Source organism: Nicotiana sylvestris, chromosome 12 (assembly GCF_000393655.2).
Source record: "Nicotiana sylvestris chromosome 12, ASM39365v2, whole genome shotgun sequence".
NCBI lineage: Eukaryota > Viridiplantae > Streptophyta > Magnoliopsida > Solanales > Solanaceae > Nicotiana > Nicotiana sylvestris.
Window position 1 is genome coordinate 3,409,571 of NC_091068.1, and position 66,511 is coordinate 3,476,081.

The 66,511-nt window shown below is 37.6% G+C and overlaps 3 protein-coding genes and 1 long non-coding RNA gene across 4 annotated transcripts; 2 read left to right on the forward strand and 2 right to left on the reverse strand.

Moving 5' to 3' along the window:
• Window positions 1-15,537: 15,537 nt before the first annotated feature.
• LOC104215282 (hsp70-Hsp90 organizing protein 3-like) lies at window positions 15,538-19,509 on the reverse strand. The gene is made up of 7 exons (XM_009765044.2): window positions 18,457-19,509; window positions 17,073-17,361; window positions 16,907-16,992; window positions 16,579-16,802; window positions 16,226-16,292; window positions 16,079-16,138; window positions 15,538-15,998 (listed from the first exon to the last, which is right to left on the reverse strand). The coding sequence occupies exons 1-7, from the start codon at window positions 19,372-19,374 to the stop codon at window positions 15,885-15,887; spliced, it is 1,758 nt and encodes a 585-aa protein (XP_009763346.1). The 5' UTR covers window positions 19,375-19,509; the 3' UTR covers window positions 15,538-15,884.
• Window positions 19,510-29,006: 9,497 nt separating this feature from the next.
• LOC138882614 (uncharacterized) lies at window positions 29,007-29,333 on the forward strand. Its single transcript, XM_070163219.1, has one exon. The coding sequence runs from the start codon at window positions 29,007-29,009 to the stop codon at window positions 29,331-29,333; it is 327 nt and encodes a 108-aa protein (XP_070019320.1).
• Window positions 29,334-29,959: 626 nt separating this feature from the next.
• Window positions 29,960-34,516, forward strand: LOC104245964 (uncharacterized). Its single transcript, XM_009801675.2, has 2 exons — window positions 29,960-30,293; window positions 33,172-34,516. Exon 2 carries the CDS (start codon window positions 33,194-33,196, stop codon window positions 34,103-34,105), a length of 912 nt encoding a protein of 303 aa, XP_009799977.1. The 5' UTR covers window positions 29,960-30,293; window positions 33,172-33,193; the 3' UTR covers window positions 34,106-34,516.
• A 3,250-nt stretch (window positions 34,517-37,766) lies between these two features.
• Window positions 37,767-39,321, reverse strand: LOC104245965 (uncharacterized). Its single transcript, XR_011404371.1, has 2 exons — window positions 38,899-39,321; window positions 37,767-38,813 (listed from the first exon to the last, which is right to left on the reverse strand). It is a non-coding gene; the product is annotated as an uncharacterized lncRNA (long non-coding RNA).
• Between the last annotated feature and the right edge of the window lie 27,190 nt (window positions 39,322-66,511).

Genomic DNA, 66,511 nt, shown 5'->3' on the forward strand with positions numbered 1-66,511 from the left:
GAAAGACATCGTTGCGCACGTGGCTCGGTGTTTGAATTGTCTGCAGGTTAAGTATGAGCATCAAAGACCCGGTGGTCTATTTCAGAGGATTGCACTTCCCGAGTGGAAGTGGGAGAGGATTACGATGGATTTCGTTACTGGACTTCCGATGACTCGGAAAAAGTTTGATGCAGTATGGGTCATTGTTGATAGGCTGACCAAGTCAGTGCATTTTGTTCCTGTTGCAGCCACCTATTCGCCCGAAAGGTTAGCCGAGATTTATATCAGGGAGATTGTTCGCCTTCATGGGGTGCCGCTATCTATCATTTCAGATCGGGGTACGCAGTTTACCTCGCATTTCTGGAGAGCGGTTCAGCGAGAGTTGGGCACCCAGGTTGAGTTGAGTACAGCATTTCATCCCCAGACGGATGGTCAGTCCGAGAGGACTATTCAGATTCTTGAGGACATGCTCCGAGCCTGTGTCATTGATTTTGGAGGCTCGTGGGACCAGTTTTTGCCTTTAGCAGAGTTCGCCTACAACAACAGCTACCAGTCCAGCATTCAGATGGCTCCGTATGAGGCGTTGTATGGTAGGCGATGTCGGTCTCCAGTTGGATGGTTTGAGCCGGGAGAGGCTCGATTATTGGGTACGGATCTGGTTCAGGAGGCCTTGGACAAGGTCAGGATTATTCAGGATAGACTTCGTACAGCTCAGTCCAGACAGAAGAGTTATGCAGACCGCAAGGTCAGAGATGTTGCTTTCATGGTCGGTGAGCGGGTATTGCTCCGTGTATCGCCTATGAAGGGCGTGATGAGATTTGGGAAGAAGGGCAAGCTCAGCCCTAGGTTCATCGGTCCATTTGAGATTCTTGATCGTGTGGGAGAGGTGGCTTATAGACTTGCCTTGCCACCTAGCTTGTCAGCTGTGCATCCCGTGTTTCATGTATCTATGCTCCGGAAGTATCGCGGAGATCCATCGCACGTGTTAGATTTCAGCACTGTCCAATTAGACAAGGATCTGTCATATGAGGAGGAGCCGGTGGCTATTCTAGACTGGCAGGTTCGACAGTTGAGGTCGAAGAGTTTTCCTTCGGTGCGTGTTCAGTGGAGAGGTCAGCCTCCTGAGGCATCGACCTGGGAGTCCGAGTCCGATATGCGGAGCCGTTATCCTCATTTATTTCCCGACTCAGGTACTTCTTTCTTTTTTCCGTTCGAGGACGAACGGTTGTTTTAGAGGTGGAGAATGTGACGACACGAAGGGTCATCACCGTAGTTCTTCCTTGTTCCGCGCTTTCGAGGCCTTGAAAACCTCGCTTTTAGTTTCTTCGATTGGCGTGCACAGTTCGGGCGCGTAGCCGTAAAGTTTTTATGTTAGAATATGTGAATTATGTGAATTATGTGAAACATTTGATGAATTTGGTATTAATATGCATAATGTTGACTTCGGTCATCATTTTGGGTAAACGGACCCGGACCTATGATTCGACGGTCCAGGAGGGTCCGTAGGAAAAGATGGGACTTGGGCGTGTGCCCGGAAATAAATTCTGAGGTCCCAAGCCCGAGAAATGAATTTTTGTGTGAAATTGTTTTATGAAATTAATTAAGGAAAATAAAGAAGAAAATTGATCAGAAAATTGTGGTATCGGGCTCGTATTTTGGTTCCGACGCCCGGTACGAGTCTTAAATATGTTTTAAGCACTATCTGTAAAGTTTGGCTAAAAACGGACGTCATATAACGTGTTTCAGACTTAAAATGGGGAAGTTGAGTTTTTGTGAAAGTTGAAAGAAAATCATGTGTTTGAGGCTTGATCCTATGTATATGATGTTATCTTGGCGATTTGATCGCACGAGTGAGTCCGTAAGATGTTTTAAGGTTGTGTGCATGTTTGGTTTGGAGCCCCGAGGGCTCGGGTGAGTTTCGAGTGGGGCCTGGGAGGTCTTAACTTAAAAAAAATGCAGGTTCAGGTGTTGCAGGTCCGACGCGGCCGCGGCCATTTCCGCGCGGTCCGCGCTGGCAGCCACGCGACCGCGACACTTTTCTGTGCGGTCCGCGTGGGGGGTTCAGAGGGTCGACCAGCGCGGACGCGCACCAAATCAGTGCGGTCCGCGCTGGGTAGGTTCAGAGAGAGCCCAGTTCTCCCCTCCCTCGGCGCGGCCGCGGTGCATTTCTGTGCGGTCCGCGCCAGCCCCCAGCATATATATAAATTCGGGATTTTCAGTTATTTTTTCCACTTTTCAAAAACCCAAAACCTAAGAGGCGATTTTCCAAACAACTTTTCTTCTTCAAAACGATTGGTAAGTGATTTCTAACTCATTTTCTTCACTTCTTAACATCTTTTAACATGATTTCAACTTCAAAACAAAGATTTTCATGGGGGAAATTGGGTGTTTTGGGTAGAACCTAGGTTTTCTACAAATTGAGGAGTTGGACCTCAATTTGGGGTCCGATTTCAAAACAAAGCATATACTTGGATTCGTGGGAGAATGGGTAACCGGGTTTTGGTCCGAACCTCGAGTTTCGACCACGTGGGTCCGGGGGTGTTTTTGACCTTTTTGGGAAAAACCTTGTAAAAATATTATTTTCATGCATTGGGATTGATCAATTTAGTAATTATTAATGTGATTGAGTAATTTATGACTAGATTCGAGCGGATTGGTGGTGGAATCAAGAGGAAAAGCTATACTAGAAGCGTGAGTTGAGTTTGGAGCATTCGAGGTAAGTGTTTATTCTAACTTTGGCTTGAGGGAATAGGATTAGGATGATATTTGCTACTTGCTAATGTGGAGTACGGTGTATAGGCATGGTGACGGTTATATATGCACCGGAGTCTAGCATGACCGTGAGTCTTGATTACTTTTAATTGGAATAATGTAACACAAGCTCCTTGTTTATTTGATAAGTTTCATATAATGTGAATGGTTGAGGAAGAATGATATAAAAGGAGAATGTGTTGTGAATACTCCCTTGCCGAGATGTGTAGACTGATATATATATATTCTCCCTTGTCGGGATATTTTGGGTTGTTAGCTGTACCCTTGTCGGGTTAAAGGTATTGAGTTGTTATTCTTCCCTGAAGGGGTCTACTATATGAAGTCATATATTATATATGTTATTATGGGATCGTGTGGCACGCCGTCCACTTGGTTATTGGCCTCTGTTGCCGGTGACATATTGTGCACTGTGATAAAGATGAATTGGGATCGTGTGGCACGCCGTCCACTTATATATATGATATTATGGGATCATGTGGCACGCCGTCCACTTAGTTATTGGCCTCTGTTGCCGGTGACATATTGTGCACTGTGATAAAGATGAATTGGGATCGTGTGGCACGCCGTCCACTTATATATAATATTATGGGATTGTGTGGCACGCCGTCCACTTATATATATGATATTATGGGATCGTGTGGCACGTCGTCCACTTATATATGATATTATGGGATCGTGTGGCACGCCGTCCACTTATATATATGATATTATGGTATCGTGTGGCACGCCGTCCACTTATATATGATATTATGGGATCATGTGGCACGTCGTCCACTTATATATATATATATATACATCATGGGAACCGGAGTCTCTTCTGCTTATTTTCGATATTTCATTTTTATCTATTACTCCTCGATAGCATGTCCCCTCCCAGTTTTACTTTGTATTATCTTGTTATTGTTTTTCTTGCATGCGTTGTATATATATATCTGTACAGGTTAATTGTGGTAGGTACTGTCTAGCCTCGTCACTACTTCGCCGGGGTTAGGCCAGGCACTTACCAGCACATGGGGTCGGTTGTGCTGATGCTACACTCTGTGCATTTTTGGTGCACAGATCAGGGAGCAGCTTACGGACCGCAGCAGTAGGACTTCTGGGAGCTATCTTCAGTCCAGGGACTCTCGAGGTAGCCTAGCTGGCGTTCGCAGGCCGAAGTCCCTTTCCATGTTTTTCTTTGTTTGTTTATCTTGTATCAGACAAACATGATGTATTTTCCCTTCAGACATTGATTGTAGTATTCTGTAGTAGTCCGTGAGCTAGTGACACCAGAGCTTGGGTAGTGATGTGTATTAAACTTCCGCACTTTTGGTTTTCAGTTGCTTTAGATTTAAAGTCTTCCGCTTAGATTTTGTCTCGTTTATTATATTGTTTGAAAGAATGTAGGAAAGGTGTTTTAAATATATGGCTTGCCTAGCTCCGATAGTAGGCGCCATCACGACACCCGATGGTGGGAAATCCGGGTCGTGACAGAAAGTTATTGTTTACACTGACCATGCAGCAATTAGATACCTGATAGAAAAAAAGGAGTCAACGCCACGCTTGATTCATTGGGTTCTTCTGTTATAAGAATTTGATCTGGAAATACGTGACCGGAAAGGGACAGAGAATCAAGTAGCTGACCACCTCTCAAGGTTGGAAGGAGCTGAAAAGAAGGTAGAGGTTGAGGATATAACAGAGACATTCCCGGATGAACAATTACTGGCAATGACAATGGAGGAGGCACCTTGGTATGCTGATATTGCTAATTATTATTTAGCAAGTGGTATTGTACCTTATGAACTCTCCTCAATTCAAAAGAAAAAGTTCTTTCGTGATTGTCGACATTATTATTGGGATGAACCTCTATTATTTAAAATATATGTAGATAACATGATCCGTAGGTGTATCCCTGAGAAAGATCAACATTCTGTTTTGCAGGGTTGCCATGCTTCACCATATGGTGGACACTTTGGAGGGATTCAGATAGTAGCTAAGGTGTTGGAGTCAGGCTTGTACTGGCCTACTCTGTTCAAGGATGCCCATGCTTGGGTTAAAAGCTGCGATGAATGCCAAAGAACTGGCAACATATCTCGTAGACACAAGATGCCAATGACCATAATTCAAGAGGTGGAGATTTTTGACATGTGGGGGATTGACTTCATGGGGCCATTCGTCAGCTCGTATGGTAACAAGTACATATTAGTAGTAGTTGACTATGTCTCCAAGTGGGTCGAAGCAGTGGCTCTTCCGACCAATGATGCTAAGGGAGTACTAGGCTTTCTAAAGAAGAACATTTTCACGCATTTTGGTACCCCAAGAGCTATACTCCGTGATGGCGGAACCCATTTCTGCAATAGAGTATTTGCACGGCTGTTGGAAAAATATGGAGTTCGTCATAAAGTGACCACCCCGTACCACCCACAATCGAGCGGGCAAGTTGAAGTGTCCAATAGGGAGATTAAAAGTGTCCTCACAAAAACAGTGAATGCAACAAGGACTGACTGGGCAAAGAAATTGGATGATGCATTGTGGGCATACCGCACAGCCTTCAAAATCCCAATTGGGATGTCACCGTACAAGTTGGTGTTTGGTAAGGCATGCCACCTCCCAGTTGAGCTAGAGCTTAAAGCACTTTGGGCATTGAGGCAGTTGAACTTAGACATGGAGACAACATGCACTAACAGAGTCACGGGATTATATGAGCTCGAGGAATTCAGGTTCTAGGCCTTTGAGAGTGCTAGATTATACAAAGAAATGATGAAATTAATGCATGATAAGCACATCTTGGATCGAAACTTCAAACCCGGAGATCTAGTGTTGTTATACAACTCGAGATTGAGATTTTTCCCATGTAAGTTAAAGTCCCGATGGTCAGGACCCTTCAGAGTGGTGCAATTGTTCTTGAGTGGAGCTGTAGAGATTGAATCAGAAGACGGGACAAACAAGTTCACAGTAAATGGGCAAAGGTTGAAACATTATCTTGGCATGTCTGATGAAAAAGGGGATAGAGTGGTAATCACTTTGGGAGAGCCCCAGTACGCGGATGAGGAGTGATGATCAAATGTTTGTGTCGTGTCGCGACATTAAATCAGACGCTGCGTGGGAGGCAACCCACGAGTGTGTTGATTAGATGTTCATGTACCTTACAAAAAAAAAACAGTACCGCGACCGCGGTGAACCGCGGCAAACCGCGGTGGAAGGCAAACATTCTGCCTCGAATTTTTTCTTCCCACCGCGACCGCGGTGGACCGCAGTAAACCGCGGTGAGGCGTAAACTTTCTGCCTCAAATTTTAAAACCCACCGCGGCCGCGGTCGACCGCGGTCGGTCCAGGTAATTTTTTATTTTTTATTTTTCCATTTTTCTTCATTCTTTTCTTCCTCTTTTAATTTTACAACCCAAAACTCCCCTCTTAAACCCAAAACACGACACCTCCCTAATATTCCCAATTTTTCTCTCTCTAAACCCTACCCTCCCCAATTCCTCTCTTCTTCTTCTTCTTCTTCTTCTTCTTCTTCTTCTTCTTCTTCTTCTTCTTCTTCTTCTCCTTCATTCACACCACCCTCATCTCCAATTCCTCTCCTCCTTCCCTCTTTAATGTAAGGTCTTAACTCTTCTCTCTCTTTTCTTTGGCATTGTGTTGTATTGTATTGTAATTTTAAGTTGTGTTGAGATGTAATTGTTGGTATACTCCTTTTCTTCTTGTTTTTGCTTTTCTATTTCGTTTTTAAGTTTGCTTGGTGAAGGGGTTGTGAATTGCATGTTTGAACGGTGTTATTGGTGGATGATTGAATGACGTAAGTGTGGGGTGTGTGGTGTGGTAGTATACTTGATTGGGGAAGAATTTGGATGTACCCATGAGGGCTAGATGTGGCTGGGTAGTGCCTTGCTCACAAGGTGTTTGGGAAATTTCCCTAATGGGGATATAAGGAACTATTGTGACATGGGTATGGTGAAGTCTGAGTAACCATCCATAGTCACATATTTTGTGCACTTACTAATAGGCGTTTCGTTATATGACAAGTACAATGAGATCCTCCAGGAAGAGACGAAACACCGGACCCTCCATCAGTGGACCGGGAAGCTCCTCACGATCTAGGAGCCAAGCCAGTGCACCTCAGTTCGATAGCACTCGGTTTGTCTCCAGCGCAGCAGAGAATAGGTACAACCAGAAAGCAGCCAAGAAGCTACAACCAGAGGTATACATTGATCGAATAGCTTTGGAGGTGGAATGCCCCAATATGTTGAATGAGGTACCGGAGGAGGCTAATGTTCAATTAGTAAGGGAGTTCTATGCAAACCTTCCAGAACATGATAATGGGGTTGTGATGGTGCGCAATACCCCGGTAAATGCATCCCTTGACGCCATCCGCAGGGTATACAGGCTGCCTGTGTTTCGGGGTGACTTTGATCCTTATCGTACTTTTAGCGGAACACGAGCCTTGTGGGGCACTCTTCTTGATATTATCTGTGTGCCGGACGGAGAACACCTATGGATAAAGCACAGGATTACTCTCAACTCCCACTGTCTGAATTGGGAGGCCAAGTGTTGGCTCACCATTGTCAACAGTCGATTGTTTCCATCCAGCAAAACAACAGATGTTAATCTACCACGGGCGTCTGCAATCCACTGTTTTATGTCCCATACTGATTTTGATGTGGCCCGGCTCATTCATGACGAGATGTTCATTCGATCACCTTAGCTAACCAAGGGCCACTATTTCCCTTCGATGATCACCCGGCTGTGTCGTATTGCTCGAGTCCCTGAAGACTCTCGGGTTGATGGGAGATTACCACTAAAAGCCCCATTCCGGGCGAGAAAATTGGAATTGGACGAGAGGCGGTGGTGAATGTTGATGAATCTGATGATGATTTGGCTGATGATGATGATGATGATGATGATGCTGAGGTAGCTGAGGTTCCCCCTCCTCCGAGAGTTGATGTGGCAGGCCCATCACAGCCACGCCGGAGCACCCGTATGACAGCTTTGGAATAGGATATGGCTGAGTTGCGTACCTCAGTCACTGATTTGGGTGTCTGTGTTGATGCGGTGGCCGAGAGACAAGTGAAATCAGAGAAGAAATTCTTGGGCTGGTTGAGAGCGCTGGGACGTGCATGCAACGTGAACCCAGACACTGTCTCCGATCAAGAGTGAGCCTTCATGGAAGTTCCTTAACCTCACTGTTCTTTAAATTTTAAGCCATGGGGACATGTCTTCATTTTAAGTGTGGGGTAGGGATACTTCATTGTATGTTTGTAATTGTAATAATTGACTGTTTGATTTTGCTTGTTTTGTCTTGTTTTGATTGTTTTGGTGTAGAGTAATAGTTCATTAGGAAAGCTTAAATAGTAAATGACTTGTCCTGGCGACAGATCTCTTTCGGCGGGGTTCTTGAGGGACTAAGTCGGAAAAAAAAGTGGAATATGGAGACTCTTCCTGATGACGGATCCGTTAGACAATTTTCTTGAGGGAAGTAGTCTAGAGAAAAGACCAAAAAGATTTTTGATTTAGGTAGTGTAGTAACTCCCCCTTGTTTTTCTTTGGGCCACGGTTCTTTTCCAAGGGTTTAACTTGAATCGGGTATAGGTAGTTTTGTTTTTGATCTTCTTAGTTTTAGGTTAGGAGTACCTGAACACGATAGACACTAGAGTCCAACACCTAGCTTCATTGGTTAAATCCTGTTAGAGTGCCTTAAAATTGTACGTTTGCATCTAACTTGAACACTCAAAAGAGAATGTCTTGATAACCCAATCCGGAGTGAGTCATGTGCCATGTGTGTGTGAGTTTTACTGTGTTCCATGTTTCATATTTGATGCTTAGAACTTGCCATGTGTGTGTGCAAAGCGAAATAGTAGGTCTTTCAGTTTTAGAAGTGATATAGGCACTCTTTGTTGAGCTGAATATATAAAGTGACCCACCTGAATGCAAGACATCGTAGTTAACCTCGTTGAGCCTATAAGCCTAATTCTTTGGCAATCACATTGCAAACCTTACCCAATTATCTGTTTGAACCTTTTACCTCCCGATAAGCACTTGAACGGTAATGGAAATATGCAAAAGGAAACGTGTGGGGTGGTGGTTTGGTTTTTGAGTGGAACCATTGAGATAGAGAAAAGAGGTAGAAGTTGAAGCGTAAAAGAAAAAGCACCATGAAAATATATATATATATATATATATATATATATATATATATATATATATATATAATATTCACAATGGTTGAGAAGTGGTGGCTTGAACAAATTGTACCTAACGGAAGGGGATGTTTTAAACAAATGAGGTGGAGTGTTGGTTGGCACAACTATGATCTTTGAGTTAATGTAATTGTATTAAAAAGTGCATAGGGAGGTTAGTCACTATACCTAAATATATCCTACCTGTCCCTTAACCTACATTACAACCAAGTAAAGTCCTATTGATCTTAGACTGAATGAGCTCAATTAGTAAAGTATTACACTACGAACAAGCCTATGGTGCATCTTTGTGGCATGTGAACGTTCTTTCTGAGAGTGAGCGAATTCTGTCTATCTCAGTTCCTACTTGTTTTAATTATAGTTATATGTGGAACTACTCTCTTGTGTGATGTGAGGGCATGTGATTCACAAAGGAAAGGTAAGTCTTGACTCTTGTATAGAGTAGTTTGAGTAAGTGCGGATGTGCATGGTACAAAAGGTTTGACTCTTGGAGTAAAGGTTGTTCACTACTAGGTGCAAATTTTTTGTAAAATGTTCATGGTGTTAGTTTTTAAAGGAGAAGCTTGGGGAAGAAATCTTGATGGAGTGTGGTGGATTGCTCGAGGACTAGCAATGATTTAAGTGTGGGGTGTTGATAGTAGGCTATATAGTTGATATTTACACCTTAATATGACCATACTTTGTTGTTGTTTTATAGATAAATTGCCAACAAAATGCTCTAAATAGTGTTCTTTTGTTTAGCAGGGAATATTATATGAGAGGAAGCAACATGGAGTGTTTTGGAGGTGATAATGTGAAGAAAAACGCCCACTCGAGAAGTACCCGAACACAAAGAAGCATAAATGGTCTAGGCAAGAAGGCCACCGCGACCGCGGTGGCACCGCGGCGAACCGCGACAGATTAATAAAGGGAGACAGAAAGCTCAGCGTTCACCGCGGTCGACCGCGGTGAATTGTTCACTCCGCTGGAAGTTGTGGACCAAAGTGTAATTTCGGGGAAACTTTTGTAAAACCCTTATAAGCTTTAGATACTCGCCCAACTAAGGGGACAAGCTAATTTTTGACTACTTTTGGAGGAAGAACAAGTGTGAGAAGATCAACCAAACATTAGAGTTTTTCTATCTCCTTTTAATTATGCAATTTTATATTATGAATAATTTAGTAGTTCTCTCTTATTTTGTTATGAGTAGCTAAACATTTATCTATGGTTGATGGAACCAATTGTTGGTTGAAGTCTTGACTCAAGTTGTTATAATCGAGCCGGATTTACGATATGATTGTTAAACTATGTTTTGTATGGTGATTAATTAAATGGGCCCTTGATTAATCGTGTCTAATTACCTTATATTGCTTGAGAAAGAATATTAGGTTAGATAGTTGTTGAACAACACCACTTTTGGGTAATTGAAGAGATTCATTACTTGAACTTAAAAGTGGGTTTAAAGATAACAAAACTTTGGTGGGATAATTTAGAGTTGCATAATCATAGTCAGCTAGAGTAGTTCGAGAGAATGCTCAAGTAAATTATTGTAGTTGATCGAGAGATAATTACGATAGCCCATAACTCTTAATCCTCATAGAGTATTACGGCGAGATTATAGCGGAAGAGTCAAGACCTAAACTAGCAATTGGGGAAATCACTGCCCTAGACCTTTTTACCATTGAATTATCTTTGTTTTAGCTTATTGTTATTTTTAATAGTAGTGAAGTAGTTAAACAAAAGAACCCAGTCTTTATTGATCAAAAATCTTGCATCTAGAAATTGATTGAGTTGATAATAACATTGCCGAAAAGTGTAATAGATAAGTTAGTTCCCTGAGGATTCGATTTTGGACTTAAAACCGGATTATATTTGCAGCGACTGCTTTGTCTTTTAAAAGGCATAGTTGGGCGTTATCAGTGGAGAAGGAAGATGGCCGACATGGATAAAGGTCTATGTACTATTAGCACATAGGATCAGTTCAAAGCGGAGTTCAAGCGACAATTTTTTCCAAACAATGTCTTGTACGAGGCAAGGCGCAAACTTAGGGAATTGAAGCAAACAGGAAGGATACGTAACTATGTCAAGGAGTTCACTACCCTTATGCTTCAAATCCCTAACCTGACCAATGATGACTTGTTATTCCACTTCATGGATGGGTTGCAAAATTGGGCTAAGCAGGAGTTGCAACGCCGAGAAGTCACTGATATAGACCAAGCCATATTGGAGGCCGAATCATTGATGGATTTCAGGCATGACAAGCACGACAAAGGCAATGGCAAGGAGTCAAAGGTTAACAATATCAAAGGTGGGGAAGACTGTGGCAAAGGCAAAGAGATACAACAACAATACTCCTAGACTCAAGATCCCAAAAAGTCGAGTGGTCGTCAGGGCTATGCCGACAAGAAGGCACAGGACGAGAAGAAGGGATGCTACATATGCGGAGGGCCGCACGACTTCAGGAATTGTCCCGACCTCAAGAGCCTCAGTGCCATAGTCCGTGAAAGGAAGGAGCAGCTGCAAGGAGAGAGTTCGGGAACCACACAGTTGGGTATGATCGGATTATGTGGTGCTGTCACAAAGCAAGCTATCCAACCTACCGATAATGGCAATCAGTACGTGGATCTCACCATCAATAAAAAGCCCGCTCGTGTAATGGTGGATACTGGAGCAACTCATAATTTCGTAACTGAGGCTGCCACAAAGAGACTAGAATTGAAGCTTGCTCTAACCAACTCTCGCGTCAAGACCGTGAAAGCCGAAGTACAAAATGCTCGTGGGGTAGCTAATGGAGTTGGTGTCAAATTGGGAGCTTGGAAAGGTATGACAAACTTTACCGTAACCGCTATGGATATCTTTGACATCATAATAGGGCAAGAGTTCTTTAGACATTGTCATACTTTGATCGACCCCTACCTCCAACGTCTCTTGGTTATGGAGCGAGAAGGAGCTTGCATGGTACCTACAATGACTATGCCATACGGACAGATCCAAGCACAACTCTCAGCTATGCAGGTTGTCAAGGGGATCAAGAAGGGGGAGCCGGCGTTCGTGGTAACCATCACAAGTCTGGAGGAAGACAAGAGTTTTCAAGAGACCCTGTCGCCTTGCATAAAGAAGTTGCTTGAGGAAAACAAAGATGTCATGCCCGAGGAGTTGCCTAAGCACCTGTCGCTTAGGCGAGAGTTGGATCACAAGATTGAGTTGGAGCCAAGGGCTAAGCCACCCGCATTTGCCCCATATCGTATGGCACCCCCCGAGCTAGAGGAGCTCGGGAAACAATTGAAAGAACTGCTAGATGCTGGTCACATTCGCCCATCCAAGGCACTTTTTGGCGCACCAGTATTGTTCCAGAAGAAGAAGGATGGATTGTGCATAGACTACCGAGCACTTAATAAGGTCAAAATGAAGAATAAGTACCCGATCCCGCTCATTGTGGACTTGTTCGATAGACTTGGGCAAGCCAAGTACTTTACCAAGGTGGATCTTCGAAAGGGCTACTACCAGGTTCGCATTGCGAAAGGGGATGAGCCAAAGACAGCATGTGTGACGAGATATGGAGCCTTTGAGTGGTTGGTGATGCCCTTCGGCTTAACCAATGCATCGGCCACATTTTGCACCCTTATGAACAAGATCTTCCATCCCTACCTTGATCAGTTCGTGGTAGTCTACCTAGACGACATAGTCATCTACAGCAACACCTTGGAGGAGCACATGGAACACTTAAGGAAGGTTTTCCAAGTCTTGCAAGAGAACGAGCTATATATCAAGAGGGAAAAATGTGAGTTCGCACAATCAAAGGTGCACTTCTTGGGCCATGTCATTAGCAATGGTGAGCTACGCATAGACGAGGCTAAGGTACGTGCTATCCAGGAGTGGGAGGCACCTATAAAGGTAACTGAGTTGAGATCCTTCCTTGGCCTTGTTAACTACCATCGTCGGTTCATCAGTGGATACTCAGCAAAGGCCGCACCATTGACTGAGTTGCTAAAGAAGAACAAGCCATGGGTTTGGACGGAGCATTGTCAAAAGGCATTGGAATGCCTTAAGATAGCTGTAATAGAGGAGCTAGTCTTGGTGTTACCTGACTTTGCCAAGACATTTGAGGTGCACACAGATGCCTCAGACTTCGCCATTGGGGGTGTCCTGATGCAGGATAAGCATCCCATAGCATTTAAGAGACACAAGTTAAATGAGTTGGAGCGGCGTTACATGGTGCAAGAGAAGGAAATGACTGCCATTGTGCATTGCTTTCGTACATGGAGACATTATCTGCTCGGGTCGAGGTTCGTGGTCAAGACTGATAATGTGGCTACTAGCTACTTTCAGACACAGAAGAAGCTCACACCAAAGCAGGCTAGGTGGCAGGATTTCTTAGCCGAGTTTGATTATGCGCTAGAGTATAAGCCGGGAAAGGGTAATGTTGTAGCCGATGCCTTGAGCCGGAAAGTCAAGCTTGTTGCAATCACTTCAGCGAGATGGGACATTCAGGAGGCTATAAAAGAAGGCATGCGACATGATCCAGCAACCAAACAGCTTATCGAGTTAGCCAACAAAGGCAAGACGAGACGGTTTTGGATAGAAGACGGCCTACTACTTACCACAGGTCGGTGGGTCTACGTGCCGAGGTTTAGAGACTTTAGACGACGGATCATAAGAGAGAGTCATGACACAATGTGGGCTGGTCATCCATGTCAACATCGCACTAGGGCCTTGGTTGAGTCAGTCTACTATTGGCCACACATGCGAGATGACATAGAGTGCTATATGCAGACTTGTCTTGTCTGTCAACAGGACAAGGTTGAACAACAACAACCCGGAGGACTTTTGGAGCCACTACCAGTTGCAGAGTGTCCATGGGAGAGCGTGACTATGGACTTTATCACTTGCCTACCGAAGTCTGACGGTTATGGTACTATTATGGTGGTCGTGGATAGATTTTCCAAATATGCCACCTTCATGCCCGCCTCACCGGGTTGCACAGCTAAGGAAGCTGCCAAGCTATTCTTTAAGAACGTGGTAAAGTATTGGGGCTTACCAAGACATATCATCAGTTATCGAGACCCCTGCTTCACTGGGAACTTTTAGAGAGAGTTGTTCGACATACTTGGCACGGAATTGCACTTTTCTACTAGTTTTCACCCACAGACGGATGGACAAATGGAACGGGTAAATGCCTTACTAGAATGCTGCTTGAGGCATTATGTAAGTCCGCACCAGAAAGATTGGGCAAGGCTCCTAGATATCGCCCAATTCTCTTATAACTTGCAGTGGAGTGAGTCCACGGGGCGGACACCATTTGAGCTAGCCACAGGCCAACAACCACAAACTCCACATTCATTACCAGCCGCATTCGAGGGAAAGAGTTTGGGGGCTTATCATATGGCCAAAGGATGGGAGGAGCAGCTCGACACTGCTAAGTCCTACTTGGATAAGGCAGCTAAGAAGATGAAGAAGTTTGCGGACCGTAAGCGGCGTCCCCACAGACTATAGAGTTGGGGACATGGTCATGGTGAAGTTTAACCCAAGACAGTTCAAGGCATTACGGGGCATGCATCAGAATCCGATTCGCAAGTACGAGGGGCCATTTAAGATCGTCGCCAAGGTAGGCAAGATCTCATACAAGCTTGACATGCCATCGTATCTTAAGATCTACTCTGTCTTCCATGCCAGCATGCTTAAGCCATATCATGAAGATAAGGATGATCCGAGTAGGGGCCAATCAAGTCGAGCGTCAATGACTATCACCGCCTCACATGTTCGGGAGATTGAGGCTATCATAGATTATCAGGCCAAGCAAAAACAAGGGCAAAAAGCCACCGCTATGTTCCTCATCCATTGGAAAGGGCAATCACCAGAGGAGGCCACGTGGGAACGATATGAAGACTTGTGGCAATTCAAAGATAAGATTCGAGAGATTATGTAGCAGCATTGCGCCGCGGTCATCGCAATATTGGGTGGGGGAGAGTGTGATGACCCGCCACATCATCATGCCACATAGGCGTCATTTGACATATATTAATACCATATGGAAGCTTACATAAGAAGAAGGCTAGCATTTGTGAGAAGATTCTAGAGAAGTATGGACATTTCCTTAGGAAGAACCTAGATCCTTTTGGATTTGCTAGGAAAGTCCTTGGAATCTTCTAGGCTTGTAGAGAATTCTAGAGAAAACCCTTATCTGTAAATATCAAGGACTTGTATAATAATTAATATTTACACACTAGCCCCTAGGAGACTAGTATATTTGTAATTCATCAAGCAAACAATTCAAGTTCTCTCTAATACAAAGCTTTCTTGAATAATTCTCTTGTGTTCTTTCTTCCATTCTCTTAGCGATCTTGAAGGTAGTAAGACTGACTTGGCATAGCAAGAACGTGAGCAAGTTGTACAAGATCGTGAGCGAGTTGTCAAGTATCGCACGTGTACTTAGTTAACAACTAAGGACGTGGCATCTGCCTCTGATTAGAACCACAAATTTCAATGTAACCTGGCATAATCTGCTATTACTATTCAAGTTGCAACCTTAAATATGAAAAAAAATCCTTGATAGGGAGCGCTTCCCCCGAATGGGCTCTATACAGCCGAATCCGGATATAATCAAACCCCAATAGAGATACCAGACACCGGATGAGAAACTAAAAATTAAAGGTTGCAGACCTACGTATAATAATACCTTTTTCCTCATACATTACATGTTGCTAAAAGATCAGAACTATAAGTTAGTAACATCTCCCATAGAGACGAATTGCAATATCTAGGAACAAAATTTTAGACGCATTTGCTTAACAAGAAAAATTGGAAAGCCAGAGAAAGAAGATTATATGCAACATCACATCTAATTTCTAAAAGTAAAAATAAAATAAAATAAAATAAAATCCCTTGAATAGACCGACCATCTCAAACATGACTCATTCTTCCCTTCCCTAGTGGATTCTGTTCTTTTTCTTTTTCTTGTACATGTTTTAATTTAGCTATTTATTTGACTTGAATAATTCCTGCACTAACCAACTTCTGGATCTTGTTCATCACAAGAGGGTTCTTCATATGTTCCTGTGCAGCTTTGGGGTTCTCCTGGAAGTCAACTAGTACCTGCTCGAGAACACGATATTCAGATTACAATATCGACGTGCTTCAGTAATCCACCAATATTACACTGTACCAAACTTTACCTGTCTCATTACTGGATCTGTAAGGATGTTTTGAATTACCGGGTCCTGCATTGCCTTGGCCTGCGGAAAATAATTTGATAGGAGTGTCACCATATAAAAGTTGCCACCAACTAAAGCAAGAATAGACAATATGAGACGAATTTATACCTGTCTCTCTTTGAGCTCCTCCGGAGTTAGATCACCACGTGATGCCTTGTTTATTTGTTCTACACATCTGCAAAACAAAATCCAACACATCAAGTTATTACATTAACTCATAGCGCGCCTCAAAACCACATTCCGCTTATAGCCATAAAGAGTCTTGGATTCAAATTCCCATCGCCTAATTTGCTGAATGACTATCGAAGGGAAGATGATCAGGTATCTAAGAGTATCAGTCAGATACCCAACAACAGTCCCATTCTAAGAATCAAATATACAAGAAACTCAACAGGTCACTGAGAATATTAAAATGAAGCAATACCGAAGATAAAAGGAAAATAACAGAAATTTTTCTTTACCTCCTGACACCATCCAGCAGTTCCTGATTTTGAGCATCATGCTTCAACCCCTCCTGGTAAGTTTCCAAGGCTTTCTCATACTCCTTCATAAAGAACTGAATAGCACCCTTTCTAGTGTAACCTTTCGCAAATGTTGGATCAAGCTCAATGCATTTTTCTGCATCTTTAAGACCCTCCGGCAATGCACCTAATTTTGTGTAGCAGGCTGCCCTGTTGCTGTATGCCTAACATAAAAAAGAAGATGCAACACATCAAGAAAAGTTTATAACAAGAAATAGGCAAAGTCAATAGATTCTACAGAGGAACAAAAGATGGAAGGAGGCAATACCCTTGGATCTTTGGGATTCCTCCTTAAGGATTCTGTATAGTGCTTAACTGCATCAGGATACTTCTGCTCTTTGAAAAACTGGTTACCTGTAATCAAAGCAAAGAAGTTATTTTCACAGATTAAGAAAGAACACAAGTAAGAGAAGCTGTAACAGCAATAGAGGTACCTTTCTCACGCTCCTCATCTGCTATTTGTGGATCGTAATACTCTTGCTGCTCCAATTCTTTCTTCGCCTTCTCAGCATCATTGAGTCTTTTCAGTGTATCAGGATTCCGGTGTTCGGTAAGAGCTTTCTGGAAAGTCTCAATTGCAGGTTCATAATCCTTTGAAGTTTTTGCCATCTTTACTAGGGCAGTTCCCTTTCGAGTGAGAGCTCTTGCAATCATCTTATAGTCTGACCTGAGCTCCCTTCCCCTTTCAACAGCTTTGTCACAATCTTTCATGCAATCTTCATACTGAAATTAAGACAAACTAACATAAGGAAGAGCTCCTGATAGACTATTTATGACTTAAAGAAAAACCCCACAGAAGTATACAGAAGGTGATCGCAACACCACATCAGCAGAATGATATATTTAGGTTCTAAATGCTAACCTTGCCATAGTGAAACAAGAGGAGCAAGGGACCTTGAGGGGTGATGGGTTGGGGAAGTGCAACTCAGTACCATGTTTGCTTAACATACTAGTATCAAGCAATGCAGGTCAAACGAGTTGCAACTACACATGGCAACACAGATTGAAAAAGATTTTAATAAGAAAACATGTTACCTGCTTTAGATTTGAAGATTGGTTTTTTTCTTTTCTTTTCTAACAGTATTTGAAGACTGGTAATTTAAAAAGAAACAACATTATCACCTTACGTCAATTAGCCAATTAGGTGCTGAATCTAATAGTCCAACAAAGAAATAACATACAAAAAGGGCAACTGACTAATCGTATGGAAATCTTTCTTCAATACTCACATAAAATTCCAACACCAATGTGCCCCATGCTAAAAACTATCAAGCTCGTTACCACTATCATCATTTATCCAGCAATTCCTTTACCAATGAGAAAAGCATCAAACTTTCCTAGAAGTATGGAATATATGTGAGCTTAGCATCCTATGCGAATCACATTACTAGTTCCAATCCTGAGTAAAGATAGAATCTTGCATAAGGTATCGCCATAGTAAAACAACTCTAACTCGTTTGTTTGAGGCATAATAGTGTTATTATATCATAAACATACACTAGCACTTAAATTGTTGAATTTCTTCAAACATGTCAATATTATGCACAAAATAAGGATAAAAGCAAGCAACTTCATAGGCATACAATATAAAAATATCGAAGTAAGTTATATACACTGACATGTAAATATTTTTCTACACTTTCAGTGAGTTTACCTGGGATAGCAACTTATTTACCATTTTTACCAGATTGCTTATTAATGCTTATCAAGAGACTAAGCTGCAATTATCTAATAAGTAATCCGATTCTCGCTCAATGCACAAAACTTAAACTCAATATAATATATAAACTCAATATAATACCAAAGATTTGGGTATACCTTGCCCATCTCCAAGTACACAGCAGCACGGTTAGTAATGAAAGAAATATCCTCATCATCAAGCTCAATTGCCTTACTATAATGCTGAATTGCCGTCTCAAAATCTTTCTTTTTATATGCCGCATTACCAGCCTCCTTCTCCTTCTGCGCCAGCCCTTTCCTCTCCTTCGTCTGCTTCTCCTCCTCCGACACCTCCCTCGGTTCGGGCCTGAACCCAGGCGCAGCCCGTTTCTCTTCCTTCACCGGCTCACTCTCCGCAGGCCTTTTTCTCTCCGGCGAAGCTTTCACCTCCGGCATCTCCGCATCCTCCTCCTCAGGCGCCCTCGTATCCAATTTCACCCCTAACAAAACCCCAAACGCCTGCATTACCCTCTGATCATTCAAATACAAATTCAAATTATTCGGATTCTTCTGAATATCTTGCATCATTCTAACAAAATCAGGCTGCTGCAAATAAGCCCGCGTACGCGGATCACTCGTCAACTTAGCCCACATCTCCGGCCCGGAGAACGCATTGCCAAACGGAGTAGCCGGACCTGGGCCCGATCCTCTAAATCGGGCTTGAGCCTGGGCTGATTGAGCATCAGCAAACCCGGACTTCAAAACCCCATTATTAGGATCAATTTCTAAACCCTTTTTATAAGCCAAAACAGCATCATTATATTTTCTAAGGCCTAATTGAGCAGCGCCGAGCCGAGAATAACCTTTCGACCAATCCGGCTTCAGCTCGACGGTTTTTTCCGCGTCGGCTAAGGCTTCGTAGAATTTGTTCAGTGAAGCGTAAGCTGCTGATCGATTTGAATATAAAACGTGATTGGTCGGAGATAGATTGATCGCTTCAGTGAAGTGGCGGACGGCGTCGGTAAAGTTGCCGGCGGCGAATGCTGAATTGCCTTTGGCCTTTGCTTCATCGGCCATTGTTTTTTGCTATTTTTTCCGGCGAGATTATTTTGGTTTGTTTGTTCTGTTTAGAGAATTTGTGTAACATGGAAAGGGGAGGGGTTTAAAAGAGGGGGGTGGGGTGAAAAGAGGGTTCTAGGCGTGGTTGTTAAGATTCTGGAATGTTCGGAGACGAAGGGAGTTCCTGGAATCTCTGCATTATTGTACTAGAAATCTTTTTTATACAACGACGACGACGACACAGTATAATCTCACATGTGGGGTCTAGAAGGATAATATGTACGCAGACCTTACCCCTACCTCGAAGGGTAGAGAAGTTTTCAGGAGACCCTCGGCTCAAAAAAGCAACGGGAGCCTAGAATTCTATTTGGGTCGTCTTTTTTATATCAAAAAAATATAATAAAAAATTACTTTTATCCTATTTGTATAATATAATTTTTCCATGAATCTTTCCTCTTACTAGTTCCGTCACGGCCTTCTATCAGCAATATTGCAGCAACAACAATAAACTTAGTATAATTTTATAAGTGAATTTACGCCTTTCAAACTTTTTTAGAATTCATTTTATGTTAAATTTGTGATCAAATATTGTTACATAATTTGAAACTATGCAAATTTAGTCAAGATTCAAGGAATTGGGGAGTAGGAATTTGCATTAAAAATTAGATGCACACTTCCTAACATAAACTTCAGGTGGATCTTTTTAGAATCATCGTATTGTATGTGCATGAACTAAGTCCTACATGAAAAGTAAAAAGGAAAAAGATTCTACTTATAAGGAGTTAGAAACAGTAGATAGGGTAAGACCTTTTGGGGAAAAACGTGCGGGCTTGACCCAAATCAGACAATATCACAACATATTAAGAGTATTTTTGAATCATTTTAACCTAACAACTAGTATCCGAGCTTGATTTGGCGGGACTATGGAGATGGTGGAGTGTGGCATGGGGGCCCGACTTAGTGTCGTCGCCCACAGGGTTTACGGTCTTTACCCGTAGCTTTGAAGATGCATACACGGCCTTTGGCTTCGGTGACCGTAAATACTTAAGATCGTGTATTGTTTGGTGTGTGTGAACAAAGTCACACATGAAAAGTAGAAAGGAAAAAGATTTACTAATAAGGAGTTAGATACTCTAAATGGTGCGAGGCATTTGGAGGAAAACTATACGGGTTTGACCCAAAACGGACAATATCATACTATTTTAAGAGTATTTTTTGGGTTGTTCGATTTGAATGAGTTTTCATGTTAAAATTTGGTATTTTTTATCTTCTTTATTTTCGGGTTTACCTCCTCCTCGACGTAACACATAACCCATTAAAAAATATTTCGGTAAAATAGCCCACTGGCTTTTCCTTGCAAGGTTTTTAACGAGGCAACCAAAAGACGTATTATTATATATGTGTACTCTTTTTCCTTTACTAGAATTTTTTTTCCACTGGGTTTTATTTTAGTTAAGGTTTTAACGAGGCACATTATCTGTTGAATAGACATTCAAGGGTGAGTGTTATAAATAGAATTTTATTTATGGTGAATGTTTATATTTAGAGAGATTCTAGGGTTTATTACTTAGTGGCTAAGTCACTCTCTCCCTATAAATAGAGGATTCTATTCCATTGTAATTTATCCCAAAATTCAATAAGAATTATCTTTCTCTCTTTCTCTGCAATATTGTTCTTTTACTTTTATTGTTTCAGAACATGTTATAAAACAATAAAAGAAGAAGAGTATTGTAGAGAAAAGTAGAGGGAGAGAATTTTTATTGATTTGGGATGAATTACAATGGAATAGAACTCTTTATTTATAGAGAGAGAGTGACTTAGCCACCAAGTAATAAACCATAAAATCTCTTTAAATATAGACATTCACCATAAATAAAATTCTATTTATAACACGCACCATAACTTTAAAATTCTTTGCTAAAATATTAAAGTATGCTGCCACACCGTACTTCAAACTATATTAGTATGCTTAAGATTCTGGCAATATGCTTTACAATTCTGACTTTTAAAATTCTAGCACTGTGTTTAAAATTCTGGCATTAGGGCTATTTTTCAGAAAAAGTTTAACAAGAAAAAAAAATAAATAGTTGCACTAGCACAATTAGCCATTAAAGTGGATGGTCTTAAATTTTTGTTCTCAATTGCTCTATGGGCAGAACTTCAAGTTTAATAAGTGTTGCATCTCGCTTGCCCTATGAATAATCTTCTTAACTCTTGACCTTAAAATTCTACACATTGGACAAACGAGGGTCAAAAACTTAAATGGAATCTTACATAAGTGTCCCAAAAAAAATTCTATTTACCAACCTCTAGCCATTAACCATAGACTTATCAAAACTAGTCAAGCACATATAAAAAATTAAAAATCAAAAGAAATAATATTTTTTCTCTACAAGAATCACACACAAAGATCTCCTTTCATATTGTTAAGCGTAATTAGCAACATGTTCATAGAGGAGACAGTAAATAAGGTGATGAATACAAAATATATATATATATATATATATATATATATATATATATACTGTTAGTAAACTGTATTTGTAAAATAATTCTAGAAAATATAAATGAACAGAAACAGAATTTTAATCCGAGTTCACTAAATTCACAATGTTTTTTTAAGGAATTTAATCCCCTCCTAGTACCCAAGGCTGTGGATTATTTCCTCCCATGATAGAATGAATTACACACTGGTGTAGTGGTACTTCAAACTCAAGTATTTCAGCGAACACAAAGTTCGGTAGCAAATCACATTTACCGTTGCTTTGTTTGATGTTAAAAGTATGCAGAAGAAGGAGGAGAAACTCAGAAAATCCTATGGAAATCCTGAGCAGAATAGTCTTGTATTTATAGCCAAAGTTGGGCTGAAATCTGAAGAAGTGCAACTCTTCAGAATGGTTGTTTATGCATAACGGTCACAACATAAATACCATAACATAAATGGCAATTTTCTCAACAATAAAGAGGGAAAACAAAGAGGGAAAATAAAGAGGAAAAATTGAAGATGGTAGTTTAACTTTTAGTCATACAACTGAAAAACGGATTGGATTTAATATTAATATTTATTGTAATATTAATATTCTGTTATTAAAATAAATATTTAATAACATTCCTCTTCCAATATGAGACAATGTCCCTTTGCAAATGGGGGAAACTTAAGATTTCACTAAAAAATTTCATTTCTCATTCACCCTATTTTAAGCATATCATATACTTAAAATCCCAATATATACAAGATTTCCAAAAATCTAAGAAAAAAAGTATTTTTTCAATGGGTATGGTTGAGATGCACTGAAAACATATAGATGAGCCAATATTCAAAATTTGAGGACGATTGGAGGTGATTTGGACTGAATTGGTATCAAAATTCGTAGTTAAAATCGAGTTCAAAAAGTTCTTATGCGACACATGTATCAAACATATATCATGCATGTATCTCACACGCAGGTATACATAGATATACATGTGATACATATTTGATACAAATATGATATATATTTGATACACAAGTGATATACAGTGTGATACACATGTCAATTTTTCATATTCATCTTGTACTTCGAATTTTCAATTCAAACCACCTCAAAACTCCACCAAATCATTCCAAAACTAAGATTCAAGCTCCTTAAGATGTACCCAATCTATTCTAATGACACCCACTTAAAAGAAAGCAAAAAAATAACTTTTTTGCTATAAATAAATAATTGACTAATATTGGTAATATTTTATGAATTGGCCAATTTTTATAATAAGCTACTTATAAATGGACACAACCCGATATTTTCCCAAATTTAAAAGCACCCCAAAAAGTATCGGGAAACTACCAGCTATGTCCACTTATAAGTAGTTCATTACAAAAATTGACCAATTCATAAAATATTACTAATATTAGCCAATTAGCTATTTGCATTAAAAAAAAAAGGTCAATTGTTTCTTTTCTTTTGAGTGAGTGTTATTAGAACAGATTGTGTACATCTTAAGGAGCTTGAATCTCAATTTTGGGATGATTTGGTGAAGTTTTGAGGTGGTTTGAATTGAAAATTCGAAGTAAAAACTGAACAAGAAAAAAAAACGATATGTGTATCACACTGTGTATCATTTGTGTATCACATATGTATCATATTTGTATCAATTGTGTATCATATGTATATCCATGTATACCTGTATGTGAGATACATGTGTGATACATGTTTGATACATGTGTGTCGCAGAAGAATTTTTTGAACTCGATTTAATAACGAATTTTGATACAAAACCAATCCAAATCATATCCAATCTTCCTTAAATTTTGTGTATTGACTTATTTATATGTTTTCAATGAATTTCAACTATACCCATTGAAAAAATTCCTTTTTTGCTTAGATATTTGGCCAATTCATAATTTTTTTTTTGTATTTCATCACCTTATTTGCTACCTCATTCATGAAATTTCCTTTCCGTCTTGCATCTAATGTTGCTAATCACGCTTAAAAATATGGAAGAAGACTTTTGCATGTGATTCTTTGAGAGAAAAAACCATATTTATTTATTTTTTAATTTTTTATGTATTTGACTAGTTTTGGTAAGTCTATAACTAATGGCTAGAGATTGGTAAGTTGAGACTTATTTGAGACATTTGTGTAAGTTTTCCAAAAGTATCATATTTCTTAAAATGCAATAGTTGAAGAAAAATGAGCCCAAAACAATACAAGTTGACCAAAGTCCATAGCATCTTGTTCTTCGACATTTGAGAGAGATCCATTTCTGAAAAGAAGGCCACACATCGGCTAACAACACCACCACTTTCAAAATCTTGCCAACACAACTCCTCTCTGTGTCCTCTGGAACTTCTTACGTTCTCTTCCACTGACGAAATCAAATTGTATGTTTCCCTTTTTCTCTCTAATTGTGTCAAAAATTATTTTTCTTTTTTTTCCCCTGTGATTTTTAGTGATTACTGTCTGAGGTATACTTAATTGTTTGGGATAGCTATACTTGATTTTAAGCTCTTAAAAACTTAGATGAATTGCTCCCTCTTTATATCTTGTTAGCATCTGAAATTAGAGCTAAAATATATAGAATTTTTGCATTTATTAGAGTTCTTTCACTTGCTATTTGCTAGATAAGTGACTAGGAATATGATTACTGAATTCTTTGTAGGACAAAAGATGAAATGTTGAATCGTATAATAGATCAAATTTTGTATAACCATTTCTTTTGTTTTTCAATAGGAGAAAAAACTTTTTCACTGTTGTGAAGCATAACTATCCTTTTGTTTCTTGAGCATGAAGTTAGTCGGGGGTGTGCATGGTTGTTTGAATCCAACAATTAAGCAACAATCTATAAAATTGATCCTAGAATTGGATTTTTTTTTGTTGAGCTCCCAATTCCAATTTTTGGTTGCATAGTTTCATTCAAAGACGTCTTAATAAAATTCGTGGCCTAAAGCCAAATTTTAGTACGGGGCCTTGATTTTTTTTGTCTATAATATAGTTACCTACAAAATATAGTATTAATATTACCTTTGTTCCTTTTTTTTCTTTCTTTTTGTCTATAGTGTAGTTATCTTATAAAATATAATATTAATATACCCATTGGTAAAAAAAATTCAAGTTAATAAGATGTTAGCCACATATTTACATTTGGTTACCATGGATCTCATTGTAAAAAAATATTATTTATCAATATGAAGATTTGAGTATCTTAATTCAAAGTTCTAAAATATTTCTGTTGTTAAAAAATAGATAGTCTTTCTTTTCATTTTTATAAGGTTTAGTATTATTTTTTTCTATAAACTTCAATATTGTCTAAGCGAAATAGTAAACCCACAATTAAAAATATTTTTGGGGCCCCAAAATTTAGGGAGCCTAAAGCAAAGGCTTTACCAGCCTCCTCCTTGAACCACCCCTGGTTTCATTGCAAGCATTGCCCATTCAAGTGTGATTGTACAGTTTGATGGTTGTGTTATTGTCACATTCATTCTTGAGGTCATAAAACTCATGTTTTGTTGTATTATAGTGTAACAACCCAACCTACTAGTGGTATTGTCTGCTTTGGGCCGAGGTCCGCACGACTTTAAAATATGTCAATAGTATCTAAGCTTGTTTCCTTATATACACAACATATCTTATGTGTTTTGCCGACGTGAGATTTGCCTAGGGCATTACATGTACACACCTCCATAGGGACTCAGCGTTCCCGTTGAGGTTTGTTCTACCACCTTCTCAAAGATGTGAATTTCCTCAACGCAGTTGAACACTGAGGTTTGCCCCATGCCCAAGGTGTTGCACGCGGAGTGGCTCTGATGCGTTCTATAACAGCCCAGTCCACCAGTGATATTGTCCGCTTTTTGGACCTATACATGCACAGCTTTAGAGTGCATCATTAGGGTCTAAGACTTGCTTCCTTATAATACCCAACTTCTCTTCCGTGTTTTACCGATGTGGGTGTAGACATGTAATTTTTTACCCTCCCCGAGTTTTTACACATTTTAGTTTTTAGATATTTAGTTTAGGTCTAACATCGTTATTTTAACTAGCTTTGACTCTTTTACTTTATTTTAAGAATAAAAATTGAAAATTACAAAAATAGTTTCATATTTCTCTATTTAATTCACGTATTAGATATTTTTAGAAGGATATGTTACTTTGAACCTATTTTATTTTAATATAATCTTTGAAAATACCAAAAATAGTTTCAACTTCAATTTTTAGTTATATTTTAAATATAATAGTTTAATATAATTTCAACTTTAATTTTTAGTTTTACTTGTATCTTCTTATAAGTAATTTTAGAAGTAGATTAAATTTTTAGCCTTTTCTTAGCCCAATTTTGTAGAATGTTTTAGCCCAAATTGAATTCTTGCAAGAGGCCCAAGTTAGACAACCCACACCCTAAACCCATAAAAACCTTAAGTATTCATCTTCTCCAATGAACCTAGACACTACAACAAAAAACCCTAGAGAACACCCCTGAACCCTGTAGAGTCGTAGCAGCCCCAACCCGCCTCCCCTTCCCCCTTCAGTCTAAAAACCAGCCTTGCACACCACCCTTCAGCCGCTAGCCACACGCCACCAAGCTCGCCGGACGTCCGGCAATAATCTTCAACAACGAGCCGCCCACAACTTTCCCAAAAATCAATCTTCATTCCTTAACTTGAAACACTGATTTCCCTCCAACCAAGAGACAAAACCAAGAACCCTAGACACATATCCAATTCGCCACAAATAGCAATTTTATTTGTTACTAAAAAATATTTGTGACCATACTTTTTCTTCATAGAAAAACCAGTACACTCCAAAAGAAAATTAGGAGTACATCGTTGCGAGATTACATTGTTGTTCCCATGTTTTAGGAAAACACAAAATCAAGAGATGAAAGTAGTTGGCTTTAACACAATGGAATGGACTTTATAAGTGGAGTATTCCGGCGAAATTGGAGGCGTGGTCGAGGCAGTGAGGTTTTCCAATTGAGGTGTCCATTCACGGTTTGCCATCTCCGATTGAAGGCTCCTGCTTGGTCGAGTTAGACATCAAAGGTCCATTCACGCTTCTCTAACTTGAAATCTTTTAATTGCTTTATTTGATAGTGAATTTGATTTATGAAACTCTCTGTTATTTTGTCTTGTTCTAGATTAATAGATGATTTGTCTTATCTGCTTAATCTATTTGATGTCAAGAATGAATTTACTTACTAAGCAATTAAGATGGTTGAACAGTTAACGAGTTAAAAGGGGCCTTGGGGTTTGGGGTACTGGAAATTGAAAAGAGGATTTGAGCCATGTGGCTTGTTAGGGATTAAACTTCATGGTATTTGGGCTTCGTATGATTTCAATTGTTATTATTATATTCTATTGAGTCAACAGTAGTATGCTTAAGTTCGGGGGTATTTGCATATATACCCGCTTTTTGTGTCACGTTTTAACTTGTGTCTGCTTTGCAAAAAAATTGCAAGTGTACCACTTTTTCGCATAATTTCAGCATACGGTGCTGAAGTAGCAAAGACAATCACGCAAAACTTCACCATTCTAGTAGCCGGGCCTGAAGTTCAGCTCTAGAGCTGAAGTTTTTGTTTTGTAACTGTCAAACTTCAGCTCTAGAGCTGAAGTTTTTGTTTGTAACTATCGAACTTCAGCTCTAGAGCTGAAGTTTTTGAGAGTTCCAATATGGGTATCTAATAAAGAACCTTAAATATTCCTTCTCTATCAAACTTCACAAGTCGATCAAAAACCTTAAAAAGAAATCTTTGGCCAACTATTGCTCAGAAATTGTGTCTGTTAAGTTAGTTGAACTGATGACTCATCGAATAGGACGATACATTGTTGAACAATGTTTCCCATGTCTTCAATGAGAAGCAGATCTTGGACTATGGAACTGGTTCAGGTGTTCTAGCAATTGCAGCTCTTAAGGTAGTTGGTTTTCTTTCAAAATATTGCCGTTGAAGCTGCTAACAAACTAAGTCTTTATAAATCAGAGCTCCACCTAAAACTGATCCTTTACTCACTGAATCCATGCCTTGCTAAGCCTGAATTTACATGTAAATCTAAAAGGAGTCTTTTCGTCATTTTTCCTTCAAGTATTCAACTATTCAACTACATAGAAATACATAGAAATAGGAATAAACAGTTTTCTTGAACGTTTGTGATAGTTTCCTTCAAATATTCAATTATCAGACAGTTTGTGAACGTTTGTGGTTGTTTGCAAGAAGAAAGAAGAAGAAAACGAAGGAGGAGAAAGATGAGGAGAAAGGGGACTGAAGTTGTTTAAAAAGTGTGTACAAGTTAAAAGTTTTTAAAAAATGGGTATAGGTTAAATGGGGGCGACCAAATAGGGCGCCCCGTGCAATTTTTACCTAAGTTCGTCATCACCTGGGTAGGCAAACTTTAAGATTTTTGTTAGTTTTGAGGTGGGAGGTCGTTTCTTTAGTTAAATTCATCCGGGGAATTCCTTGAAGGATTTGTATATATTTTATTTCGGGAAATGCCCCGTAGTATTTTGTAATTGGAGGCTAAAGTAGAACTTGTAGTGTTTTATTCTTGTTTTATTTTTCTTTATTAGGTGGGGACGACCTCGAGCCTCTTATGTGTTAATTTTCCAATTTTTTGTGTTTATTACCTCCATTATTTTAAAAGCCAACTTGATCATGTACGCAACCGTACTAGTTACGGGATTCGGTGAGTGCCTAACACCTTCTCTCCGAGTCAAATGAATTCCCTTACCCAAATCTCTGGTGCGGACTTAGTTTTGGAGTCCAAAGTGTTTTAAAGGAAAAATCATTTTTGAAAACGGTGACCTGACACACCGAAATCAATGTCAGGTGACGACTATGAAATATCTTTTGAAACACAATCCTTTGTCACTTTCATAATTGAAAAACCTTTTGAGCTTTACAAATCTTTTTATTTATTTAAAAGGGTTAGTGAGGTTGTAAAAAATGGGTGTGACAGTGGGATTTGCCTAGAGTGTCGTATATTGGATTTCCGTTGTCCTTGTGGTAAATATTTGGAAGTAAAATGTCTTGCAACCTGTAATGCTCATCAAATAAGTACCATTCCTCTTCTATTCTGTTTCATAAGAGTGACTATGTTCTCTTTTTTCAGACTGACTATGTTGTATGTGGCAGAGTATTGACCAGTCAAAAAGTCACATGTCTAGCATATGAAAGTAGCAGAAATGAGGATGTTGAGATGGATGTGTGGGCATACTAGATTGGATAGAATTAGGAATGAAGTTATTCGAGACAAGGTGGGTGTGGCCCCTGTGGAGGCAAAGATGCGTGAGGCAAGGTTGAAGTGGTTTGGGCATGTTAAGAGGAGACGCACAGATGCCTCAGTCAGGAGATGTGAGAGGTTGGCCTTGAGAGGTGAGAGGAGGGGTAGAGATAGACCTAAGAAGTCTTGGGGTGAAGTGATCGGGCAGGACATGGCGCAGCTTGAGCTGACCGAGGACATGACCCTAGATAGAAAGGGTGGGAGGTGGAAGATTAGGGTGGAAGGTTAGTAGGTAGCGGAGCGTTTCCCTGTGTCTTCCTTAGTTCGATAGTGTAGACATGTGATTTTTGACCCTCCCCAAGATTTTTCATATTTTAGCACGTAAATATTTAATTTAGGCCTAATATAGCTATTTCAACTCATTTACTCATTTACTTTATTTTATTACAAGAAAACGAAAATTACAAAAAAATAATTTCATTAATATTTTGTAGTCATTTTTAATCTTGAAAAATACCAAAAATAGTTTTGTTTTAACGTTCAGTCTTATTTTAATAGTTATTTTACTTACGTAGGATTAATTAATAAATGAGATCGTATTTTGTAGGCTCGTTCGCGGAGAAAGAACAAAATTTGGGTTCAAACGACCCATTTTTAGGCCCAATTCGGATTAACCCATTAAACCCAATACCCAATACTCATTAAGCTAACCCTAGGGATCGTTCTTGACTCTTCTTGGAAACAAGAAATAAATAAAAAGACCCCAAGGAATAATTGACAAAATATACAAAAAATATAAATAGACCTAGGGACCTGAGAGCTAAAAATACACAAAATATAATAGACCTTAGAACTATCAGATAGAGAAACGCCGATAACTCCAAAAGAGACCCCCCCCCCCCCCCCCGGTCGTCGTCTTCTTCATCAGACCCCCCACCCCACCCCCCACCCAACGAGCTTCACAGAGGAGGCTTCGTTCTCAGTGTTTGGATTTTCCGTACAGTTTTCCTTTCAATTCCATAGAGAAGATGTAAAAATACAAAAATTCAGTTCTTTCATTTTTCTTAATTTATTTCAAAGATCAGAAAAATGCAAAAATAAAGGTTTCTTTCTTCTTCTGGATTCTCGTTGGAAGTTCGATTGATTTGCGATGCCGAGTCGAGGTTCCCGTTACTGCTCGCAGTTCTAATCACAGTTTCTGCCTGTTTTTTTTGGCTATTGTTTCACGGCTGAATTCTCGGAGTTCGAGGTCCGTTTCGCTCACTTTCTTCTCTTCTACTGTCTTCGTGGTTGTGATTAATTCAGCGGATTTATAGATGATTTGATTTGATAAAGCTCTACCCATTTTGTTGTTCCCTGTTTTGTTGACTACTGGATGTTGTTAGCCTTGATATCAATTCATGTTTCATGTTAATTGATGTAGAATTACTGTTTATTAGCATTACATTTCGTTAGCTTTCGTTATTAGATAATAAACTTGAAGTTCGTTGTTTGAGCTTACTGAAATTGGGTTGGGGACTAAGAATTGAGTTTTGGACTTTTATGATTAGTAGATAATAAGGGATACAAGGAACCAGATTTGGGGTTTGACATTAATTTGGGACTTTTGAGTTTTTTTTTTAAATGATGTTTCAATATTAAGGACAATTGGGCAAGGTGAGTCAAATGACCAAATGGGCAGATGAGTATGAAGAATGAAAATAAAATTGATTTTATGAAGTACAGAAGGATGAATGCGCATATCATCTATTTGGTGAAAGGCAATGTTGCTTATTCTTCGCATGTTTTGGCAATTCCAATGCAAAGTTTTGCTTGATTGGAGTTCAGTAACAGAGCGAGTCCAAATTTATAAAACCTTTAGTACTTGGAATGGAACTTTTGGCTCTCACGCTTGTTAGATCGTGAAGGTGCACCATATCATATATGTTAGAGGCACATCCATTCTACGACTTCGCTCTAATATGCTTTAGGCGCGATTAATAATAAACCATCGTGACTACGGGTACGGTTCCTGTGGCGTAGTCGTGATACCTAATTTCAAATTAAATTTAAATAGGAGCATCCTTAGTTTGCTTTAGTGAAATACAATTCTTTTAATAAAATTGAGGTGTGTCATCCAATCACCTAGTCTATGGCCTTCACATCGATATCCTAACTAATGTAGAAAAATGCCTTGAACTCTCGTAGCTTGCTTTAGGCGCGTCAATTAATTAATTGTCATAGCTACGGGTACGGTTCTCGTGACATAGTTATGACACTTAATTTCTAAAATCCGGGGTACATTTATGTGACCCGGCCACAATTTAATCATTTTAATAAAATAAGCACGTTGTGGATTGTGGGTACGGTTCCCGTGACATGATTCACAAACGTTTAATCAATAATTAGTTGTATAACAATTGGATTATTAAAAGCGGTTTAAAAGCAATAAAATGCACATAAGTTTCAAAGATGTTTTAAAATCAAATAAATAGGCCAATAATAACAGTTGAGCGACTGTGCTAAACCACGGAACCCGGGAATGCCTAACACCTCCTGGGTTAACAGAATTCCTTACTTGGATTTCTGTGTTCATAGACCGTAAATAGAGTCAACTTCCTCGATTCGGGATTTTAAACCGGTGACTTGGGACACCATAAATTATCCCAAGTGGTGACTCTGAATTTGAATAAATAATCCCGTTTCGATTGTCACTTAAATTAGAAAAAAACTCCCTTATACCCCTCCTTCCGGGTTAGGAAAAATGAGGTGTGACAGATAGTATTAGTGCTAGTATGGTACCCTTTTTTCCTTAGTTTGCTATAGCCGCGTGTCTTGTTCTATTACTACCGACCTTCGGTAATTCCGTAGTTTGCTAGCAGGACTTCGTCATATTCTCGTGTGCTGCCTTGGACTTATCTGTCTAAATATACTATCTTAATATTACTTGTTATCGGTACTATCTTGCTATTCTTTGTTGTTATCGCCGATTTAGTTTTCTAACTATTTGTCTTGCTATCACTTGCTATCAGGGCTTCCTTCACTTTCTTTAGCCGAGGGTCATTTGGAAACAGTCTCTCTACCCTTCCAGGGTAGGGGTAAGGCTGCGTACATCCTACCCTCCCCAGACCCCACTTAGTGGGATTATACGGGTAGTTGTTGTTGTTGTTGACTATGTTCTCTTTTTGTGGGGGAGGAAGACCTCACACCCCGTTAATGCTTCAAGAAATTTTACTTTAACTTCTTCTTTAAGTAATAGATTAGGAAAAGTCTGTTTAAGCCTTCTTAGAATTGGATCAATTTGTGTTTTGTCCTGTGTCCTCTCTACTCCCTACTAAACTTATTCGTGTTCATTATCCTTAGAAATAGTATTATTAATAGTGTTGTTCCACGCTTAAAGTTCCTGGGCGATGCGAAATGATGTGTTAGGCTTCTAATTGGAGAAAGGATGCGATTTGGAAGAACATAGTGAGTCGTAAAGCGATTGAAGCTAGAAGCAGTTGCTCCTTTGAATCTGGCTTTAGAGATGAAAAGAAAAAAAAGAGAGAGGAAAATAGGGCCTTTTGCGATCTGTGTACTAGTAGTCCTCTCCATGTACTGTTCTATGTTCTCCTTAGTTGCTGTTTTATGCATTTTCTTAAGACACCACTTAGAATGGACAGGTTTGCATTTAATTCTGTTTCCTCATAACCATTTAAACCTACCCCACACAGAATCCCAATATACCTGTTTCCCAGCTATACATTTCAGCAGCGAAAGGTTGACAATAATTTTTTTTCCTCATGCAAGAAACAAGAAATTATGCTGAACCCTGGTTATTGTCCACTGTCTAATAACTCTTTTATAAAACAATTTTTTGATGAATTGGAAAACAATTCAAAGCCAAATAGTTTTTCCAGAAACCCTTTAAGGTCTCTTGAAGCACATATCGACTTGTCATACTCGTGTATTGCCTGTCCTCCATGTCATGCCAAGTTAATTTGTATGTATGTGTATTGGTATAAGTCAGTTCCATTTTTCCTTTTCATTTGTATTTTCTTGCTGAAAAAGTCTTTTTCCTTGGTCCTCTCCCTTCCCTAAATTAGTAGTTTCATCTGTGCTTGATGCTATGTCGTTGATTTCTGTACTTGTCATACTAATTTCTGTAGGAGGAGAACACTAGAGATTGAAATGAATGGAGCTTCCTCATCTGGTGGTATAAGAGCTGCTTTATCCTATTGTGTGCAGCAAGTACGAAGTTATGATTATCATCACTACCTTTGCCTTCTTGAACTTCCTACAAACATGCGGAAGGCTGCATTTGCGCTCCGAGCTTTCAATGTGGAGACGTCCCGAGCTATGGATGTTGCATCTGATCCTAGAATTGGTCTTATGCGCTTGCTGTGGTGGCAAGAAGCTTTGGACAAGATCTATTCCAACCAGGTGATTGAGCATCCAGTAGCTCAGGCCCTCACTTCTGTGGTGTCTGAGCACAAGGTTAGCAAAAGTTGGCTGAAACGAGCTGTTGAAGCTCGAATAAATGATGCAAAACGGGAAAGTAATGAAATTCCAAAGACTGTTGAAGAATTGGAGCGATATGCTGAGGACACAGCATCAACTATTTTGTATTCTACACTTCAAGCAGGTGGTATAAAATCCACAACGGCAGACCATGCTGCTTCACATATTGGTAAGGCGAGTGGCCTTCTTTTACTGCTTAAGTCACTGCCATACCATGCTAGTCGAAACCATCAGTTTTCGTATATACCAGCCAAGGTAGCTGAGAAACATGGATTGTTGGTTCAACAAAGTGGTCAGTCAGAGATCAGAAAGGACTCGCGTGAGGCCCTTTGTGATGCAGTATTTGAAATGGCTTCTGTAGCTAACGCACATCTGCAGAAGGCTCGAGAATTGGCTGGAAGTGTGCCAGCTGAAGCTCTCCCCGTGCTTTTGCCTGCTGTGCCTGCCCAGGTCATTTTAGATTCTTTGGCTCGGGTGCAGTTTGATGTATATGATCCGCGGCTGGCACGTGGAATCTTGGGGGTTCCCCCTTTGTTGTTTCAGTTGAAATTGAAATGGTATTCATGGAGGGGTAAATATTGACATTACCTTTACGCCTCTGTTAGCTCTTTTAACGTTGGTCATCCACCATTGTTTTCTGGTGCTAGCAGATCAATGTTTAAAGCGTGGATGAATATTCATCCCTTTGTAGAATATGCGTCTTAAGCAAGTTTAATATCTATGCTAACCAGTGAAGACAGTAGCTGGCATTACAGGTATGAATTTTTGATGACTAATTGAATTCTCACATGGATAAAATGTGATTCGGCGGTTGGTATTTCTGGTGTTTCATCCTTACACATAAAGAGGACAACATAAACTTCAAGCGTTTAAATAAATTTCTGCGAGTACTCTGTCTGGTTTGACATTCTCATGTTCACTCTGGATTGCTGCTTGCTAGTTTGTTGGCACCATATTACTTTCGTAATTTGGAAGTAGTGGAGAATTTAATCATTATCTGTTTCTTTTACCTTCTTTTAACTATGTTGCTCGGACTCTCCAGAAATGTCCCTGGGTGCATGTCGGATCCTCCAAAAGTAGTGCATTTTTGGAGGATCCGACACAGGTGCAACAACATTTTGGAGAGTTCGCGCAACATAGTCGTTTAATGCAATGCCAGAAATTTGTGGAGAGGGCAACAAATCGGATTAAGTACACCATGTCTACTAACCATTTACACTTTGTTTCTTTGCAATGTTCTCTACTCTGTCATCTTAATCTTGAGATAATGAGTTGTTTCCAGGCCTATTGTACCATGTTTGGCAATAAACATTGTTAAGTGTAATGCACTGTAGTAGAGCTTCAATTCCTTTTCAACTCCAAGACTTCTATATTTAACATATCATACTGGTTAGAGAAAGTGAGCAAAGTTTATATGCTTTCATTCTTCTCATTGTTATACAACCTACTGGTATTGCATCCAAGAGTGTTGCCTAGCGCTCAATGAAATGAGCGAAAAATCATGAGATATCAGGGGCTTAATCTAAGCATAGAAAAGTTGCCAGATGATTTCTTCCATCTTTAGTTATCGGGTAATTATGCCGGTGGGATTTAGCAGGTACCCCGGTGCAACAATTGAGGTACGAGTAAACTGGCTTGGACACTACTGTTATCATTTACACACAGGTGTTGAATGAAACAAACAAAATGCTAATGCAAAACCAATAATGCCTATAATTTCTTTGTTTATAATGAAGGGGAACCTTAGTGTAATCGGTAAAGTTGTCATGTGACCAGGAGGTCACGGGTTTGAGCGATGGAAATAGCCTCTTGCAGAAATGCAAGGTAAGGATGCGTACGATGGATCCTTGTGGTTCGGTCCTTTCATGGACTCCGCGCATAGCGGGAATTTAGTGCACCGGGCTGTTCTAATAAAATATTACTCCTTTTTCTTTTTAAAATTTTTGAAGAGGGAACCTTGGCGTTACTGGTAAAGTTGTTGTCATGTGACCAGGAGGTCTCGAGTTCCGGTCGTGGAAATAGTCTCTTGCAGAAATGCAGGATAAGGCTGCGTACAATAGACCCTTGTGGTCCGGCCCGTCCCCGGACCTCGCGCATAGTGGAAGCTTAGTACACCGGCTGCCCTTTGTCCCCCATTCTTTTGTCATATGACATACTGGTGATGAATAAAACAATCATATTGTAAGAGAACCAGAAAGAAAAATAATGCTCCATTTATTATGGCCATATTATAAAGTAATTGACAGCTTAAATGTTGATTTACTTGTCTGTTATTCAGATTTTAAAAGAATATAATTCAATTTTTTGTATGTTTCCATTCTTCTCATTGTCACAAAGCAAACAGATGGTGAATAAAACAACCATGTGATAGAGTACCAGAATTGTCTCATAATCAGATAAACTGACAGCTTAAATTGGATTTGTTTGTTTCTGATTTGGATAGAAAAGTGAAACAAAGTTTTTATGTATTTATTATTGTCATTGTCTTATAGCATAGTGGTGATGAATAAAACAACAGAATGGTAGTACTATAAAAAGAATATTTACAATAATAATTGGCCATGTTATCTTATGCTCAATTAATTGACAGCTTAAAGTGGATGTAGTTGTTTCTGATTCAGAGTGAAAAGAAAAGTAAAGTTTAGTTTCTCATGATTAAGTAATTGACAGCTTGCTTGTTTGGATTATTGTTACATGTCGTTTTCATAATAGATCGTATTGTATTATACTTCATTGTATTGTATTGTTTGATAAATACAACATTTTGATAGACTGTATTTTTTGCCGTCGTTTCATGATGTCAAGCACCAACAATATGAAGAATAATCTTGCAATATTATTAAGAAAAAATTAGGATAAAGAATAGAATTATTATATAAAAAATTATGATAAACAATAAAATATGATTATTTTAATAATAAGTAAGGGCAAGATGCGAGAAAAAAAAGAAAACGATGCCACCACACCAAATTCATCATTCTATAAAGTGACATTTTTCGTCGTTACATAGCGATGAATTTAACGATACAATATAATAAATTTATAGTAACAATCAAAATAAACGTTATATTAAAGTAATGATAACAATATAATGTAACAACCATCCAAACAAGTTGTTAAAGTGGATGTCTTTGTTACTGATTCAGATTGAAAAGAAGGGTAAAGTTTTATTTTTTTTATTTTTCACATTCTTCTCTTTGTCATACAGCATAATTTTGGTTAATAATAAAAATAACCATATGGTGAAAGAAAAATAATGCAGTACGGACACCTAAGGGTGTGATTTAGCGATCGGTAAAGTAGGTTAAAACTATGAAAAACCAATGTTCAAGTATAGGCCGTATAGGCAAAACACTATTATTTTATACGTGCCTAAACTTTGATGGTAATTCGAACCTATATTAGTGGAAAGTCGCAAGTAGGGGCGGATTTAGGGGAGCGGAAGGGGTTCATCTGAACCCCCTTCGCCGAAAAATTACACTGTATATATAAGGCAAAATTTGATTTTTACCTCTATATATTAAGTTTTGAACCCCCTTAACACAACCCGAAAGTGTAGTTTAGTGGTCAAGGGGGTTCAAAACCTTTATAAGGTTATAGGTTCAATTCCCACTAGCTACAAAATTTTTTTTGAACCCCCTTCGTGAAGGTTATAGTGTAGTTTCGTCGCAAAATTGCATTGTGCATATAGATGAAATATTTGATTTTAGAGGTGTACAACGTACACTGAACACCCTTTGTCGGGAATTTTTTTTATTTCTTTCAAGTTTGAATACCCTTACAAATATTCCTGGCTTCGCCTGACGAATAAATTAACCATATGCTAGAGTCGTCATCAATGCCTCAATACCTTATATTGTTTTGATCGGTTACGTGAACGTAAGAACGTTGTTTCCATTTCTTTAACTCTGGTCCATTTCTCTATATTCAAAAAGAAAAAAAATACAATAACATATAGCATAAAACTCTTTCGTTCTTAAACAGAGGTCTCGAGTTCGAGCCCTGGGTATAAAGTCGCATTTGTTAGGGAGGGTAGAAAACTCAAAAGAAAAAAGAAATTGGATAGACTGGAAGTCATATAACGTGGTCAATTTAGTGAGTTGATTACTCAAATTGTCACTTAACTAACAAATTTTTTATAAGAAAGTCACTTTCTTTATTTTGTGAAAGAAAAGTCATTCTATTTTTGTCATTTCACATAAAAAGTTACTCTAAGAATTCAGGTAAATTGAGGTAAAAGAAATTCAACAAATACCTACAAATATTATATCATCCACACCCTAAAGCTTTGGCATAACTGTCAAATCTTTTACATTTTTTTTTGACAAAATAAAAAATATTAAACTAAGCCTCCCTACCTCCGGCAACAGAAAGAGACCGAGTGGGATCAAAGAAACTAACGAACTGATCACTAAAATAGAATAACAAACCTTAACATCGTCATAATCAGAGCGGAAATTAAGTAGCGAATCAAAAACTACTCACACTACTTTCTCCATAAACATAAAAGTTAAAAAAAATAGTATATTTTTAAATTTTAAATTCGTCTCTGATCACAACTCACCAGTACTAGTACTTATGCATCCAACTCCGCCTTCCACGGCATCTTCCACCACCACCCGTGGCGGCGATTCTTGATTGAACATACTCGAATTCGGATATCCGACAAGGGATTTGGATCCCACCCGAATGATTAAACCCATATTCCATTTCAGCCTCTCTCAATAAATCAGCAAATAAAGGATGATTAAAATAAATCACAGGCACTAAAACCCTACATGCATTATCTTCCTTTTCACCAACATACACAGCCAAATGACCCTTTGGTACAATCATTTCCTTCTGCTCCATGAAATCTTGCCCGACCCGAATATAACCCGAATTCGGCCTTGTAAAATTAAGACCTTTTGCACCATATTTCAACAAATTTCCCAAATTACATAGCTTTGAAATTGCTTTGGTTGCATAATTAGAAGATCCTAACCGTTTGTAGCTGATTCTTCCCCTTCTTCTCCTATGAATAAACCACTTGAAAACTCTCACTAGTCTCCTTCCAATCCTAAATCCTCTCACTTTTCCCATGTTTTTGTTAACCGATTCGGAAGATAAACTATCAGTCAGTGACGTGTTTGATGCTTTGTTGCCAAGATAGATATTTTCTTTACCGTCTCGATATAAGAACTGACGCTTTCTAACCCTCTATAAGTATAGAGAATATCTGCCTCGAAGGGGGGTCGGAGGAAGGTAGTGTGTACGTAGAGACCTTACCCTACTACGAAGGTATCTCCGCCTGAGTACAACAAAAACAACAACAAACAATTTAGTATAGTCCCACAAGTAGGGTCTGCGGAACGTAGTATGTATGCAGACTTTACCCCTATCTTGAAGATATCTCCGCCTAGAGATCAAAAGTATCAAATTTTTCTTTGGTAGAATTAAGGGGATTCTTGAAATTGGCTATTGAAAAGGCATTTCACGAAGTTGTAACTGCAAATATGAAGTTAAATGGAGTTTATAAAATTGATGGAGTACTTTTTTTTAGGGACCGTTTGGCTTTCTTGTAGAGTAGTAATGGTGATGATAAAGGAGTATTAATTAAAAGAAAGTAAAGAGCCAAAGACTAATTATCAATGGGACAAAAAAAAGGAAGCAAAGAGCCAAAGATTAACTATAAATGGGACAAGAAAGGACAACACGTATATGGAGAATTTATATATATAATTGACTTTGATTAGTTTTGAATTGAGACGTAGTTATTATTGCGACGAAAAACGATAACTCAAAGAGATAGTACTATAACTAGTAGTACAAACAAAAGAAGAATGAGGTTTTCTTGTTTTAGATGACTATGTATAAGATGTGTGGAGGATACATAACTAAGTATATATAGCATTTGGGGTGGGGGGGGTGAGGGTAGGGGGTGGGGTAGATGAAGAGGAAGTGGTTGGCACAAACAAAAGTGAGACTTTTAGAAAAATTGTTTGACTTTGAGATTTATATTATGAAGGAAAATAAATATGTGAAACAATCCTCAAGTGAGTTATTAAAAAATTATGTCATTAACTAGAATTTGCACGAAGTATTGCAAGAAATTACATTCCTCCCTCTCGTCTAATTCGAGCTGCCCAGCTCATTTGATAGTTAAGTTAACTCTCGCTTCAAAAAATAAGATTATATTATACGAGCAAAAACTCTCTAGCTAGTGAAAATAAGAATAACAAGATTAGAGTCACACTTATAGTCTAATGGTACTGATGAAAGTTCGTAACACAATATGTTAAACGTTTAATTTTTATTGTCCTAGTTTTTTTATTTTTTGTTGATCCCTAAAATAATTTTTTTTAAATGTGTAAAAAGAGGGACAATAAATAAGGGAGGTCAGTTGAATTGAAGTAATTGTGATGTTTCCTGGCTATATGGAGTTTCAGGGGCCAGTAATTATAAAATATAATTAAAATTTTTGAAGAGGGTATTTATTGTTTTTTCTAATGGTGTTTGATTTTGATGTTTGAATTAAAATAATATTATATCTATTGTATTTTTAAAAATTACTTGCTTTTTAAAAGGTAGACCTCCATGAAAGTTGCACGTAGGGTCATTTTCTTTTTTGGACTCACTATTTTTTGTTGAATATGACCAATTCTTTTAGCTAAATAAAAATTAGAATAATTTAAAGAATTTTAGTGGACATTATTTTATGTTGTCTTTAATTTGTGCCACGTAAGTCCATTGACGAGGTTTTTTGGGAGATACTTCAAGTGGTACGGAATTTCCAATATTTTTACTGTTATTATTTATCATTTTCAAATTCTTGGTACGAATTCTCTCACTTTGTACGAAGTCTGACCCCAAATTGAAATGGTTTTTTTTTTTTTTTTTTTTAATTTTTAAAGTTATATGATCTTTTTCATAGATTGATAAGTTATAACATGTACATATTGCTAGATCAAATACGAGAGATATTTGCAAAGTTATTTTTTTAATTCAAATAATAATTAATCATAAGAGATTTCCTCGAGTTTCACTTCTCTATTTAGAGCTTCCTTATGTAATTTAATTTCCTGATTTATGCATTTACAAATTACAAATATGATTTCAAAAATCTTTTCAAAAATAATTCATCTAAAGTCAAATTTAAAGCTAAATGATACAAAAAATAATGTATATAATACGCGAAGTTTAAGTAATACATACCAACAGTAAAAAGACACTTAAATGAAATGGATAACCTACAAAACATTATGATAAATAACTTGTTACATCGGATAAAATTATTTTGATAGTGTACAATATTTTTACACGGGTATATAATTTAATTAAATTCCATTTCATGGAACTTTTCAATCTTTTTCTTTTGTGGGAATTAAAAAATATATATAAGAAAAATGATCTTTACTTCACTATCAAAATTGAAACCTTTGGTTAGGAATGGAGTCAAAATGAAATTTAATCTTTATGGAGACAAACGTAACTGAAAGAGAAGTGGAAAAAAATTAATTTAGGTAATAGCTAGTAGTAAGTAAACTGATGGAGTGAATGGGAGTAAATTCAATCTCAAACCCTTGAATTCTCCTTTAATATTCTTTTAATTAGGGGTGTTAATGTTCAGTTCGGCCGGTTATTTTATAAAATTTGTACCATATCAATTTTTCGGTTATTCTATTATGTATAACCAAGATTAGACTTTTCGAAACCGTCCCAATCATGTCGGTTTCTCTTTGGTATCTGTATGGTTTGGTTATTTTTCGGTACTTTTTTAAATGTCATGTAAAATTCACCAGTAGAATGCAGTAACATACGTTCTTTTATATGACTTAGCAAAACTCTCTAGACATTTTTACTGTTTAAAGGGTGATAAATTAAATAAAAACATAAGGATGGCTAGAATATAGATCCATTAACTATTCTAGAGCAACGTAAAGGCAAAGAAAATATAAATCGCACGAATGGAAAGATATTAACCAATTGGGACTCAAGAATAAAGTCTATAGAAGATTAAATATTCAAAGAAATAAATCTAAATTATATGAAAGGAAACATTTCAATACATTGTAGCTTGCTAATCATAATCGCTAGAATGCTTTGTGTCTTGCTAATACAAATACTTGAAATAATTCAGTTTAAGTAGAAGTAACATAATATGTTTTAGGAATTAGTATTTTGTCTTTAATTACTTGTTGGCTTGTAACAGTTTTCATAATTCCAAGGCCCAAAGAAAAAATTAATATTTTTTTATGTTTAAACTTACTATATAAATATATTTCTTACATATAAAATTTATTCATACGGTTCGGTATTTTTTCGGTTTATTTTTAGAAAATAAAAACTTATACTAATTATTGGTACGATTATAGATTTATACAAAAACCTACGGATTTTTGAAAAGAAACCTAAAAATCAGTTCGCTGCGGTACAGTTCGATCGGTTTAGCCGGTTTTCAAATATCTATTGACACCCCTACTTTTACTTAGCAAAAAGTCATTTGGATTACTCTAACAAAAAATATTTACATTTGTGTCGTTTTGCTTCACGAGTGTGATTAACGAAGGAGATTAATCTGGTCTTTTTTGTTGGTATTCTTGAAAAAACCAAATAGATTTATGTATTTTAAATAACACAATTTCGTCTGTTATTGTGAAGTAACTTTAATATCCACACAATTTGCGCGCATTTCGATTATTTCATCATGTACTTGTTAACTTCAACTAGCACATATACAAACAAATAAATTTATGAGTCTTAAATAACACAGTTTTGTCTGTTATTATTAAGTAACTTCAAGAATACCCCGATTGTTTACGCGCACTTCGATTATTTCACCGAGTACTTGTTAACCTCAACTAACACATATATCGAATATATAATTTTAGACACTAAAACTTAAACAAATAAAAGAAATCACCTAATATTATTTGTCACCGCTAGGAAGGTGCAAACTTCATTGTCATTACCCAATACTCCTCGGAAGTTTATTATCATCCACTGTTCCCATTACTCCTTTAGGAGAATAAGTACGAATATAATTTAAATATATATTTGTTAAACAATTTTAGTTATAACATTAATATAGTCCAAGACAAAGACAATAGATGAATTTGCACCTACATATCTATGATACCAGCGTAAGTTGTACTATTGTAATATAACTTTATTATTATTATTATTATTATTATTATTATTATTATTATTATTATTATTATTATTATTATTATTAATAATGGTGGTATCGCATATCTGCTTCCTCCAATAAGCGCATATACAAAGTAACTAAAAAGGGCAATCCGGTGCAAAAAGTATTCCACATTCACGCAGGGTCCGGAAAAAGGTCGCGTTCCAGGGGATGTGATGTGGACAACCTACCCTAATGCAAGCTTAAATGACCACTTCCACGGCTCGAACACGTGACCTTAGGTCACACAAAGACTACTTTATCGATGCACAAAGTTCCCTTCGCATAGATTAGGTAACTCCGTCCACCAAATATTATAGCATATGGTGAACTTATGTCTAGTGGAGCTAGGGAATATAGAAAATAGTACCTTAGAATAGTGAAATTGTACGCCTAAAATGTTGGTGTACTTGTAAATACTGTGTAAAAGTAATTTATTAGGCGTTTGGACATAAAAATTATAATTTTTTAAAAAAAATAGTATATGGAGTTAAGTTGAAAAATGGTATTTAGAATTTGAAATTATGTTTGGACATGCATTTCATTTGAAAAAATATTGTAATTTTGTGAGTGGGGAAAAAAATTCTGAAAATTTTGAAAACCACTTACTAGTTTTTTAAAAATGCATTTTCGAAATATTTTCAAAAACTTGTAAAATTTTAATGGACAAACACATATTTGAAAAAAGAATTTTTTTAATGGACAAACGGGCCTAATAAATAGCTTGGATACATATGTGAAGTTGAGGAGGAAGCAATTTGAATAGCTTGGATAATTAAGAGGGTGTTTGGCTAAGCTTATAAGCTGGTCAAATTGGCTTATAAACACCTTATGGCTAAAAGCTAAAGCAGCCATAAGTCATAAGTTGGTCACTCCCAACTTATGGCTTTTCAGCTTATAAGCACTTTTAGTTTGACCAACACTTTTACCAGTTTATCCTTAATAATATTTTCTAATTCACAAGATACTTTTTCCAAAATAAATTTCTTGACTTTCTCTTCATTCCATATTCGTTGTTAATTCTTTCTTTACAAAGAAATTTTTAATTTATAATTTTTTGAAAAAAATTCTAGGGCATTTTAGTCATTTTAACAAAAGAATAGCTTATCAACACTTTTTAATCAGACACATCAATTGCTTATTATTAGTTTTAGCACTTCTATACAAACACGTAAATGCTTATTTTCAAAATTAGTTTCAGCATTTCAAGCTTATCAGCTATTTACAATCAACTAATCCAAACGGGCTCTAAATCTCTATAATTAATATCCTTAATTTGCCAATTTGTCTTCCATCGGCCCTGTAACTACTATGTAAATCCAGGAGAAATTCAAAAATAGCCAGATTTATAAGTGGTCATTCAAAAATAGTCATAGTTTTAAAAGTCATTGAAATTTAGCCACTTTTTATGTAAAAATAAATCTGAATCCGGAAAATACTCCAGCATAATACACTAGAATTCCAGTAAATTATACTGGAGTTTGGAGTTCCAGTAACTTTGATGGAACTCCAGTATATTATACTGGAGCCACCAAAGTATACCGGTCCAGCATAATATTCTGGAAGTTCATGCACAAGTGTACGAAACTCCAGTATATTATGCTGGACCGGTCTCTGTTGCAGCAAAATAGTGGCTATTTTCAATGACTTAGCAAATGCTGACTATTTTTGAATGACCAGTCCGAAAGCTGGTTAGCCCGTACTTTTTTAACTTTAAATCCATGATTTTTGAAAACAATTAATCACCTTAGTTCTACCAATTTATTTTCCGGAAAAGGTCCAAAAATATCCTTGAACTATTCGAAATAGCTCAAAAATATCCTCCGTTTGTTTTTGGTGCCAAAAATATCCCTGCCGTCTATATTTTGGCCCAAAAATGCCCCTAAGCCGTTAGTTTTGCCGCTAAAGCTGACATGGCAGTCCAACTGGGTTAGACATGGCAGTCCCCTTAGGTGGACGACCATGTAAGCAATTCTAACCCAGTTGGACTGTCATGTCAGCTTCAATGGCAAAACTAATGGTTTGGGGGAATTTTTGGGCCAAAACATAGACGACAAGGATATTTTTGGCACCAAAAATAAACGGAGGATATTTTTGAGCTATTTCGAATAGTTCAAGGATATTTTTGGACCTTTTCCGTTTATTTTCCATCCGCCCTACATGTCTCCCTCTCACACGTATTTATTTTCGTTTTGTGATTTTTTAAACAGGCAGGAGGCAGTCTAAACCCCAATTAAGATTAGTTTAAAAAATAGCCTTCAATTTTCCCTACAACTACTATCTTTTATATATATATAAAAAAAATGTAATATCGAATTTCAAAATTGTATATTTTTAAAATTGTTATTAAATCGTTGCACGACTTAGATTGAAATATTCAATAAGTCTAGAGATGTCAATGAAACCATATTCAATGAGGAAAAAAAAATTAAAAATAATTATGGTAATGTCAACGACTGCATATTCTTTCCTTTCCTTGTGTAAAAAAATCAAATTTTCTCATTTCAACTCCCTTATTTTTCTTTCTTTTGTATTTTCTCTTCTTTTTTCTATTCCCTTCATTTTTCTTGTTCTTTGACATTTAATTCTGTCATATTTCAAATATATGTACTTGGATTTATTAATAGATGGAGTTATCCAAATCTGACCATTTTGATTGGACTAGGTCCTAATCAACATTAAAATCCATAAAGTAGCAATTTTTCATCAAATGATTAACAAGCTAAACATTGGACTTTAGAGAGAAATAAACGTGAAAAATTGAAATCTAAGCTGACCCTATTAAGAATATTTTTTAATTTATTGAAAAAATGAATTTGGATTTTTGTAAGTGTTTGATGATATTTCTTTAAGTGCAAATTAGTAAACTCAAATTTTCTTCTCATTTTAAGGCATGTTAAGATTGCTCAATTCTAGGGGCATTTGCATCTATACCCGTTTTTTGTGTCACATTTTAACTTGTATCCGCTTTGCAAAAAAAATTGCAAGCGCACCCGCTTTTTCGCATAACTTCAGCACACGGGGCTGAAGTAGCAAAGACAATCACGCAAAACTTCAGCATTCTAGTAGCCGGGCCTGAAGTTCAGCTCTAGAGCTGAAGTTTTTGTGTTGTAACTGGGAAACTTCAGCTCTAGAGCTGAAGTTTTTGTGTTGTAACTGGGAAACTTCCTCTAGAGCTGAAGTTTTTGTCTTTATAACTGGGGATCCCATTATCAAGATGTTCTAGTTTTTGATAACTCACCCAAATTTTATGTAACCGGATCCAATTCAGAGTGTTAAAAGGAAGATGGTAATTGATGCTTTTCGATTGATCAATCCGCAAAACCATGATGCCAAGGCAGACAACGTCGAATCTGGGGCGTCTGAACAAGCCAGTAAAATTATTTATTTTTTAAGTTTTTTGTAGAAGATATTATTTTTTACTAAATATATGACATCCTAAAGAAATTAAAAGAGAAAAGAAAAAGAAGAACAAACTCCATGTGCATGAGAAAGAATTAATTTGAAACTTATTGTTTAAGGCTGGAGCAGAAACAATCACGGTATCAAGTAAATTTCCAGCAATGGATGACGGAGTTGTGTTTTCAGACAATGAGAAAACTGGTTTTTAATGTTATAATAATCCAAATGGAAGTCCTTGGTATATTTGCTTTAGCTTCATTAATCAAAGAGAGCAATGTTGAAGTCATCGTTGTAGAAGAAGAAAAAAGAAAATGAAGGAGGAAAAGGAGGAGGAGAAAGAGAGATGAAGCTGTTTAAAAAGTGGGTACAAGTTAAAAATTTTTAAAAAACTGGGTATAGGTTAAATGGGGGCGACCAAATAGAGCACCCCGTGCAATTTTTATTCAATTCTATAACTAGCATCCCTAGTCATTCACTATAAAAATTGAGTTTTTTCGGAACCAAATATTATATTATGTTATAATAAATATCCTTTATAACAACACTTTACTATAATAGTCAAAACATTTTAAAACAAATGAGACTGTTATAGAGAGGTTTGACTGTATTTCTTTCTTGGTTTTCCATCTGATTTCCAATGCCTCTTTTGAGGCCTGATTAATTCGGATTGAAGTCCACTTTAGCTGAAATATATGTATTATTTTATGTGGATAAAACATGAAATGAAAGACATATTTATTAAAAATACATGGATTAAAACAATTTAGTTGACAAAAATGTGTATGTTTACACATCGAAGTTGTTTTAATCCATATATTGTTAATAACCACGTCTTTTATGGCACTGTGTCCCGTTGTATAAGGCATATCCAAATTATGTCAAAATGAGCTCGTGGTCCAAAAAGACATTTAATCATCCCTATGTGGTACATGCTGCATTCTTTTAGGGTAAATGGGTAATTTGGCGGACCAATGAGAGAGAAAAGATGTTGAAGTATAAAATGAAGCAAGTAGGCCCCATTCACATTTTTCTTTCACGGTTTTCCCAGAAATTTTAAAAAAAAAAGAAAAAGAAAATCCATAAAGATTTTACATTTTCCATCATTTTTCAAAAAAAAAAAAAATATGTTTCCTCCAAAATCACTTGTTTTTTTCAAATTCTATTTCATATCCAATCTTCCCTAATTACGCATACCTGATTCTCGTCTTTCGAGGCGAGATACGTAGGCAACCTACATAGGGTCCGATCTTCTTAGTGAGTCTTAGGTTCTTAACTTCGGGGGTCGTAGCCAAATCTTGCATGTCTAGCCACGTTTGGTCACATCGGCCGTTTTTGTAAATTTTCGCAAAAGTGACTTTTTAATTCATGTCTTAGAGTCCTAGGTCCACCACAAGGTGTCCTCATAGTTTAAGGTCCATTCCTATTGAATTTGCATGCTTAGCCATTTTTGGCCATATAGGCCATTTCTGCAAAGTGTGGTTATTTTTGCAAAGTAACTTTAGGGATTATGATTCCTTGAAGTTTAAGGCCATATAGGCCTTTATGAGGTGTTTCCATGTGTTAGCCTTCACACTTATTGAGTTTTGCACTTCCTGTCACTTTTGGTTTAATAAGCTTTTTTGCAAAAACAACTTTATTTGTGTCTTGCATGTGTCCAATAGGAAGTGTTACGGTCTCACATAGTGTCTCGAATCAATAATTCTATTTGTTCTTATTTTGCTCATTCAGGTATGGATCCATGTACTAGAGCTCGAGCATGACAGATACCCCAAGACAATTGCATTTGGGAGCTTGTTTGAGGAAACTTTTTATGTTTTGAGTCTATTTTTGTGGTGTTTTTTTTCACTTTCTAGTCTTGTCTAGTAGTATACAGTCTTTTAGTTAATGTCAGAATTTGTCGTAATAGTTGAGTTTGTTGAGTCTCTCGTTATCGTACTTACTGTTTCGTATTTGAAAACCGAAAAAAGTTATAAACGAAAAATCCAAAAAGATTTTTGTTTTTAGTTTATTTGGTCCATTACTTTTCTAGAACTACGCTTGATCCGATTCATGTGGAACATGATACATAGACAACTTACATAGGGTTCGATCAAATCATTTTAAAAATTAAAAGAAAAAAAAGGATGAAGTTGTGGGATGTAAGAAATGAGAGTAAAGAAAAGAGTGACAATCAGAAAGAAAAAGAGAAGTTGTGGGATGTAAGAAATGAGAGTAAAGAAAAGAGTGACAATCAGAAAGAAAAAGAGAGGAAAGAAAATGGAAAAAATGAAGAGGAAAAGGGGCAAGAAGATAAACTTGGGACGATGTCAATATGACCTTCGTACCCTCGAAGTCATTTTAGAACCGATAATCGTGACTAGATAAATTGCACATAATTTGAGATTATCCTATGTTAAATGTCCTAACGCTAACGTGATGACTTCATTTTGTTCTTCTTTGTTATATTCATTATAGTAGAAAGGTGGTTGGTTTGTGGTTCTTAAACTGGTAAATCTTCCCTACAACATAAAGTCGAAAGGCAATAGCAGATGACAACGGAATTGAGTTGGTTGATACTGACACTACTGGAAAATGTGCCTATGGCAACGCATGGAAAACCGTTGCAACAGATAGGTATACCGTTGCCATAGAGCTATCGCAACGGTTGTGCATCCGTTACACCAGCTCGCGTGCCAATAGAGCTTAAGGGACGGTTCTTGCAACGGGTCACAAAACCGTTGCTATAGTATGGTCTATCGCAACGGTATTCCGTCTCCCTATTGGAACGACTATGCTTATCAACTGCAACGGTTGAAATCCATTGCCATAACATTTAACTCAACGGTCAATAACCGTTACCATATCGTTTAAGCAACAATTATGTAAGCTATTGTTACGACTATATATGACTGAGAACGATTTTTTCCAGCTACTGCGACGGTTTGAACTACCTATTGCAACGGTTTATAGCTCATTTTGGAACGATTTATAGGTCATGTCGGTTTATATTTTCTATTGGAACGTCACATGAATCCTATGGCAACGGTTCTAGTAGGCTATTGTAACAGTTTAATTGAAACGAAAATATCGCCCTTATTGTAAATAAATATTTACATATACAATAAATCATAAATCACCAAAATTTATATAAATAACAAAATGAAACTATTCATAATCTAAACTGTCCAACAAGCTAATAATATCCATAAAAGTGAAATGTTCTACTCCAATAGCACACATTTTACATTTCAAGAGTTATAAGCAAGTTTCAAAATGTTGATAACAAACATTAATCCTAGACCATGCATCTACAACAATTCAAAATTCTTCTTAAGGTCTAAATCTTCGCTGCCTCCGTCTTCCATTTCTTCAGAGAAATTAACATACAACTCTTAAAATGGACAAGCTGCACCAAAGCATTGTAAAAAAAAAAAGGCAACAAAAATAAGAACATGACATTCAACTTGATCAGTTGCAAGATCTAATTGAGTTTCAGTTAAATAATGAGCAAGCATATCTATATGAATAGAGCAAAAACCAAAGAAAAAGAACAGCAAATATCATTTTCAGTTCTCCACTATATATGATGTTGTTTTGACTGAACCAAATACTTTGTTCTTGATAGTTATGGTGAGAGAAATTCCAAAAAAAAAAAAAAAAAAAAAGACAAATGGAGCGACACCAAGAAGTGACAAAGTTTCTGTAACCCAGAGTTGAGTGAAATTATAACTAAGTGGACATGATCAAATGATTTGTTAGTAAAATTATAACTAAGTGCCTTTGTAGTTTCATAATGTAAGTATAAGCTAGGAATTAGCTAGTTACCTAATCTAATGGCAAATTGAGATAAATTATTAACCAAAGCACGTTTAATCAATTGCTATAGCAGTGAGATATTTGGCCATAGATTCTTCTACTTTGAAAGAATGAGCAAGAACTTGGTCACAAAATAATATGCACATTCAGCAGAAATATATTTTGTTCTACATCAAACATGACTTTTGTAATAAGGCCTTTCATTTGGTTATCATATGACAGTCAAAACCAGAACATGCCTAGGTGAGCAAGAGAACAGCAGGTAAAAACACAAAAACCTCCATAAAAAAATCAGCAGAAACCTTCATTAAAATGCAGCTGAAAAGGTGCTAAAAACACAACAAAATAGCTGTAAAAATTACCCAAAAATGCAGCAAACAACAGCAAATATCACCCAAAATGCAGTAAAACAGCTGTAAAAATAAGCTTCCCAAAGCTGCTGTAAAATGCAGCAATTCTCCTTCCCAAACACATAAAAAAATAGGAGAAGAAAGAAGAAAGAGAAGAGGTGTAACACTTGGTACGGACTGACCTTGATTGTTACTGCTGACGATTGAACTTTTCCTTCATTCTTTGTTGCATCCTCTCTTCCATTTTCTCTATTTTTTGTTGCATCGTCTCATCAGTAGCATTTACAGAGGATCTAGAATCTCCCATTTTCTTTTTTAAGATAGTCTTGGTAACTCCTCGACCATACAATCTTTTGCGACCTGGATGCTCAGGTCGCATGACTGATGCAAAAGCGTCAACTTAATCACTGCCATCTTTACTTTCTTGAGTTGATTGTATTCTCACCATTTCAGCCTACAAACCAATGCAAGAGAAAAGGGTTAAGAAAATAAAATTGAGTCAATAATTAAGAACAAATTAACTTAATAGATTATCCGAAAGGAGTAAGCATGTGATAATGGACATCAGCTAATTACTCATTGTTTTCCTATCATCTTTATGAACAAAATGGAACAAATGAAACGTCAATATTCAAACTTCTAAAGCTATTTGTGCATAAAGAGAGTACACAAGACAAGAGCTTGTGTTGTCCATTTCTTCCAAGTAGTTGGATCTAAATCCAACTTAAATGACATGAATATATTTTCAACAGTAACCATGTACATGGAAGAACATTGATAGAAACCACATATGACATATGAGTTCATTTTCAGTCACGACACCAGAGCAATACACAGATATGGAAACCACATGCTAAAGAGCAACAAACACTCTTAAATGACTACCATCAAACCATGGTGTGATTCACAATTATATACTCCCTCCGTTCCAGTTTATGTGAACCTATTTCCTTTTTGGTCCGTTCGAAAAAGAACGGCTCCTTTCTAAATTTGGAAACAATTTTGCTTAAACTTACAATTCTACCCTTAATGAAAAGCTTTTATAACCACACAAATACTCTAGGTCTCATTTTGACTTGTTTAGGACCACAAATTCCAAAAGTCTTCATTTTTTCTTAAACTTTGTGCCCAGTCAAATAGGTTCACATAAATTGGAACGGAGGGAGTAATAGATAATAAGTGCCTTTCACTTATCAGATGTGTGCACAGACCTCTTAGATTATAGATACTAAAGGTCATATATTTTAGAATACTCAAAGAGACCTATGCACATGGCAGAAAGGCCATATATGAACTATTTAGTGTATTGCTTGAAGGAAAATCTTTTACTGCATCATATACTTAAAGAGCCGACGAGTACAAAACTAGTAAACCATACTAAAAATCACATCAAACATTAAATTAGAAGTTTCTTACAGTTTTACTAGTTGTATTCTCATATGAGCCTTTGTATACTCGACCATGTTTTCTTTTTCTTGTAGCCACCAAGATGTCCTTACTTGATAGAGTATCCGAAGTATCAGCAATTTCCTTCTTTTTTGCCTAGATACATAAAAGCTGGTATAAGAATCTTTTATGCAAAGTTAGCAAGTTCATAGTTTAAAAAAAAGAAGAGAAAACATCAAACCTCGCGGATTAGAGCATAACTTTTTGCAATCAGTGTGTGGATACCTCAACTCTTTTCGATTCTCTGTATTGGTTTTGGACATTTTCTGCAAATAAATACGTCAATCAACACACTTTTGGTAGCAGCCCACACTGACCTTAAAACCAATTCGTGAAACATAATGGAGTTGTAAAATAGCTAACAACTGACCAATCTCATATTTTTTTCGATCATTAAAATCCCTTACTAACTGAATATTCCAACCAGATTCACTGTAACATTCTGAACCACACAATCTTTGAACAAGAAAGAATTTCGAAATCTAAAATTTATTTTTCTGAGAAGGAAATCCAGAATTTATCTTATACAATATAAACATATATGTCAAAAGGCTTTTTCTTTTATATTCTAGCTAAGAATTTTTGAGTAAGAATCAGTAGAGCTAGGTGTAGAGTTAATCCCAGCAAGGCTACTATTGTAGCACTGAAATACTGAAGAAACATACGAAGTTGATTCCTAACGTTCCAAAATAATTTGCTTTTAGAGAAATGTTGTAGTTTTTCCAATTATTTGCTTTGTATTGGTTGATGAATTTTATCGTATTTGACCTATTTTACTTGACCAAATGTTTGGCGAGGAAGTAAGCGAGTTCATTTTTATCAACGTCGTGCATGTTTTTATGCTTTTAATTAAAGTGCTAGAGAAACCACCTTCTCTCATAAACCCTACTAACACTAGGGTCATCTAAAATGTACAAAATGAACTGTTCTAACTCAACCTTAATAGCCAGAAGAGGCTGCTATTGCTGTTGTTCTATGCAGCCTCTTCTCTGATGAGCTTGTGCTCTTTTGAGTGCAGCAATGAAAGCATTAGACAAACAAGGATGGCCATGAAGGAGTGGACCAGGACTTGTTGGAAGCCTATTAAGTGCCACATTAAAACATAGCTCAACAGCTCTACACTGAAGAGGATGATGATGATGATGATGATGATGAGTAATAGCTATATGATTTGGTTGTGATTTGAGACAAGCCCTTCTAAGAAGATAAAACATATATTCTGATGAACTGTAAGTAATTCAAACCAGGAACTACTTATATTCTGCTCACTGTGAAACCAAAATCACGGCAATCACAAGGTTAATTTAGTTCAAGAATTGCAATATTAGATGGAAGAATTACAGGAAACCTAGACGTAAAAAACACATAAATATAGTAATAGCTTTTTCACTTTAACCCGACTTAACTGGGAGTTCAGAAAGAAAAAGGCAAAATTATATCTAAATTTAAACTTTATCCCTTCGATCTAGCGCGGGATTTAAGACTATAGAAGCAAATTGCTCGTTAAATACAAAGCAAAATGCTGCTAGTCTGCTTCAAAGGGGAAAATATGCGACCTTTACAAAAGAAAACATGATTAAATTAGGATGATTTTTTTTATTTTTCTCATAAAATCGAGAGCAAAAATGGAGGAATTACGGTACAAAAAGACCCTAATAGATCTCTAACTTAGAATCAAAGCTTCAGTAGAAAATACTCACCACTTTAAGGAAGGAAGAAATTAATAAGTTGAACAAGAAAGAATGAGCGCTCTTCGATTTCCAACTTGTCTTTGTATTGGGAAAAAACTGAGTTTATATTAAAGATGATGTGGCATGACACGTGGATTAGTTAAATGGTCAAAGCGCAACAATTGACTAAGAGGTACGGATGGAGACAGTCACGGGAAGAAAAATTTAAATAAGCACGAGACGACGTATAGATACGAGTCTCGTACCAATTTAAATTATTTACAGCCAACGGATTAGAAGGCATTGAAGACAAAGATCTGATGACAGAAAGGAGTCCAAATTCATTATTAAATACTTGATACGTTACAAAATTGGTATTTAATAGGAATGATTGTATAACGGCTTATTTAATGTCATTTATTACTCATAATTATATCATTAAAGCTGAGGCTTCATTCCTTTACCTAGAATTATCTATAAAAGGAAGAAGTATCATCATTTGTAAGGACACGGAATACTATTGAGAATTCATTGAAATACACAACTATTTGCTTTTTTTACCATCATTCTCAAAAGTATTTTATTTTTGTCTCCTGATTATCAGTAACCCGAATTTCTTTTTAGCTTTGACCAAAGACTCAGATTTTTGGTTAAACAAATTGGTTCCGTTACCGGGAATCTGATAATCTTTCCTTTTAAGCTATATCTTATCTATTGTCGTCACCATGTCAAACAACAACGCCGACAACAATAGTAATAACACATTGGGAAACCATGAGAATCAAATACATCAAAATCAAGATGACGTGGTTCCCTCTCCTCTAAATTCACCACGTCAATCTCGTGAAGGCACTCCTGTTACTGAATCCCGTGCTGATCAACAAGAGCAATCTGAACATTTTGAAGGAGTTACAACTGAAGCTTTGCAAAAGCTAATTGATGCACAGGTCGGCAAAGCTCTTCAGGCACTTGTTAGTCGATTGCCTGTTGCGCCACCTACACCAACTCCTAATAATAATACATTGGAGAATCCCCGTTCTGGTCTTGATAATTCTGGAAACGGAGCAACCCCCAGTGAACCACAGGAAGGGGGACCAGGTAATTTAAATAATTCGTATTTGCAAAATTTAGTACTAACCTTGCAGAAACAGCTTAAGGAACAAAATGAGCGTATTGAACAAATCCCTGGAGTTCCACCTGTAATAAAAGGAGTAGACATGGACAAATACTCACAACAACCATGGAAGCCTAGTGCTGCTCCCCTTCCAATTCCGAAAAAGTTCAAAATGCCTGACATCCCGAAATATGATGGTACTACAGACCCACGTGACCACGTGACTGCATTTACAACCGGCGTAAAAGGCAACGACTTGACCAAACAAGAAATTGAATCAGTATTGGTCAAGAAATTTGGAGAAACACTCACCAAGGGTGCATTAACCTGGTATTCTCTTTTATCTGAAAATTCTATTAATTCTTTTGCTGAGCTTGCAGATTCTTTTATTAAAGCACATTCGGGAGCACAAAAGGTTGAGAAAAGAATGGAAGATATTTTCAAAATCAAACAAGGGGATTCGGAGCTGCTTAGAAACTTTGTTGATAGATTCCAGCGTGAAAGAATGACTCTACCTCGTGTGCCTGACAATTGGGCTGCTATAGCCTTTGCAAGTAATTTAAATGACAAAAGTTCTGAAGCCACGAGACGACTCAAAGAAAGCCTTCGAGAATTTCCTGCAACCACATGGAATGATGTTTACAACAGGTATAGCACGAAGTTGCGAATCGAAGAAGATACCGTACCTAAGCTTCATCATGAAGAAAGGGGCGGTACCCGAAGGTCAGAAACCGAAAAAAGATCAGGTAAAAACAGGTACGATCCATATATGGGACCTGCAGGAAAAGACCCACGGTCGAAACAAGATAGCCAGCAATATGATCAAAAATCGAGGAACCGGGATTCTGGCTCTTCTTCAAAGTTCAGGAATGATCGGAACAGACAAGAATCACGAGATGATGACAGAAAGTTTAAAGGCACGATTCGGCGGATATAATTTTAATGTCTCTACCTCCGAGCTCGTAGCTGTTTTAAGAAGCATGGGAGATAAGGTACGGTGGCCAAAAGAGATGCGGTCAAATCCAAGTAGACACAATCCGGATCATTGGTGCGAATTTCACAACGATCACGGGCACAAAACTTCAGAATGTAGATTCCTGCAGAGTGAAGTGGATCATTTATTGAAGCAAGGGTACCTCACTGAGTTATTTAGTGAGAAAGGAAAACAAGCTTATATGAAAAACAGACAAGAGCCACCACAACCTCCTTCACCCAAGAGGACAGTGAATGTCATAAGTGGGGGAGAAGATATTCACGGCATAACCTGTACAGCCTCCAACAAGGTTTCTAAGGTAACGATTACACACGGGAAACAGGTGCGGCAGGTCCTTGAAAATGAAAGTATTTCGTTCGATGACGCAGATACCGAAGGAGTGACAATTCCACATAATGACGCACTGGTAATATCTTTACTTGTACATGATACTAATGTAAAACGAGTTTTGATTGATCCAGGGAGTTCTATAAATATTATATTACTAAGGGTACTACGAGAAATGCAAGCTGAAGACAAAATGATACCCAAGGCGCACACCTTGTCAGGCTTCGACAATTCAAGTGTAGTAACAAAAGGTGAGGTATTTCTAACAACTTTTGCTATGGGTGTTGTGAAGGAAACTAAATTTCAGGTAGTTGATATGGAAATGACCTACAATATGATCATGGGGAGACCATGGATACACGATATGGATGCTGTCCCATCAACTCTACATCAGGTTATTAAATTCCCATCACCATGGGGAATTTGCCAAATTCGTGGGGATCAACAGATGGCTAGAAGTGTCAACGCTGTAACAAGTACGAGCGCCGCAAATAAAGAAAAATAGCAATTACAGGAAACAGTTGAAGGTAAAAAAGATCAAACTTCAACTGAACAGGAAACGACGGATTTGGACTCAAGACCTGACACAATTCAAGAACCTGAAGAAAATGAAAGCATCAAAACGACAATTGAAGAGCTTGAGGTAGTGATGTTATTTGATCAATGGCCTGAATGGAAGGTTTATGTCGGGGCCAATTTAAGCACGAACATGCGAGGTATGATAATCGAATTTTTAAAAGCTAACTTAGACTGCTTTGCTTGCTCCCACGCTGATATGACAGGGATACCACCAAATGTGATGACTCACAAACTCAATGAGGACCCTTCTTTCACACCAATAAAGCAAAAGAAACGGAAGCAAGGTGCTTTCAAGAACCAGGTGATTCAGGATGAAGTCCAAAAATTATTAAAAATCGGATCAATTCGTGAGGTAAAATATCCTACTTGGTTAGCTAACACGGTGGTTGTACCCAAGAAAAATGGTAAGTGGCGTGTTTGTGTAGATTATACCGATTTAAATAAAGCCTGTCCAAAAGATTCCTTTCCCTTACCGCATATAGACCAACTAATTGATGCAACCGCAGGTCATGAACTTTTAAGTTTTTTAGATGCATACTCGGGATATAATCAAATTAAAATGGATCCTGGTGATGAAGAAAAAACTTCTTTCATCACAGACAGGGGGACTTACTGTTATAAAGTAATGCCCTTTGGCCTCAAAAATGCTGGGGCAACCTATCAAAGGTTGGTCACCAAAATGTTCCAAGAACATTTAGGGAAAACAATGGAGGTATATATAGACGATATGCTCGTCAAAACCCAGCAATCTCATGATCATATTTCTCATCTATCTGTTACTTTTGAAATTTTGCGAAAATTTAATATGAAACTCAACCCAGAAAAATGTGCATTTGGAGTTGCATCAGGTAAGTTTTTGGGTTTTCTTGTTTCTAATCGTGGTATTGAAGTGAATCCTTCTCAGATCAAAGCAATAGAAGAAATCCCGGATATACTTACTAATAAAAAGGAAGTACAAAGATTAACGGGAAGAATTGCAGCTTTGGGGAGATTTATTTCCAAATCCTCGGAAAGGTGTTTTAAGTTTTTCTCTGCACTTAAAAAGCAAGATCATTTTGAATGGAATGAAGATTGTCAACAAGCCCTTAGAAATTTGAAAGCTTATTTGTCAAAACCACCGTTATTGGCAAAACCAAAGGTGGGGGAAAAACTTCTCATTTATCTGGCCGTATCTGAAGTCGCAGTGAGTGTTGTTTTAGTCCGCGAGGACCAAGGTAAACAATCTCCTATTTATTATGTAAGTAAGTCCTTATTGGAAGCTGAGACACGATACCCACAACTAGAAAAATTAGCATTAGCTTTGATCATGGCATCTAGAAAATTAAGACCTTATTTTCAATGTCATCCCATTGTTGTAGTTACTGCTTTTCCGCTTCGAAATATTTTGCATAAACACGAACTTTCAGGAAGATTAGCAAAATGGGCTATAGAACTAAGTGAATATGAAGTTATTTATCAACCCAGGACCGCTATAAAGTCTCAAGTACTAGCTGATTTCGTGGCTGATTTTAGCCAGGGGATGCATTTAGAAGCAGAAAAAGAATTACTAGTTTTTAATGGTGCGAACCCGGGGACTTGGGTTTTATTCACTGACGGTTCATCTAATGTAAAAGGGGCAGGCCTAGGAATAGTCCTCGTACCACCTGCGGGTGAGACCATTAGACAGGCTATAAAATGTCATTCTATAACTAACAATGAAGCAGAGTATGAGGCTGTAATTGCAGGTTTAGAATTGGCACGAGAACTCGGCATAACACAGATTATAATCAAGAGTGATTCTCAACTCGTGGTTAATCAGATGCTGGGGACTTATACAGCCAGAGAGTCACGAATGCAAGAATACCTCGCAAAGGTACGGGAGTTAATAAAGCAATTCCAAACTTGGAAAGTAGTGCAGATCCCAAGAGATGAGAATGTAGAGGCAGATGCTTTAGCAAACCTTGCATCCGCAGCAGACGTGGCAAACAATACAGATGCTTCAGTCATACATCTATTTCATTCCGTTCTTGAATCTGATAAAAACGAGGTAAATTTTAATCATCTAACATGGGATTGGAGAAACGAAATTGTTGCCTTTTTACAGCACGGTACCGTGCCTAATGACAAAGGAAAGGCTCACGCGCTTCGCAAAAAAGCTGCACGATATTGTTTATATCAAGGAAATCTTTATCGAAAGATGTTCGGCGGACCACTAGCAAGGTGTCTCGGACCCTCTCAAACCGAATATGTCATGAGAGAAGTACATGAAGGACATTGTGGGAATCACGCAGGAGGACGGTCACTGGTAAGAACGTTAATTCGCACAGGATATTATTGGCCTAAGATGGAAGAAGAGGCAACCAGTTTCGTGTCCAAATGTGATAAATGTCAAAGGTACGGCAATAATATGCACAGACCAGCTGAGTTACTACATCTTGTTATAGCCCCATGGCCCTTTATGAAATGGGGAATGGATATCGTAGGTCCACTTCCACAAGCAAAAGGTCAGGTAAAATTTCTACTTGTACTTACAGATTATTTCACTAAATGGGTAGAAGCAGGGGCATTTAAACAGGTACGAGAAAAAGAAGTTAAAGACTTCATATGGCGAAATATAATATGCCGCTTTGGAGTACCAAAGGAGATCGTGTGTGACAATGGACCACAATTCATTGGAGCTCAAATCACAGAATTTCTTCGAAGTTGGCAGATCAAAAGAATAACGTCTACGCCATATCATCCAGTAGGGAATGGACAAGCAGAATCTAATAACAAAGTAATTATCAATAACTTGAAAAAGAGGTTACAAGATTCAAAAGGTAATTGGCCTGAGGTGTTACCTGGAGTATTATGGGCTTATCGTACAACGACCAAAACAGGCACTGGAGAAACACCATTTTCAATGGTTTATGGTACGGAAGCCTTAATTCCAGTTGAAATAGGTGAGCCAAGCACACGATACGATCAGGCAACGAAGGAATCTAATAATGAAGAGATGCGAGTTAGCCTAGATTTACTTGAAGGGAGAAGAGAAGCTGCTTTGATAAGGATGGCAGCACAAAAACAAGTAACAGAACGATATTACAATAGGAAAGCACGCCTCAGATTTTTCAAAATTGGGGACTTCGTGCTTAAAAAGGTGTTCCAATCTGCAAAGGCTGCTAACTCAGGAAAGCTAAGTCCAACATGGGAAGGACCGTACAAAGTCCGTGGCATTGCGGGAAAAGGAGCATACCAGTTGGAGACAATGGATGGTAAAGTTTTACCCTCACATTGGAATGCTGTCCACTTAAAAAGATATTACTTTTGAGAAAGTACCTACGGTCAGGTATCATCATGTTAAAATTTCTCTCTTGGTTTATTAATATTTTACTAACGATTTTAGATGCTAGGCAAAATATCCTAACTCGTGCCAAATGATGAGTCACAACCTGCAAGGCAAAATGGAGTATTCTTAAATTCCTAGCCCAGGGTTACAATTAATCTGATGGAAATACACACGAGTTAGGCAGTCTTCATCTATAATCGCACCGTCGAGTCCCGTATATCTTTCTGTTTCAGGAAAAGGGCCAAAGTAAAAGAAATAAACAAGTGCTCGAGGCTTCATACTTCATCGCTCAAACACTTGGGGGACTACAATACTGTACACAGATACGTGTAGAAATGCAGATACGCAGATACGAATATCGAACGATAGAAGTCAAGTGTTGAGAAAAAATTACGAAGTCTTCAGCATTCATGAGAACAACAGAGTCATCTCTCAAACTCATAAACAAAGTCACCTCTCAAACCCTTCTTAATATGTAAAGATAGGGTCATGACTATGTACTGAAACAAGTTATGAATAAAAACCTTGTTTATTTTATGTTATGTACAAATCTGTTACAAGAAAAACAGTTACGAGAAAGTTATAGATGTATTGTAATACATGTAACAGTCAAACACTTGTTAAAAGTTTATGAATAAAAACTTGCCAAAGTTGTTTCATACAAAACGTGTGTTTTCCTATTTCTTTCATCGTATTATAACACCATTATGAAGTTGAGACGTCTTCTTCATTAAGTGTCGATAAAATAAAAGGGCCCTCTTTTATAAGCCTCATGTTAATAAGTCATGAGAAGAATCATAAAGCATTTTCAAAGGATAAAAATGCTAAACTATTCTATAAGTCCTAAATAAGTAAGGAAAAGGCAAGAATAGAACACATTGAAGTACTAACAAAACTTCTTAATATAATTAAAAAGACTAAGTAGAAACTTAGTCAATAAAAGTTTATACAAGTGCCCCATTATGATAACTGGGGACTTTCACCAAAAAATCCTTTACAACAATTTCATTTTTAGCTAGTCACTGAAGGGTTTGGAGCATCAGAAGTTTCACCCTCGGAAGCAGGAATTGTAATCCCAATTGCTGCAGTAGTCACTTCTTCATTTAAAAGTTCTTCCATTCCAGGAACTTCAAGTGCAGGAGAAGGAGTATCAGTAGACTGTTGGCTTTTCTCGATGGTATCTACGACTTTGGCCAGTTCAGACTGCAAGTCAAAACCTTCTTGAGCAGCTTCCGTCAAAGCATCACGGCGAGATTTCAGGAAAGCCCAACTCACCTCTATGTTGAAGTTTTCCTCCAGAAGTCCATATTCCTTTTCCCACATAGCAAGATCGTTTTTTAAGATTTGGTCAACTAAATGGGAATCAAGGGAAGCTTCAAGAGAGGCATGAGAACTCTTCAAGGCATGAATCTCGTCAGAAGAGGTCTGTAAGTCAGCCTGAGCTTGAGTCAAGCTTTGCACTAACTCTCCTGCATACTCTTCCTTCTTAGCTAAAAGTGCCTTCAGCTCCCTAACTTCTTCACTAGCCTTGGATAATTGTTCTGACAAAGAGCATTCCAAAAGCTCTTTGTCTCTTTTCAATTGACTTTAAGAAGCTTTGGCAGTTGCCAGTTCATAAGTTAAACCACGGTTTTGCTGCTCCAGGAGATTTTTATTTTCTTGCAACTCCTCTATGGTCCCTTGAGCATTCTCAAACTGTTCCTTCCAATTGGTTGCTTCAAGCTGGGCTCCCCTAGCTATTTCTTCGGCCTCGTGGACAGTCTTTTCAAACTCACGGGCTTTTCTTTCCAGAAGGGAAATTCTTTCCATTAATTCCGTGCCAATAAGGTTAGCCTACAGAGACAACTCATAGAAATGAGAGATTGAAGATAATTAAAAAAAAAACTTGTTGGTAAGAAGAAAAAAATACCTTCAAAGTAGAACGAACTATGTCATTCATCAAAGTTAAGCAGCTATGGCTCTCCATCTTCTTCTTCTCGATATCTCCAATTAGGGGCTCGAGCCAAACATCGGCTCTACCAGTCTTCCTCAAGAGGCTATGATTGGCAGGAACTTCCAGAGTAACACTTCTCATAGTCATACTTCCACTGCTAGAACCCGTCTCTGTACGATGAACAGAGGGAAGAGGAGCAATGGAAGGAATGGAAGGAGAAGATGTAGAAACAGGAATGGAAGGAGAAGATGTAGAAACCAACGCAGAAGCGGAAGCAGGTGCAGTAGAAACTGCCAAGGGAACGGACATAGGAGCGGTAGAAACTGGCAAAAGAACGGAAGTCGTCAAAACTGGTAAAGAAATACTTACGGTTGGCAGAGGAATGGAGGAAATAGGAAAAAATGAGGAAAGAGGAGCTTCATCAAAAATAGGGCCGAGCTCGCCACTCCCGAAACCACTGTCAAAAAGATGCTGAATTGACTAATTATTATCTCTTGGTTCGGTGTCTTCGTCAGAATGAATCAAAACAGGCTCGGTGGTGGAGGTTCGAGCAGGAGTGTTTTCAATTTCATCATCAATGATTATTCGCCTCCCGACCCTTGGCCTGGTAATTAGGGAGGTACCCTCCTCTTCTTCTTCAGAACTTTCCTTTATAGCTTTCCTTTTTGGCAGCAAGGCTCGAGCCTTATCCAAATCAAGAGCAGCATTCGCAGACATGCGAATGGCCATAGCTACTTCAGCCGTCATTCCTCTAATGCCAAATCCTGATTAAAGGATGGATATACATGATCAAAGTTGAGGAAAAAATGCTTAACATGTAAAAAAAACATATAAAAAGGGGGATACCATGTGTTTTGACCTTCCAGCCATGTAAGGAAGAAATTGATTTCCAAGTTCTTTGCTCCCTAGAAGCAATCTTCAAAAGTGAGTCTACCCAACCACGGAAGTTGGGAATAGGTTCCACATCTCCCATGGTTGCTACAAAAAACCAAGAAGAGACGAGGTTAAAAATAAAATTTCTTTTGAAATTCTCAAAAGCAGGTACGGTAAATAAAAGGAAACCTACGTTCAAAATTCCACTTCTCAGGGAAAGAAATATTTGTTTCGCCAATCAAGTCCACCGTACGAACAACAACGCAACAGATATACCATCCACGATCTTTGTCATCTTCTGGATTTACCAAAACTTTTTTGCTCCTTGCAGTTAAGGTGAAAACCCCATGGCGTATTAAGTTAGGATGGTACAGATGAATGAGGTGAGAAAAAGTGAAATTGACATTGGCTTTGGAGGATAAATATCTCAAACAAGCCACTGTTCTCCACACTAATGGACCGATTTGGGCCAAACAAATTGTAAAGAAACGACAAAAATCGAGAATAACTGGGTCAATCGGAGGATTAAAACCTAAAGTGAAGGGGTAAGTATAAACAGAAGAATACCCACTTATAAAGGAGGAAATTCTTTGATTTGGGGAAGGAATTGACATTCGGAGACTATCCTTCCAGTTACAATCTTTTCTTATGGTGGGGATTGTAAGCTCGGTTACTATTGTGGGGTAAGTATCGGCTTTTTCTAAATTTGCAATTTGTTTTTGAAGAGACGTTTTGTCACTTTCAAAAGACAAATCGCTGAGAACTATTTCATCAACTGAGGGTTCTTGAGAAGAATCAAGAATTTCCCTACTTTTAGAAGAAGGGGCCTTTGGGATAGAACTCCTTGAAGAAGAACCAGAGGAGCCGCCTCGAGTAGATTCTAACCCTGTTCGAAGCCTACCTCCTCCGCCTCTTCTTGTGTCTAACAGGGGCGTTGGGGAATTGATCTAGAATTGGAACTTTTTTACGGTTAGGGTTTGAAGAAGACATTGTTAAGAAGGAAGTGTGTGCTGAAGATTTGTGAAGAAGACAAAGGAAGAAAAAGTTATGTGTAAAATGGGAACCGTCAACCTTAGAAGTGTAATGATGGAAAGCCTATAATAAAGGCAGCTATCACTTCGTAAATAGTGAGAATGAAGAAGTCTCGAAAAAGGGTGTGAATAGCGGAATCAATTAGAAAATGACACATGGGCAGAACATTAAATGGAAAAGACTAGAGGCGTTAATACTGTCATGAGCATTAATTGTGGCAAAAATTCCTTTTTCATGAAGATCCACTTCCCAAATATTTAATTGATAAATATATGGAAAGTGGGGGGACTATCTGTATTGGGAAAAAACTGAGTTTATATTAAAGATGATGTGGCATGACACGTGAATTAGTTAAATGGTCAAAGCGCAACAATTGACTAAGAGGCACGGATGGAGACAGCCACGGGAAGAAGAATTTAAATAGGCACGAGACGACGTATAGATACGAGTCTCGTACTAATTTAAATTATTTACAGCCAACAGATTAGAAGGCATTGAAGACAAAGATCTGATGACAGAAAGGAGTCCAAATTCATTATTAAATACTTGATACGTTACAAAATTGGTATTTAATAGGAATGATTGTATAACGGCTTATTTAATGTCATTTATTACTCATAATTATATCATTAAAGCTGAGGCTTCATTCCTTTACCTAGAATTATCTATAAAAGAAAGAAGTATCATCATTTGTAAGGACACGGAATACTATTGAGAATTCATTGAAATACACAACTATTTGCCTTTTTTACCATCATTCTCAAAAGTATTTTATTTTGTCTCCTGATTATCAGTAACCCGAATTTCTTTTTAGCTTTGACCAAAGACTCAGATTTTTGGTTAAACAGTCTTTCGATTCTCTGACCATAAACTCGAACATCAATTGGAGAAACCCTAAAGGATTAGGGTAAAACTATTACCCTGCAATATTTGCAACCATAGGATCTGAATGCAAAGCATGCATCACATCATTAGGAAAGGCAAAAAAATCAATTTTAGCATATTGCAAACTTTTAAAGCTCTACAAAGAGGATGAAGTAAATCTATAAATTACTGTTTAGGCATAGAATGGAACCGTATTTAACATTTCAAGCTCTACAAAGAGGACGAAGTAAATATGTGAATTACCATTCTAGGTATAGACATGGAAGCATCAATCCAGGTAACCTACCTGTGTACATTCCTCCTCAATCGAAAACGTTTTTTTCTACCTGTGTACATTCATCCTCGATCGAAAATGGCAAAAGACTGACTTTTGGGGATTTTGGGAAAAGCAGCCGCCGATGATGGATGGGCTCCTAGTAATTTGCGGATGAACGATAGAGGCGTATGTTAGCGGAGGAAGGATCTTCTCCGCGAAAGGGGTTACGATAGAGGCGTATGTTAGCGGAGGCAGCATCTCCACGAAGGGGATTCAAAAATTTTTTTTATAGTTAGTGGGAATTGAACTCATGACCTTATGTAGATTTTGAACCCCTTGACCACTAAACTAAAAAACAGATTTTGCCTTATATATACAGTATAATTTTTCGACGAAGGGGGTTCGGGTGAATCCCTTGCGCCCCCTAAATCCGCCCCTGAGTGGGGGTTGCACTAAAATTAGGGATTTAGATATTAGTATTTTATTAAATATAAAAATAATTTTAGCGGGTGTAGAAAAATTGGGTGAAAAATATGGAGGGAATTAATGAACGTTGCGATAGAGAATTTTTTTTAATCAACCATTACAGTAGATAGATTTATTGTCACGGTTATAGAAATTGTTGCCATATAAAACATCTATTGTCGGTTCGTAGGATATTGCAACGGTTTGGGTGCTAAAGTGTCCTAATAGTTCCAATAACCTTTGTTAACGGTTAAAACCGTTGTGATACACCCCCTATAGCAACAGTTACAGATCCGTTGCAATAAGAAACGTTGCCATAGCCCCAATTTCTAGTAGCCTTGGGTGGCTCCTCCTCCTCTTTGGGTGGCTCCTCAGCTATCCTGCATGCCTGTTCTGCTTCCTTGCGCGCCTACTCTATTGCCCTGTGTGCCTCCTCTGTCCTCTCTTGATTCAATTTTTCAACCTTGTGCACAAGGATGTTAAGCAAATTTTGGCTCTCCTCACCGAGAGGCCCATGAACTTCTTTAGCATCATCGATGGCCTGCTAGGCAGTGGCAAGAGTGTGGTCAAGAGACTCAGTTTCCTCGAGTGATATGTGGTTTTCCATTCCGATTAGCAAAACACAGCAAAATACAACAAAATACATGCAACATAAAACAAGCCAAAAAGAACTAGGCTTACATACAACACAAAACAAGTCAAAAAGACCTTAGGCATAAACTCGTAAGGGTAAACAAACAACTTAGAGCAAGCCCAAGATTACAAAGAAGTAAAGAGAGAAAATAAATACATATAGTCAGAGGCGGATCTGGGATCTAATTGCTACGGGTGCCGTTGTACTCAATGTAAACTTACCGGTAGTCAATAGTTTAGTTAGGATGTGCATCTGATTGGTTCGTGTAGTTTTAAATTAATTTTTCTGATTCAAGCATTTTGAATTAATTTGGTTCATTTTGTGCATAAATAAATACGTGATAAGTAAACTAAAAATATTTGATTCTTTATTTGAAATCAAGGGGAAAAAAGTAACATTAACTAGATAAAAACAAAAAAATAATATCCAAAGCATATTCAAATAAATATTTTGATGAGATCTAGAAAAAGAAACAGAAGTAAATATACTTTTACAATTTAAACAAACAATTGAACATAGAATTGAAATACAAGAATGAAAACAAAGGGAATTTTTAAAAAAAAATGGAAAGAGGGAACAAGTCATCAAAAAGGAAAATTCAAAGGTCAGCCTGTGCTAACATGAGAAAAGTGGATATCGATCTTGGGTCTGAAGCCTCGTGGGGGCGTCCATGACCATGGAACCTACAATCGCTTTGTGACTAGGGTGCCATGCTCTTTTTTTATTTAATTTTTGTAATGTTTTTTGCAGGAAGTTC

What these genes read in the sequence shown, in the direction of transcription:
- LOC104215282 (XM_009765044.2), bottom strand. Translation starts at nt 19,374, where the DNA reads ATGGCCGATGAAGCAAAGGCCAAAGGCAATTCAGCATTCGCCGCCGGC. An exon ending in TGTACTTGGAGATGGGCAAG is followed by an intron (nt 17,362 to 18,456) that starts GTATACCCAAAT and finishes TCTTAATTTCAG; the next exon opens with TATGAAGATTGCATGAAAGA. An exon ending in GGAATCCCAAAGATCCAAGG is followed by an intron (nt 16,803 to 16,906) that starts GTATTGCCTCCT and finishes TTTTTATGTTAG; the next exon opens with GCATACAGCAACAGGGCAGC.
- LOC138882614 (XM_070163219.1), top strand. Translation starts at nt 29,007, where the DNA reads ATGAGGATGTTGAGATGGATGTGTGGGCATACTAGATTGGATAGAATT.
- LOC104245964 (XM_009801675.2), top strand. Translation starts at nt 33,194, where the DNA reads ATGAATGGAGCTTCCTCATCTGGTGGTATAAGAGCTGCTTTATCCTAT.